Raw genomic sequence first — 51,631 nt, 5'->3', positions numbered from 1 at the left:
CACATATCATTTGCTTGAAGTCAATAAATGCTTACTGAGCGAAGATTTGAAGTCAAAAGCGGAATGATAGTGTTGGCTTTACGGAAAATGTGATGGGATTTCAATGTGGTTTGAGTTAGTAAGATTATCATCGCCCTCTCAAGACGGTATTTACACATTATGATTGATTAACGAAGTGCACACATACATGTAGTTACAAAAAATGCGTAGAGCATTTCCATTAATTATTTTCTACCTCCATGTTTGAATGTAGGATAACAGAACACTAATTGATGAAATACCTTGCTCACGAGCATAAGTGCCATGGCTGGAAATGGAACCCCGGACCTAAAAGGACAAGTTCACTTCTACCCAAAAAGTTGATTTCAATCAAAAGAGCATAACACTAAAAATTTCATCAAAATCGGTTGTAAAATGAAGTTATGACATTTTTTTAATTTCTCGAAACAGTTTTATGCATATCCTGGCCTGTATATGCAAATGAGGGGATTTATGACGTCGCCCACTCACTATTTCTTTTGTTTTTTATTATATGAAATATTTTCTCTTCGTCTTTGATAGAGAGAACGAAGTTTTTTCCCCTGAATATGTGGAATTACTATTGTATTTACGTTTTATGGTTCAGTCGAGTTTGTCCTTTTGAAAACTGAAATGAAGTTTAATAAAAAACAATAAAAAACAAATAGTCAGTGATGGACATCATCAACTCTCTCAACTGCATGTCTCTGAGTTTTGCATGTAACTTTTGTGAAAAATAATTGAAACTTTTAGAATGTCTCGACTTTATTAATTGACATCCGATTTTGATGAAGTTTTCAGCATTCTGCTCGTTTGATTTTTCACTATTGATTCAAATCAACATTTCTGGGTTGGACTTGTGTCTAGTCAGGCTTCTTAGACCACGCTCTCGTCCACGGCACCTCCATGCACCTAATGCAGGAGCAAAAAAATAAATTAAAGGTCAAGTCCACGCCCAGAAAAAAGTTGATTAAAATAAATAGAGAAAAATCGAACATGAATAACATTGAAAACTTCATCAAAATCGGATGTAAAATAAGAAAGTAATGACGCTTTAAAATTTCGCATTTTTCACAAAACAGTTCTATGCTCAACTCAGGATTATGCAAATGATGTCACTAACTCACTATTTCTTTCATTTTTTATAGTTTGAGTTATACAATATTTCAATTAGGACTCCCTTGCTTGAACCACAAAATGTGAACATAATGGAATTGCACGTGTTCAGGGAGGAATAAAACTTCTGTTTCACATGACAATGACGAGAAAATAAAAATATTTCATATAATAAAATACAAAAGAAATAGTGAGTGGGTGGTGATGTCATCGGTCCCCTCATTTGTATACCGAACGATATGTGCATACTGTTTTGAAAAAATAAGCGAAACTTTGAAATATAACTTTCTCACTTTCCATTTGATGAAAATTTCAGATTTATGCTTATTTGATTTTTCTCTTTCTATTCAAATTGGCTTTTTGTTGGAGTGGACTTGTCATTTAACTCACCTGCGCTCGTATTAAGCAATACGGTATAAGTTTCAAGACCTAGGCCCCATTGAATAAAAGTTTCCAATAACTTTGCTATCCAAGAAAGGAATAGTGGATGTAGCACAGAGAAGAGATGGTGTTTTTTTTTAAGAGGCAAACTGTAATTTTGTGGCTGTATTTTTCCGTCCTTTTTAAATAATGAATAAATACTGTATGTTTTCTTCTTCTTCTTCATCATCTTCTTTTTTTTGGGGGGGAGGGGGAGGAGAAAGAAGGCCTGTGATTTGTTCCCCAACTTGTTAGTTGCAGGGGGCACTACTAGCTCCCCCGCATCTGGCACCCGGCCTAATGGGCTTCCGATAGCTAATTGACTGCTTATATAGAGAGCAGCAAATTTAAAGGTATATATACTAACACTTTTTGCCAAATCCCCGGGCCTAGCTGGGCCAAACCAATTTTATTCTATGAGCCACTATCTATCCTGAATATTGATTCATTTGAGAGACCTTGGGCGGAAATACCAGGGGGGGGGGGACCTTAGGCCTACTCAAAAAAGTGAGGGGGACACATGTCAATGTCCGCCCTATATAGGCCTACTATTTTTGGTCTTTTCTGATGGAAAGAAATACATCATTCAAAATCGAATTAAACATGCATTTCGGTCGAAATTACGTTACATTTGGGATGATAATCTTTTTTCTTTTTGCTTGTCAAATTTTCCAGCGTCTGGTCCCCCTACCTTCATAAATTTCCGCCCTTGTCAGAGAGTGCGATTAATTGCGAGGGAGGGGGTGTGCACTCTTTTCATGGTAAAAAAAAAGGATCCGGCTATGATATCGTAGGCCTCATAGAAGTAAACATTCTACAACTTATACTTTTTCGAAAATGAACTTTATGTGTTACTCTGAGCTAATTTTTACTACAGAACGCCTTAATAGGCGGTGGCTGAATGAAAAAAAATGAAATGTCATATTTCGATTAGAATCATAAGAGAGACTAAAAAGAATTAACGAGAAACCGGTTTGATATTTACTTCAATTATCTGTCATCCTCAGTTTAGGTGTAAAGAAAATTCATATATCAGTTACATATGTTATGAATTGGTTACAGGTCGTTTACTAACTATGTAGGCCCTACCTTTTTTTTTTAAATGATACAATGAAGTTTAGTTTGACACAGCGTTCGAAGAGGGAGGGGGCGGTCATCCGAACCGATCCCCTAGTTCAACCGCGTAGCCAGGATTTCATTTTGGAGGGGGCGGTAAATGCACGCGAAGCGTGCCAACACTTACAGATCGCGCGAAGCGCGCTCCCTAGGGGGTGGAAGCTTTCAGTGTTTCATAAATTAAAATGAAAAGGAGCCGTTTCTCTTGTCTCTAGTACCTCCAATTCGGTTGACTATATTGCGATTTTGAACCTTGTTTTCAAAAGTGATTGTGAACGCACAAAAGAGGTATACAATGGAGGAAATTAAAATGATTATAACTCCGCGCGAAGCGCGGAAGCTAAAGTGTTTTATCAATTTTTCTTGCCATAAAAAGGGTCCCGAGAAAAGGGTATTCTCAAAGATATATTGAAACTTTCTTTGGAAAGATCAGATTTGATTACAAACAATTTAGCATCAGTGCATATTTTTAACTCGCAAACAAGAGGAGAAGATTGGTAGAGGAAGATATTCCTCCCCGCGCAGAGCAATGAAACTCTGAAATTTCAAAGGGCGGACGTTTCATCAAAATAATGTATATATCTCTAATACCCAATCGGCTCTAATTCAATTGATTTTCAAAGACTATTGAACTTCATTACAAGGAAAATATTGCGCAAAAAGTTGAAACTTCTGTAATTTATTGAAATTATCTATCTATATAAAAAAAGGATGCCTAATTTTTTGGACTTATCCTGAAGCGCTTCATTTTGAATATAAAGAAACTTAAGTGTCATTCAAAATTTCAAACTGAGGGCGCAAAACAGGACAGGAGATGAATGTATACAGGGAAATGACATGAAGTTTAATACAATTTGATAAAAAATATTGTACTTTTTTATCTAATAAGACACGAATTCCATACCTTCCTCTTTTTAAATTAGGAACCTGTTTGCCCCCAAATTATGGTTGTTTAGTAATGAGCTGAAAAGCGGGAGAAGTTGACTTTATGGAGGTGACGGCAGAAACTGATATAAAGATTTTACCCGCTCGGAGCCGACCAGACCAGAAGTTGCGCGATCAATTGAAAAAAAAGATAACTTCATATATTTACTTCGGCCTAACCTTACTCAAATTCATGCCCTAATGTATACAATTTTAACTTTAACTGGCAAGTAGCACATAGCTGAGGTGGAAAAACAGGGTTAGAGAAAAGGTGGGGGAAACAATGGAGAACTTCAATATTGTCATTTAACCGCGCGCAGCGCGGAAGCAAAATTCATATATGAATTTAGAGCAAGAAGAGTGAAGGAGTTTCTCTTTTGAGAAAAAATAAAGAATAAAAAGAAAAAAAAACATAGCTACCTTTCTTCCCTTTCCTCCATTCCCTTTTCCTTTTCTCCTCTCTTTTTTCCCTTCTTTTTTTTTCTTTTTGGGGACGTTTTTTTGGGGGACGACCGCCCCCACCGCCCCCCTGGCTACGCGCCTGCCTAGTTTTTGGAAGAAGGGAGCCGCTGTGAAGGAAAAACAAGGTTTACCAAAAGAAAATAATATCCAACCCCAAACATCCCAACATTAACAACACCACATCATAACATGTCATTGGATTAATCGAATACTTCCTTTCCGCTCTGGCATGCTCCCCTCGATCCCCTTTCTTGTTATATAATCCTATAAAATCATGACAGCTTCGGCTTCTAAAATAGCATCTTCCTATCCAACCGTTTTTGATCTTGCCGATAGGTAAGAAAAAGAAGCATTCATGCATTACGCGGTGGCGCTGGTGATGGATGATATTATGTTTATTAAAGGAGAATGAAACCTTTGGAACAAGATATCTTGTGTGAAAACAGAAAAATCAAAGAAACAGATCAACAAAAGTTTGATAAAAATCGGACAACAAATGAGAAAGTTGTGAGCATTTAAATATTGCAATCACTAATGCTATGGAGATCCTCCCATTGGCAATGCGACAAGGATGTGTGATGTCACTGATGAACAACTCTCCCCATTACTTTAGTATATATTTCACTTGAATTGCCTCTTTTATCACATCTATCCATAGATCATGTGTTCTTTCTACATGAGGGCATGTAATACATATTTTTTAAATATACATCATGGATAAAGAGTTTGTATCATCATAAGAAAAAGCAAAAAGAGACATTTTGAGGGTATTTTATAGTCCACCAAAAGGAAAGTTGTTCATCAGTGACATCACACATCCTTGTCGCATTGCCAATGGGAGGATCTCCATAGCATTAGTGATTGCAATATTTAAATGCTCATAACTTTCTCATTTATCGTCCGATTTTTCTCAAACTTTCTTTATTCTTATTCTTTGATTTTTCTGTTTCTACACAAGCCTATTTGTTCCAAAAGTTTCATTCCCCTTTAAAAACCCGGGCTAGAAAATATATATGGAGCTGCGCGTACTGGAACAGAGCGTGAATCTTGAATTTGAAGCAGTTGAGAGGTATGTAGGCTTGTATATATACTATTTTTTCTGTGTAGTTCGGCAATGTTTCTGAGGATATTCAAATATTTTGTCGGCTTTGTTTTTTTTTGAACGATAATCGCTTTTAACTTTAAGTCTTTGCTACCAGTACCACTGCACATATTGAAACGCCACCAGCAGATTAGCCGCCATTTACCAAGACACCACCAATGGGCGCCTGACTCACAGGTGGCCCTCGGTCTCCGCATGGTGTGAACGATGTTTCGGGTTAGTGGGCGGCTCCTGTGCTTTCGGATGGCACATTGAATTCCCTCTTCAATTTAAAACAGGAAATTCGTAGTTGTTGCCCGTTCTTAGCCAAATTGGTGGAAATACTCAAAGGGATGTTACTACACATGTTTCACAATTAAGCTTTAAAAAAAAAATTTAGCTGTATTAATATGATTAACTGGGATTTCATAGTAATAGTACTTTAAATAATGATAATAATAATGATGATGATACTATGATCATGCCATGATCATGGGCATTTGCATTAATTGTTCTAAGGGTCTATAAAGTTTATTAATGTGGCAATCACAGTTTACTTGATGATTAACTTATACAGTATTACATTATTTTTCACCAGACTATCATGCAGTGACAGATACATGTATAGTGCCCCGAATTCGCATTCTTCAATAATCGAGCTAGAGCTTGTTCAAACTGCAACTTTCATTTATTATTTGTTACTTAGTGGCATACTCAAACAACCAATCCTTGATTTTAATTTTTGTATTGTTATCATATCATCCAGTTGTTGGTAATACAGTTGTAACCTGTTATGCAACAAGTCCACACTCATTACATTTTTTCTTCCTTTTCTCCCCCAATCTGTACAGGTGCTGTTACTTGTAAGAGTCGTTCTCGCTTGGTTTTCGAGCAAGGATGTTTGTACTGCTATGTACTGAGAAGACTTGAGATGTTTGCACAGACAATCTAGTCTGGCTCTGAACAATACATCTTTCTCCTTCTTTATATGCTTTGAGGTTGAGACAAAAAAATCCTTCAAAATACTCCATTGTACAACTGATACAAGTGCAATTTCCCATGGATCATACATCTGCGCTACCTCGGTTATGCTTTGATATCATGCTATGAAATGAAAAAGTACTGAACGAGGACATTTTTTGGTCAAAATGGCGAAACAATACGATGTTCTGATAAGACTTCTAATGCTGGGAGATTCTGGTGTTGGTAAAACGTGTATGTTGTGTAAATTTACAGAGGAAGGATTCAGCCACACACACATTGCCACGATAGGTAAGTAAGACTCTTGTTTGTTTTTCTTTTTCATCTTATTATCTTTGTATTCAATTTGTGAGTCAGACATCATAGTGAGAGAGAGAGTAACAGTCATAGGTCTTGACTTAAATCTTATAAAGAAATGGAAGGTCCAATGGAGGATGAAGCCATGCCACTTTAGGATTGCAAAATTGATTAACCAATATACTGAATGTATCAAACAGGGTTTACTCTCTGAATTTAAATCATGTACATGTACTACAACGCATTGATTTGTACAGCTATTAAAGCATACATTGTAAAGTATGTACACTGATGAGTTTATTTTTGTCCATTCTGAGTTACTGGGTATTCAATAGTGATTAATTGCATTTCATCTGTTTAAAAATTCACAATCTGTGTCAGATGAATCATTGATCAAGATTTGATGTGCTATTTTGGGAACACTGATGATCAGAGTAGACCAATAGCCCCATAACCTATGTAAAACAAATTCCATGCAGAGTATGATCAGCATACACTTTTCATAGAATATTGTATGGTATAATTATTCTCACTATCAAAATAAAGTTTTTCTTTCATCTGATTGTGGATCAGAACTCCAGAACACTGTACATGTACGTACATCATCTAGCCTTTCAGCAGAATAATTTCGAAATCTCATTGTAATGCCTAAGTTACCATTTGATTATTTAGCTTATTCAGTTTCTTAAATTTTCCGATTAATTTTCATTTTCATACTTGAAATAGGATGAAAATATGAATTGAAGTCTTATACTAAACTAGTCTCTCTTAATGAAGATTGCAAATATTTTTAATTCTGGCAACTAACAACTGAGCTACTTGAGATTAGAAGACTAGATGCTGTTAAAGAACAATCCAATTCATATTTGCTTATCATTATTTAAATTCCTTGGTCGTTTGGATGCTTCTGGTAGACTACAGCTATTTTGATATTTGTTCACAAATGACTGTTCAAGTTATTTAACCCAGAGATTGAGGTTCTTAAATTGTGCCTTAATCATGGTAGGAAAAAAAACACAATTTCAGGGGGCTCATCTATCAAACATGATGCGAGGAAAGAAAAATTCACAATAAATAATTTTCCACATGGAAGGGTTTGGGTTTAATATTTTGGGTGTGTCACTTATAATGGAAATTAATTTAGTATGAAATTATGTAATTTGGAAAATGAATAGATGTGTCATCATGTGTGTGTGCATCTTTGGCTGTTGGCTGCTTGTATACAATTATGCGGTACATGTAGTTTAAGAAATTAAGTATTTCTTGGAAAATTCAGGAAAATGAAAAAAATGTAAAAAATAAAGAAAATAAATATACAAGTTTTGACAATACTATCAGGAATGGCGACAGCATCACTTTTTTTGTATTATATATTAGGAGCATAGGCGGTGATAGTGTGGGGGTCCTGCCCACCCCTCCCCCTCTAAATTTTTTGTTGATTACCATTTTTTTTTTGGCTTGTCAATTTTAATTTTCCTGGTATCGCATTGCAATTTACTCCACATTTTCGATAGACAGCCATGCATAAGCATATTTTTACATAGGACTGTACATTGCCTAGGGCTAGTTGAGAGCTTTTCTCTTATAACAAAAAATGCTATTCAAATTTGTAAAGCAAAATTATTCCCTGCTGATGGTAGTAGTATTATACTTAAATGAAACAGTATAAGTAGTATCAATTTTAACAATTCTGTATTGACAATGAAAAGAAAGTACCACTGACCATCTAAAAGGACTCACTCATGCTTGCTGAATCAAAACCTTCAAAGGATACTACTAAATAATGCACTCAACATATCAAAGGATTTTACATTCCAACTGAATTGTAAAGAGGAGTCAATGATAAGTAAATACCTGAGGGAAAGAGCAAAGAAGTGCTGTATTTATTTAGCTCTTGATCACTTAGTAGTATTACTGTTACTATGTCTACGTGATTTAAGAGTTGTTATGATCAAATTTTGGTGTCAAGTGTATGTTATAATGAATAGTTTAATTAGTTTTCCACCTGATTCAAAGAGAATGAAGTATAAATAAAAAAAAACAAAAGCAAGAAGAAAGAAAACATCAAAATAAGCAGACAAAATATGATACATCAACTACGTGTAAATTTACAGCGCCAAATCACACATTGAACCTTCATTTCCTAAACTGTTTCCTGCATTTAACCCAAAATGATTTTGCCACTCTGTATTGGAATATTCTTTAAGTTTCTCTTTAAACAATAGTAGATTATTATTTTGGGCTGAACTAATGGTTCGAAAATAATAATCTGTATTGGTTCGAAGTCATATATCTGTGAAATGAAATGTCTTATAGTACATTTGTGTCTCCGTTTATATAAAAATTCATGCTGAATATTATTAAATGATCTAAGATCAGGATCTGTTTTTATGAAAACTTTCATAATCCATTGTATTTTGTAGATCCAAAGTATAGATTTATGTTGCATTTAAAGGACTAACAATGTATGAATTTTTAACATATATTGTTTTTCTTCATTATAGAATGTATAAAGATTAATGGCATTCATAATTCTATATACCGTTGACTTTCTGAGAAGTCACTATCTTTAATATATAACATTCTCTATCAGCTTTTTACCTTGAATAATTGCTTCATTATTTTGCATCACAGGTATCGACTTCAAAATGAAAACCCTTGTGGTGGATGATAAAAAGATTCGCATTCAGATATGGTGAGTAGATCTGCGTATTTGATGAGTAATGGTATCTAGACAAAATATTTGCATTATCCCAGAATTCCAAGCATGCCTTCGATTGTGGAGGTCAGGGACTGTGATTGTTCGCATTGATTGTTCTGCATGGGTTCACCCAACACAAGTTCAATATTAACAAATGACTGACTGGGAGCTGTATATTTATGCAAAGCAAAGCTGTGAATTGTACTTTACTGAATACACGTATATTGTATAGAATGTTGATTTACGCTGCATGAGTACAACATGATTACGTTGTTTAGCCTTGGGGCATGAAAGATTCTTCACAATAGGGAAAAAGATCAGGCTTAAGCCTTATTTTATTTTGTTCCTTTGTTTTTCTGCCTTGTATTTTTTCAGATTATCTGCCATTGTTCAATATTATTTTCAATAGTGTAAACTTCTAAATTGATTTAAATGCAGGGTTTTTGTATGCTATAGCACTTCCCCGTTAGCACCCTTTACAAAAAGCGCACATTTCATTTGATTTTCTTAGTGTACATGATAAAATTAGTGTAATTATGTGCAAAAATCTGCATAGTCCATGGCTTTGTAGTTTATACCGTAGAGAGGAGACACCATAGTTTGTTGTCTTATGACGTTACAAATTTGCCTATTTTTATTTTAATGTATCATACAATACATACAGCTAGGAAATATAACTTGAAATATTGTACACTACTAGTACTGTATTTTCCATGACCTTGCTGTGCAATTTTTTTAATGTCCCTCTATAGAAAGTCTGTAGATTCAAAATAAAGTGTTACAAATTTCAAAGGGTTTAACTGATGATTTTTTTTATGCTTTTACGCCTTTTAGCTTGTCATTTACAAGACAAGCAAAGCTTAGATGTTTTATTTTCCATGGAAACATCTATCATTATATATTTTGGTTGAATAAATAATAATATATAATAAAGAATATTAAATAATATTGCAGGTTGAACTCGACCCTATTATCTGTACACTTTCTTGAACTGGCTTTCCTTAAACCAGTTTAAAGGGAAAGTTCACCCTGACGTAAGGTTATTGTAAAAATAGCATAAAAAATAATAAAGAACATTGCCAAAGGTTTGAGAAAAATCCATAAAAATATTAAAAAGTCATTAGAATTTAAATATGTGATTTGTGACATCATATATGAGCAGCATTCGTACATAGCGAATGGTAAAAAATAAATAAAATGTCATTTTCACAGAAAATTGAAAACCTGTTTTATATCCATATTCAAATCATTCCACACCCGATTATGAAGAGAAAACAAAAATTAGTCATCAGAAACCATTAAAGAATGAAATTCCTGCATTTTGTATTACATGACATAGGGGGCAGATGCTCGTTAAAGGACAAGTACACCCCAACAAAAACTTGATTTTAATAAAAGGAGAAAAATTCAACAAGAATAACACTGAAAATTTCATCAAAATTGGATGTAAAATAAGAAAGTTATGGCATTTTAAAGTTTTGCTTCATTTCACAAAACAGATATATGCACATCTCGGTCGGTATGAAAATGAGGAACTGATGACATCAAATATGAAATATTATTTTCTCGTCATTGTCATGTGAAATGAAGTTTCATTCCTCCCTGACACGTGGAATTCCATTATTTTAACATTTTGTGCTTCAGGCAAGGAGGTCCTTTAATCATCAAATTCATACAAATTGAAATATTGTATAATTCAAACAATAAAAAACAAAAGAAATAGTGAGTGAGTGACATCATCAACTCTCTAATTTGGATGTAACTGGCTCGTTCATATAACTATTTTGTTAAAAATAAGTGAAACTTTGAAATGTCATAACTTTCTTATTTTACATCCGATTTTAATGAAATTTTCAGCATTGTGCTTGTCTGATTTTTCTCTTTTGATTCAAATCAACATTTTTCTGAGGTGGACTTGACCTTTCACGATGTCACAAATCCAAAACTTAAAATTCTAATAACTTTCTTAATCTGTAATGGATTTTCTTCAAACCTTCACTAATAAGATTTAAAAAAAATTCTGCTATTTTTACAACAAACTTTTCTTCAGTGTGAACTTCCCCTTCAAGAAACCAATTCAGAATACCTAATGCTCATGAGCATTTGGCTCACACATTGCACTAATAGTGAAGTTGTGTAAGACATTCTGCCTGGTACTGCATTTTTACTATAATTGGCAGATCTTGTTTATCAAATGAGGTCCTCATAAAAGGGTGGGGGTATTAATCATCGAGTTTTCAATTTAAACAATCCATAAAAGCCACAATGGTTTTCATATAATTCATATTTTTTCTTACTTCTAAATGAGGATGATTAATTATTTTGATTTATTTTTAATAAAAACATCACCACATGTCAAAACATCTTTGATTAAGGAATATTTGTAATATTTGCTTTGATAACAATGGGTGAAGTCATGGTACACAGATCATTCATACACAGCCATGAATAAACAATATAGTTATTGCAATCAACCATTCAGGAATATCTTAATACAAATTTATATAGCATGATAAACAATGTTTATAATAGACTGGTAAATAAGTCATTACCTCAACCATTAAGAATTTTCTTTTTAATAAATTTTGTCATGATAAATAGCCACCTTCACCTGGTATAAAATCACCCTTGTCATAAAAGGTGTTCTTGAGCATTGACTTGTGTGTGCACTCGGCTTGAGAACTTGTTTACTGGTGTTATAGAATCCTCAAAGAGATTTTTACCTTGGTAAAATCTTGTTACTTATTTGGTCTCATAAATCGCCAAATAAATGTATGACTGAGTACACATTTTGCTCATATGAGCAAAGTATGAAACTATGGTAATAAATACCAAGATTTTACCAAGGTAAAAATCTAAAATCCTGCAATAATACAAGGAATTTCACCTTAATAAAAAAATCTTAACAATGTAAACACTGCTTTAGTAATACACACATTGCATGATATGTTGAATTTCTGTTCTCTTTGATACTCTTTGAGCAATGATTTAAAACAGTAGGGCATTACCAATCACCATCCAACATAAATTTTACATTTTATTACTTTTGTTAAACTACATGTGGTTGATTAAAACATACAGTTCTGAAGACGATAAGAACAATTTGTCGAAACATCTAATTTTAGTGGTCCTTTTCAGGACCAACAATTGCCCAAAATAGCTACATGGTGTACCATGAAACCCACTACACCTTGTACACTCTTTTTGGAAACATTCAGAAGGTACAGCTCTATTACCCAAGAATGCCAAGATACTTGTTCACTATTCACACAGCTCCCAACTATTTCTCAGCCTTCATGCAGTATACATTCTGTTTCTTATGTAACCATAACTATAATGTATTCCCTTCTTACTACAATTTGTTGTCTTGTATAGTATTTAAATAAATTGTTAATGGAATATTGGGAGGTGTCTTTAAAGTTTTTTCAGTAAAATTTTTTACTCTCTTTCTATTGATATTACCATACAGGGACACAGCTGGACAGGAGAGATATGACACAATTACAAAGCAGTATTTCAGGAGAGCACAGGTAATGTTTACATAGAAAATAGATCCCAGCTAGGCCTGTTACATACTAGTTACTATTATGGTAACTTTTCCATACAATGGTAACTACAGTTGTTACAGTGATCTACAGCCAATCAAAATCAAGGATTCCATGAAAGTTACCATTGCATGGCAAAGTTACCATAATAGTAACTTTTATGTGACAGGGTCCAGGTGATAAGGAGCCCAACACAAATCGAACCAACCTTGACAAAGACATACATTTGCCTTGATAGTTTCTGGAAGATGGCCCTTGGTGCCTCCAATATAGTATTCCTCACCCACAATGAATATATTTTTGGAGTAACCTTTTTTTTCAGTTCAAAACAAAATGCTTTATTAAAATACCATCCAAATCAATGCAAATATTACTGTATATGCCTAAAGGAACAAAAGCGGGACAGAAAAGTACATGTAATGGGTTATACAAAACCAATCTAAATGTTATCTGAATGAGGAAATCTCACCTCCTCCCCTTATTGATTTAAAAAAAAGAAAGATTTTTTTTTTCAAACTGGCATTTACCTATAATTTCATCAAAATTGGATGAAAAAAGATCACAATTCATAATGAAGTGAAATGAATATGAAAATGAGAGAGACGATGTAATTTACTCACTAACTTTATTTAAAGAATAGGTATGAATTGAAATATTTTATAGATTTGACATACCAAAGGGGACTCTTCATCAAATCAATTGATATTACAACAACAGAATTCAATATGTTTGTGGAAGAATCAACCTCTTGCCCATAAGCTTGATTGTTGCAGTATGACAGTATATATTTCTCATATTTCGAATCATAGTTAAGAAAGAAGGAAACCCTTTCAGAATACCATTTTGATCGTTTATGTATGTTTACTGTTCTTTTTCTTTTACATACCATTTTTCAATATTCTGGATACACTATATCTTGTTAAAAATACACATGATTGTAAAAAAAAAATGTGATCAGTTTATACCAAAATTCAATTTAATAACTTGAATGATTTTTAAAAATATTTTTTATTGCCCTAAATGCTGTTTGACTTCAATCAGTTTCTCAAAATACAGATTGATACCCAGTTTTACCAAAATAAAGGAAAAGGTGTATTTTTTGTATGTTTTGACACAGGGTATCATGCTTGTCTATGACATCACAAGTGAAACCTCATTCAGGAATCTCAGCAAATGGCTGAACATGATAGATGCGGTAAGAATGTAACAGTAGCAGATGCCCATGACTGGGTCCATCTCCTGGATGTTCTTTTATTATTCTATCCAAAATTAATCAAATCATTTATTGACTGGGTGCATCGGGAAATTATTGATTGGTCTACAACCACTTCGTCTACTTTCCGTTTGGTCTCATTCCTGATGGTATAATCCTACTTCATCTATTGCGAGTTTGTCTTCTAACCATTTGGTCTAATTAACATAGAACATTTACCATTTTTTTCAATTCCCAGTGAGGCTATACCAATTTGCTTATTATCTACTTGGTCTTACACGATTTAGCCTATATGATGAGATGAACCAATTTTCATTTTGACAAAATGTAAACTAATAAGCAGGCCAAGTGGAAATTAGACTGAATGAGAATTGGAATAATTGGTTATTAGACCAAATGCAGTGTAGACCAGATGGCAATTGGACCAAAATGATAGTAAACCAAACCAACTGCTTGTAGGCCAAGTAAATATAAACCCAAGTAAGTATCCCACCGCTGCCACCATATATCCAGTGAAACGACACAAACCAATACTAGAGATGCAAATCTAATCACAATAACTGTTCTTTTTTATCTACATTGCAGAATAACTATAATTCACAAACAATATATTGATTGTATAATATTGATGTATTGCTGCAGGTTTTGAGATGTGTCTAGTTTTAGTGGAGTTTATAATTATTTTAGGATAATACTGTCTTTGGGTTCAGCAAGTCGTGCCTTTGGTTGTAGTAGGTCCATGGTAGGAAGGAGGGTTATAGAATTGTATGATCGAGTACAACTCTTGAAGGTGCATGATTTACATTATGTTGAGCCTTCTTATTAGTATTACCTCAAGGCTATGAACTCACTTTTTTTGTTATAATTGAAAAAAGATGAAGAATCTCAATATTTACAATTATACATGTGTGTGAATTTTTTTGGTGGGTAAGTGAAAACTGCAAATGTTTAAAGCTTCAAAGTACCGCATATAACTTCAGTACTTTGTTTAAATGTACAGAATGCACTATATCTTATTTCAAAGCTTTCCAAGATATTTGGTTGAAACATAAATTGAAAAAGTTATTATAGGATTGTCTGATATTTCCTGATGGCCTTTTTGTGTAATTACTTTCAAATAGTGATGAATTTTATATCCTGGTATGAGTGTTCTAAATTAATATTATGCTGCATGGAATGCAATACTTGACGAACATATGCTGGTATGTGACTGCAAGAAATCTGATTCTGTTCTACAGAATCAGATAGGATCATATAACATTAATAAGTTGTATACACTAATAATAGTATACATGTAGTGCCCTCGCTCCAATAAGGAATGAGGTCACAATAAGACTACTGAACATCACAAGCCAATATCATATTATTCAGAGAAAAGGGACATTTTGAGATTTAGGGATGGCACTTCTATCAAGTATATGTGCAGTAGTTTCCTTGTCTAGATTCTAATGATGCGATTATTATCATTATATATTTACATATTTTTTTTTATAGGGTGCTGGTGATGTTGCTAAATTCCTGGTTGCTAATAAATCAGATGCATCGGCTCTCCGGATTATATCAAGGCAAGAGGGCGAAATGGTGAGGAAGGAGAAAAAGCTATTCATTACCAAGGTTTCTCTAATCAAAGTAGTTATCTAGCAAGTTTTTTTAAGTTTGATATCTGAAAAAATATTTAGGGAGTCAAGAATATTTGAACAATGTTTTTAAAATTGAAAAGAGAAAGACTTGCCTTTGGAACAAAATTTTATTTCAGGTGAAGCTTTGTATTCACAATGTATACACTGAGAGAATGAGTACTAAGTAGTCATGGAGATATTAAAATCTGTCATTTTGAGGTAGTTTATAAAAATTGTATTATACAATATTTGCATGAAAACAATGAAATAATGGAAACAAATAATAACAACAGAAGTTTGTCACTTTTCCTGCTTTGATGATTGAAATCAAATATCTGTTTCTATGATACTTTATTGATTATTAACATGATATATTTGATGGTTAGATTCATTTGATCTTCTTTTTTTTGCAGTTTGCAAGGGAGAATAACCTACAGTTTATAGAGGCTAGTGCATTCAGTGGAGATAATCTGAATGAGGTATAGTCAATTAAATACTTATTTTATATTTTAATATTAAGCGGGTTATATAATAATCACATTAGTAAATTCACATCAAATGATTTAAGCAGTCAAGTTCACTCCAGAAATAAGTTTATTTGAATTTTATGCTTCCAATTCAAATAAACTTATTTCTGGAGTGAACTTGACTGCTTAAATCACATCAAATGATTTAAGCAGTCAAGTTCACTCCAGAAATAAGTTTATTTGAATTGGAAGCATAGAATGTCGGATGATGTTATTACTATGTCTGTGCAACTGGACAATATTGATTTGTGCTTGTCTAATCTGTGGTCCGTTGCAGAAAGAGTTGCGTTTAAATGCAAGTAAAAAATCAATCGCAAGTCCCGAATGCGTGCTGTTTATTGGTTGAAAATCAAGTTGCGCATGATTTTTAGAGTTGCGATTGATTGCAACCCTTTCTGCAACGGGCCTCTGTGCTATCTTTTTAAAAGAAAAGGATCAGTTGTTTGTCTCCTTGCAAAAACGAAGTCGCTTGTCTCTGGATTTGAATGCTTCATATATATTTCATTTTCCTTTGTACACACATTTTTTTCTAAGTTCTGGCAAGCCATGTCTGAACATGCCTTTAATGTCTGTCTGTACAAATATTGTGTTGATTTAACCTCCGGCAGAGACCTCATCAAGGGTCCAAAAGAGCCCAAATCGAAGAGGGTCTGTTTCACATTGATTTATATAACCTGAATTACAGAAACCACTTATCTTTGTATACAGAAAAAAGGGGTATTAACAAATTTAATATCATGATTTTCTTTCCCATTAGGCTTTTGAAAGTCTTGTCAAGATTGTGATGGAGAAGAATAAGAAAGACATAGATGATCAGCTACAGAGTATCAAGTTATATGGAGCCAGAGAGGATAGTACCATTGATGGTGAAGTTGATGATGTCAAGACGGGTGGATGCTGCAGTTGATGTCAAGTCTCTCTTTATACTTAACTACCTGAAAAAAAATGCTGTGGTAACATAAGATGATGTATTGAAGTATCATGGATGTAACTTCTCCATATTTTTTAAAGTCACAGATGTGCAATAAGGCCTATGGTGCCTTTATAGCACACTATAGTTTTGTACAACCACTTTTATTTGAACCGTAATAGCATTAGAGATGACTTCTATTGAGGTAGTGTTTTTTTTAAGTGGTTCAACATACTTTGTATGAGCTATGCTTAACTGCATAATTACATGTATGATGTAGGTGTGGTAGTTGACTTGATATGAGTATTGCTCCATCTTTAGTTTCATTCCATTGTATTTCTTTCATGTTTTACACTCTATTAAATCTAAACTAGACTTTATTAAAGAGCATGCTGGTTTTCAGTAAAGCTTGAGGGAACAAGCATGCTGTCTGATGTAGATGTTACTGTGACTTAGATCTTGATAGAGTATACAAATAAACCAAGCTTTGAGAAAGTAGAGTGGACCTCATTCATCTGATGTTGGACTGGCAAATACTATTTTTTGTCTGTTTGCCATGAGGAAAATATAGATATATTGCCAGTCCAGCTGAGCTCCAAATAGTTTTACCCCAGAAAATATAGTACAAAATATATTTTGTCTCATGAGCACCAACTGACCAATCAATGTCATTTATTTAGAATGCTCATGAATATTCAATGAAGAATATTTTAAAGTCGTTTTTGTCAGTTCTTGAAAGGGATGAATTGCATAGGGGTCCTGATCTGGATGTCATTGTTTTCCCCTCTCATCATTCTGATCGACACTCTTTCTATATTGAGTTTATAGTTTTTTCTTATGTTTATAATTTTGACAAGATAATTTCTATTCTTTAGATGTAAATACACAATCTTTGCGTACATTTTTAAATAAGTGGAGGCTGAGGTGGAAGACATAGGGTAATGATGTAACTTGATTTTAAAAATGTATTAGGCAATAATAGTCTTTATTGGTATCATACTGGACAAGGTGGTTCACTAGTAGTGTCTGCTTCATGAAGAGGTCGAGGGCGTGATACCCGGCTGAATCTTACCAGATTTTTCAAAATGGAATCTTCTGCCTTCTAGCCAGGCACTCAAGATCTAGATAGAAATATGATAACAACATATTATGTTTGTTATGCAGGGCTCGCTGGTATAGAGCAGTTATATTAATGAAGTGGCTAACCAGTGTAAATAAAATGTTATTACTTATTATTATTATAATACCAGTTTTATTTTACAAAATTTTCTTGATTTTCTGAAACTGGTAACTCTGTTATTATGGTTAAGTACCCGCAAAAATGAATGGGCTCAGGTGATTGAACAAATTTGCTGAGCATTAGATGGATTAAAGGGAGACAAGAAACAAAAAGGCTCAAAACCTCTAAGAATTTATATTATATTAGAATTACATTGCCACTTGGAACTACATAGTATTATCAACTCCTTGGTATAATAGTACCTCATTATATCATCCTTTCTAGGAATACTTTTGTACATGTACAGAATCTCTCGATTGAATATTTTGTACTCTTTAATATGACTGCTCTTGGCACAAATTACAGAAGTCTAGATGACACCTTTTGGGATCACAGACAGGAATACTGCTATGAAGCCTCTATGTGTCTTTCACAGTAGCTTTCCTCCATTCCCTATGGTGATCAGTGATAAAAAGATGCTGTAGACTTCTGGAACCATTTGTAACTTGCCTAACCATATAGTAAGGTGCCTAAATGAAGTATTTTTCTATTATATTACATTTTGTTGCTTTTGTGGTATAAATTGAGAAGATAAGATGATTAATGCTTCATACCTTGATATGCATTCCACATGATAGTTTGCATGTCAAACAAAAATGCCAGCAGCATTATTGTCTTCAATGTAAATCTTAGTTTTCTCGTGTCCATACTCTATATTCATGCATTTTTAAGGTATGAGGTATTTGACTATTAGTAGATAATAGTCTTGTTGAATTTACCATTGCTAATAGCTTTATTATGGTTTTAAATACAGTACATCTTTTCCAGCGATGGTTTTAGTTTAGATGAGATATAGTTGGGCCTGGCCACCCAGTAGATTACATGCGATACACCTGGAAGATTAACAATAGATATGATCACATCTTTACTGATTCGTGCTCACTTCAGGAATGACAGTACAATTAGTCTGAGCTTATTTGATAGCACATATAGGGTTTTATCTTCAGTTTCCTTGATACGTGATAGCCTTTCACAGTGCAAGTCAGAAAGCTACATCACTTTTACCCTTGATTTAATCTAAATTTTACCAACAAAGCCATTTAAAGTGAAAAGTCAGCTTGGTTAATGTTGCTCTCAGGAAGGGGGTCTGATTAATTCACCAAACTGTTGATCAATATAAATATGTGCATTTATGAAGATTGGAGTTGTTGAAATGGTTCTTCCTAGAAGCCTTTGATCAAATTTTTTTGTCTGACTAGTCAGATCTGACAATATTTTTCTTGATTTTGGTTGGCTGTGAAATCCAGTTGCTATGGTAACTGATCAAACATTCAACAAATCTTTTCATGAAGTGATCCCCAGTGTATGCTTTCTTTCAAGGTCGTGTTTCATAAAGACCTGTAACAACAAATGCACAATTCCTTTGACAGATTCTATGAGCCAATCAAAATGAACAATTTCAGTAGCTTTTAACTGTTATTGCAAATTTGCTATTATAACAAGTTTTATGAAACAGGCCCAAGGTGTATATATAAAATTTGATCCAACTTTGATTATGCTGCTCTCTTTCACCTTGAAGAATCGAATGTTAACATTAAGAATATATGTTGCATTTACTTTAGCCTATGTTCCATTTTTTATAGATATTATACAAATAATGAATGTTTATGAGTGCAATGGACAGAATACTTCATGAGGTGAAAGATGAAATGATCCATTCAACAAGGCGTAGCCGAGCTGAATGGGTCATTCATTTCTTCTTTCACCGAATGAAGTATTCTGTCCATTGCACGAATGAAAAAAAAATTCATTATTTGGCTTATATGACACCTAAATATAGATTCTTTTTCATATAACATTTGTGAATTTCGATGCAAATTATGCTCATGCAGTGCAAGCTCGGTCTGTCGATTATCGCGTACATACAACATGCGCACTGGAAATACAAGCGGTGCCTGCAGTCTGGGTTCGCGCATGCAATGGACAAAATCATATGGATCCAAAATTGCACGATGCATATATCTAAAATTGCACGTTTGTTGACGTCATTGTAAAATGGGCTGAATGATCGATATTGACCAACAAATCAAATGACAAGGATCTATCTAGGTGTCATATAATGTTCGATTGTTTTGATTAAGAGTAGATAGTTGTACTTACTTTTTCAAACTATTTGATTTTAAAGGAGAAAATGTGAATCATTGATGCCTTTATGAATTTATAATTACAAAATTATGAATACTTTTTGAGGGCTCATTTTTTCAATGTTAAATATGAACCTTGAACATTTTCATTTGAAAAGTACTGTGCAGTCTTTAGGTATCTCATCCTTGTGATCTTATTAGTAATTACACTACAGAGAGGTGTGAATTAGTGTTCATAGGTTGTAGCACAAGTATATGAGCTTTTGTTTAGGAACTTTTGATTGTATTAGCATTTGGAATATATTTTTGCATACAATCAGCCTTGCTATGATCAAACTTGCACAAGTTGCAACATTTCATACTGCAAGTGTGGGATATTTTCGTGGTGTTGAAACTTCACAAATTTTGAGCAAAAAAATACACCACTATTTTAAACATGTACTTGAATTTATGCAGTGATCAATCGTTAAATTTCATTGAGCATGAAATTATATTGTGTGAAAGTTTTTATTTGTTATTAGGGATCTAGATCTATCTCTCTTTATTTTAAATTTTGCCGTAATTCATGAAGATTCCACATGTCCCATTAAAATTTACATCTGCAAGGTTGATAACAATTTTCTTTAAGTCAGAATGATTTTATACAGGGGTTTGCTGATTTAGAATGCATCATTTAAATGTTGGGGTTTTGTGCAATTTTGTAACAACTATACATGAATTTGTATATTAAAAAGAGAAACCTAGAATCGTGTGGACCGTCTCATACCTCTTTAGCTAGAAATGTTCCACCACATGCATATATTAATAGATATTGAATATTAAAAAGTTGTCATATATAGATCAAGAAGCAAGTAGTCTGCTGTGCAAACCCTTCACTTGACTAAAGTGGTTTGAGTGCAAAGCTCAAAATGACTTGTGTACATATAGAAGGTCCCTCTCGCTAAGGGTTAAATCGAAACTGTAAGTTTTATATGGTAGTCTTGTTTGAAGACCCATGTTTTGGTAAAAAATTCCATCAGGATCTGTTCGTGCAGACTAATTAGAGAGGGGTAATGGCGTAGGATATTGGTCTTTATACTGACAAAAACTTTTATGAGATTTTCAGCATTAATTTTTGTGTTCAGTACTTATAATGTAAATGCGAAACTATGAGATAAACCAAGGAAATTCAATTTGCACCCAAAACTTATTAACAAAATTTTCATCTTATTTGTATTGTTGTTTTGTTTTTGTATTATTGAATACTTTGTGGTCAAGACATTTTACACCATGGACAATTCCATACAGAGATGCCTTTTTGTATGTCTGATTCCCAACTTTTTCTGTAATACTGTTACTCTCTTTATGAACCACTGCACTCGTAAGAGCATTAACAACACTTCATATGAACTAGAAAATTAAAATGTATCATTTCAGGGAGATCCCACTGTAAGGTAGCTAATCCGGTTCCAGTAAGTATTTTCATAATCTGATGTACATACTGTATGGAATTGTCCCATCTATGGGTACATGTCTTGAAACAAATATAGTACTACTGTTAAGTTGTTAGCATGCTTTGTGAGGGTAAGTCATGTCCACAATTTTAATGAATTCATACATTGTACAAATATCCAATGAATTAAACATTTAAATAATTATTTCTCTTTCAATTTGTGAAAGTTTTACCAAATTAATATGGAAAATATCATTTCCAAAATGCCAAATAAATTGTCTTCCTGAAGTTCCTGTCAGAAGTATATAGTATAATAAAGATATATTAAAAAAAACCAACTATTTCGTTGTGTTTCTGTGTGTCCATTAATTTTTTTCATTTGAAAAGACTGTCATTTCCGACACTTCCCTAAGTGTAGCAATCAAATTCTTTTGTCAAAGTTAGGACAATTTTCTTTTGTGTGTGTGTACTAATATATAAAGTGGGGTGGGGCACAACTCCTTAGAACATAAACCTCAAAAAATACCTAGTAAACAAACGGCATTTAACATGAGTATACACTGCAGTTGGCTTTCAAATACCTCTGATGAAAGTACTCGATCAATTTACTCCCGAACAACAAAATAGTGAACATCTATCTTGGCCAGTTCTGAGCCTTAAGGACATTGGTTTTCATCTGTATATAAAAGGGGTTGGTCTCGCTTGGTCTTCACCATTTACTTGAGGGTTCTCAGCTTTTCAAGAAAACAGAATTCCTTTATTTTTTCCTCATGAAGTTTAAAAATTCCCTGATAATCATTAAAACCCATTCCCAGTTTTTCTGATTTGCTGCAGTGAATTACATGTATTTTCAGTACAAAAACAATAATGTAAATTTATTAGTACCACCATAACCAGTCATTCAATGGATTTTGTTTTGATATGCAACAAAATATAACGTAGTCTGACAGACAATTGTGCTTTTGACTTTTGGGCTGATCTAAATTCCCTAATTTTCCTTCATTTGAGGCATTTTCCCCCAATTTGAGGTATTCTAATAAATCAAATTCCCTGATTTTTTCCCAGACTGGAAACAAGTAAAATAATTCATCCTGATTTCCCTGATGGGCCGGGAACCCCGTTACTTAGTTTCATGTCTTCTCTGTTCTTCCCTTCTCCTCTGACCATCCATCTAATATTCAACTTTTAGGCCAATATTCTCAAGTCCAGTATTCTGGGTCATAGTCTATGTTAACTTATGGAAAGCCAAAAACGTTTTACTTTTTTTTTAATTTTAAGTTTTTTCCCCATGATTCAATAGAGAAGAGAACAATTTTATTCATCATTCCCACAGAGTTATGACCAAAGAAGCATCCAATGATATGTGAAAGTGGACCTCTACCTTTATACTTATTCTGCTCTTGGCTTTCCATAGTTTACTTAAAGTTAAGACTGGAAGCAGAGTAATTCAGAATGAGGGCCAAAATAATCCCTTCAGAAATTCTTCCTCACAACAATTTACCATCTGATCCAGTTCTTCGGAACCCCTACAATCCTCAAGTCTTCACACACAACTTTATCAATTGCCTTCCTTCCATCCATCCATCATCCCTCCCCTCCCCTCCATCCATCCATCATCTCTCCATCCTCCATTTATCCATCCATCTATCCATCCATCCATCCACATTCACTTTTGATCAGTACTGATAGTACATTAGTAACATCATTTAGTAGTATATAGTCATGATTGGATAATGGGGCCATTACAGAAAAGTCAATGTCAAAGTAATTTTACCATCAAATGGCAACTACTTTGGTTACAATGCTAAAACCTATACAGCTGAACAAAATGATGGATTCGAGGGAAGTAGCTATTGGAATGCAAAATTAACTTTTTATGCAATGGGTCCCAGGATTTAGTATATAGAGTGCAAATGTGATTTTCATCTCATTAAAGGCAGCTTCGAAGCTGCCATTTTTTAGGCAACCATTGATCATCCCGTCACATATACGCCTATGAGAGGTTGCATCCCTCAACTGTGCGAGGATGGCAATTTTTGTGCCGATTTAAAGTCTTATAAATTCTAACTACAAATATGTTCATTGACCATCAAAATGGCATGTAAATTAAGTTCTTCCACAAGAGTCTGCTGCTCTCCATTGCAGAATCCTAATTGATATTATACAGAGAAGTTACAATTTTACCGAAATAATTACCATGCAGTCATATAACGACTTCAAACGGGTAACCACCGAAAATTTGTAAATGTTATATACTTAATCAGACATGAGTGAAGAATATCAATGGTTGCCTCTTATACTCAGAAAGAATAGCATCATCACACAAAGAACATTACTATGCCTGGATCAAGCCGTTTCTTGTATTCTCTGAAGCAACGTATCCTATGCATTCAACTGTGAACAAAAATCACACAAAAATGATACACGATTCTGAAAATAAATCTGTCACATAATGGTGAATTACTTTTTTCAAACATTCCTGAATCCTGAAATAATTAGCAAACTGACTTTGTGCAAACTTGTTTTTTTCTCACCTGGTAGTGCACTAGACAGAAATGGAAACCATTCTCTGTCATACAAAATGGAACATGAGAACAATACACATGCATGTACAAATCACATTCTTGGCTCAACACATTTTACATAACATTCTCATCATTCAACTTTACGTACCAGTGACAACTGTGTAATAAAAGACTCTCTACACGATCAATTTGCTGTTGCATATGAGCAGATTATATTTAATTATCTGACCAACATACTGACTATTTTACAAGTGTGTGTATGCAACGTTCTCTGGCATTGTAGGACAGCTTAGGAGTTGGAGTTGGGTCCACGCCTCTTGCCGAAGGTCTGCACAACGTTGACAAATCGGCGATTGTACTGCATGCGGCGCTTGGCACGTCCGACCTTCTTCTTCTTCTTCTCCTGGGGATCAACCTGGGGATAACAGCAAATAAAAAAAAAGAATATATCTAAGGATTAATTATAAGTCAAACATTACTTTTGGGGTTAGGGTGAGCGATAGCAAATAATGATCATAAAAGCTTTGAAGACGGTTCAATGGGGTGTTGCAAGAAAATTATAATCGATGGGTCTGGTCTCCAAAATAATGTCTTGCATTTAATTGCAAATTGTCTATTGATTGGTGATGTGCTTCTTACAAACAAGGTGCATATACTGATTTGATTGTAAACTAATAAAATTGATTGATAAATAGCGAAATTGTGACAGAAATTTGCAGCTGATACACTTTCTTGCAACACCCCTTATACATTAGCATGCATGAAATCAGATATATCACATTTCATTTCATTTCAATCATTTCCACAATAACTGCTGGCAGTAGATACAGTTTGTACATCTTGAAATATAAAAATACAAATTCATGAAAGTTGTTGTCTAATGGATTATCATGTAACTTCAAAGCAATCTTGTGAAGATAACCTTTGAGAAAGCATAGCTTATATTAGGTTCCCTATAGCTAGGCCTGGGACTTTCGGGTAGGTATTTTTTGTCTACGGGTACCTGTGGTAATTTTCGGGCGGGTACCCGAACATCATGTCGCATGAAATATGACTGGTGGAAAAACCCCATAGGTGACGTCATTCAGCCACTGCGCTGCAACTGCGCTGCAAGCGCTAGCCAATTTATGATTGAAAATTATATATAGTAAGCATGAGCAGTGCAAGCCTCCCATGCCCCATGCAGTATTCCATCAAAACAAGTCTACAATACTCTGTCACCTCGTACCAAAATCGACCTAGTCCTATATTCTATATGACTTATGAATGGTATTCTCGGAGGATCTAGGAGGATTTCACACCGATACCACACAGGTTAAGCAAATTTTGATTACTTCTCACTTTTCCGTCAAAACCTTACGAAGTAGAGTCCATATTACATCGTGTTCGTGAGTTTGTAGAATCGATCGCTACGTGCACAAAGTCAATTGAATTGCAGGTTTCGGAGCGTCGAATGCGCCAGCCAATCGCGATCGTGCTACCATTTTCAGTGTTTGATGAACTAAAAATGGTAACACTAACGTGATTGGCTTGCGCTTCATATGCTCAAGCTGCAATTGTGCAAAAGAAACATGGCGACGACTGAACGATCTCAGTCACATCATCACTTGAAAAAGTTGTATATTTATGGATATTTCGAAGGTAATTGGTGAGATTCAAAATGAGACTTGTGTACTTTTGTGATGAGTTACAATTATGTCTTACACTGCACAATACAAATCAAATACATATACGTTATACTGGTAAGCAATTTTCGGGTATCAGGTATTGATTTTTCTACGCGGGTACCCGAGGCTTCCGGGCGGGACCCAGGTACCCGGGTTTTAGTTCCACTCCCAGCCCTATCTATAGCATAAATAATGATATCAAAGTTGTTCATGAATTGAGCTATTTCCCAGTTTGAATGATTAAACAGGAAGACTTAGGTCAAGATCTCGTTATCTGACCTACTTAAATACCTGATAATTCCATGAAAATGAATTTCTTTTATAAGTTACACTTTTTATTCAATAGATGAATTTTACAGTGAAACAATAATAGGAAAACAGAAATATTTAATTTACCTTGGGGGTCTGGCCTCGCACTTTACCGGCACGGGCAAGGGATCCGTGAACTTTTCCTCCGAGCAGACGTCCAGAGAGTTCAAGGGTCATCAAGTCAAGAAGTCCATTCTGGGATAGGGTAAGGTCATCATCCAGGGGTGTGCCGCAGCAAGACAGGACCTGCTCTGAGGCTGAGAAGCCGGACAGCTCCTGGATTTTGGCCTAAATGGAAGAAGACAATGTCATGTATTTTATTCATAAGATCATTTTTCATGAAGTTTTAATCTTTGTGTTTCAAATCATAAAATGACTGTACTCTTTTATTTTCTTTCAAAACACACACAAGATTCTCCATTATTAAACCTTGACCAGACCAGGGGTACCCCCCCCTGCTCAATACTTTATGTTCCCACAATGCTTCCAGACATTTTAATATTAAGTCTCCACACATTCTCAGATGTAATTTCAAACAACCAAGTTCCAAAATGTTACCCAGCATTTTGTTTACACTTTACTGCATGTCAGTCTGACTTTCTTTGCTTATAGCTTTTGAAAAATGTTATGTTAAATTACCTGTAATTCATGCTTTATCACAAGTTCAATTTTAGATTCAAATATGCCCACCCTCATTTTTCCCTCTTTCAAGATTTATCTTTACCTTCAGATCGGCAACAGATTCTTCGCCAGTCACCTCAAGGGTGTGGGTCTCATCAGTTCGGACAAACAGTTGCATCTTGGTGCTGTAAAAAGGAGAAACAAAAATTAAAATAAGGCAAGTTCTCTTGTACCAGTTAAAGTTTGAGATAAAATTAAAAAGCAAAATAAGACTAGAGTCTAGTCTCTAGAGCCTACTGCACAGCAAAAAAACAAAAACAAGATAGATGCAGAGTTTTCTACTTTTCTCATGATGAACATGGATTATGAATTGACAAGTCTGTCCATTATCAAGATAATGAAATCATTAAGAGCGAACTATATTGCTTTATCAAGTGATAAAATATGGATTAGACCTAGTCAATATTCAATAAATTTATAAAATCATGCATCACTCACAATGTCTGATGATGTGGCTGAGAAAAAGTGAAAATCATGAAATAACTTATTTGAGAATGCGTATAAAAACTAGAGACAACGTAGCCGTAGGCCTAACATTAGATCTCTTATGAGAACAAAGCTAAATAAGGTTAAGCTGCAACACCCGTGTGAATTGTGACTTGAGTTGTGCCTGCGCCTGGGACAGTGGGATACCATTACCATGCATGCCTACTGTAGCCCGACTTAAAATTGAAATTGTTAATAATGTTATACAATGTAAGTTTTGAGTGACTATTTCCTGTTAATGTTGCAATTACATGGAGGGTTTATTGAATGTGAGGACATTTGAAGAAGTCAATCATGAGTGACATGTCAATATATGTCGCAATAATTCCACCAGTCACGAACTACCACTACCAGGCATGGCCATGAATGCGGGGAAAGCAATGCAATGACAATCGGCTTGCACTGCACTGCCATTGCATTCCTGTGCTGTAGATCTATGCACACACAAACCATTGCACAGCGCAGCGCACTGCATCATATCGCGTGAAAATGGAGTAACCGGTACGGGCAAACAAGCTCACATTTTTCGCTTTTATACAACAACATTTCATAATATATTTACAATTTTCACGTGTATTTATTTTCAGTAATATTTGAACTATCCATCAAAACTCAATTAAACACCATAAGGATCACAAATATCGCGAAAATATCATTTAGGTAAGGGCGTAATCATTGTCACCTTCGTTGGGCCACGATGTCGCACAGAAAAGGACCATTTCAAGTGCGCCATCTCTCGACCACCGATTGCTGAACAAAAATATTAAAGCCTTTGAAGTTTGAGTTAGACCCCAAATCAATGTTTTTTAATTTTTTTTTTTCCAAGTTAAGTATAAAATTAAACTTTAACTGCAGGATCCAGAGGAGGTACGGAATCTGAAAGATCACATACAACAACAGATATGTCTGAGGTTAATCAAGAAACGGTAATTATTGTCCTCTTTAGGTTCGGCCTAAATCTGTTTAATTTGAACATGAAATGCGCTGTAGATTAATTAGGTGATTTATCACGTGTGTATATCGAATGCACTGCTTCATGGAATTGTGAAAAATGTATGCTTCGTACTTGCGTAAGAATCGCACACCCCAATTTCAATTCAATTCAAAAATGGTCTTTATTGATAATCAAACATGTTAACAATCATACATGAAAAAACAGCAAAAGCTGGAAAGATCATGCTTACAAGTTGGTTTTGGCACATTATTAAGTACATAGTAAAATGCATTAAAAACGGTTATACATTTAAAAGTAAATACATTTTAAATAAGGCATAAAAGACAATGAACATGATGAACGAGTGAATGTAATATGATAATGGCAGACTTGAAGGAGAGGAGACTGACACTTATTTAAATGACAAAAATAATTTTATAATAGGGTGAGGACCATTTGCATTGCCTTTCTTAGTCTACACACTCATCTTTTGTTGAGTATGTCTACCAAAAAAGGCAATGGACTGTTTTTAAATCTTGTTGTTCTTATTGGAAACTGTTGATAGTTGTTTGTACGACGAAGAGATATGTTTGTATGTTTTTTTCGAGGTAGCCATGTCTTACACAATGGATGAGTTGAAAGAGATTTTGCAAATTTTTTACTTAGTGTCAGTCTTCTCTCCTCAAGTGTTGGTAAATTACATACCTGACATGCATTTGAGTATGTAATGTAATTATGTCCTAAGATAATTTTACATACTCTCCGTTGTATTCTTTCAATAGTATTATTTTGTTTTGCTGTAAGACTGCTGTGGAAAACTGGAGCACAATATTCTAAAATTGGTCGTATATAACCCATATATATTGTCACTAAATCCTTCAAAGGTAAGTTGAACTTTTTCAGTTTCCTTAACATATATAATTTTCTATTGCACCTCTTAACCAAGTCATCGACATGTAAATTCCATTTCAAATCAGATTGTATAATAACTCCAAGAATTTTGATACTTTCTACATTACATAAGGCAGAGTTATTAATGGCAAGAACCTCAGGAGTGATGGGGTTTTTCATAAAAGTAATATGTAAAGTAAAACACTTTGAGGGATTGAGTGACATATTATTTGATTGTGACCAGGATTGCACTGAATTGAGTACTGACTGTAATTGCGAATTGTCGGTTGATTTACGACATTGTACTAAAGACAAATCATCAACATATTTAAAATAATGTATAGGAATATTTTCACATAAATCATTTACCATAATTAAAAAAAGGATCGGGCCAAGTCGTGTCCCTTGGGGCACACCGGCATGATTAACTTTGATATCAGAAAAGATTCCATGATATAACGTACATTGCTTACGATGTTCCAAAAAACTTACAATCCAATTTATGATCCATGGTTTTATGTGCATATTAATCATTTTTTTAATTAGAATATTGTGATCCAGGCGATCAAACGCCTTTTTAAATATGTACATACAACAGTGGACACAGATTTTTTGTTTTCTGCATTGTCATAGAGATGATGTAATAGACCAACAAGATAATGTGATGTAGACAATCCTGGTCTGTTACCGAACTGATGCATATCAATTTGTTTCTCAATGTCTTTCAATAACCATTGAGCCATAAAAGATTCGGCGAGCTTAGCAAAATGTGAAGTTAAAGATATAGGACGTAAATTATTGATGCACGGTGGATGAGATTTTGGAATCGGAGTTACTTGACCGAATTTCCACTGTGAAGGTACTATTCCTTGTCTAAAAGATATATTGAGTATCCTAGTAACCGGTACACTCAATTCACATGCAAATTCTCTAATAACACGAATGGGGAGATCATCTCTGATTGATGATTTATGTAATTGCAATTTACGCAGTTTGCAATAGACTTGCCAACAACTGATCTCAGGACTTTCAAACTGAGAAGGTAAAAAAGCTGGTAGTGATCCTCTATTTAGAGGAGAAAGATCAGAAGCGATTGACACAAAAAAATTGTTGATTGCGTTAGCTGCTTGTTTACAATATAGATCATCTTCAATGTCAACATTAGGAATCGTGATTGGAATATTGTCTTGATTACCATTCGTAAGTATTTTAATATGTCTATACCAGGCTGAAGGATTATTTAATTTTTCTTTTTTTATACGAGTATTGTAATAATTAGTTTTTGCAACGGAGATAGCTTGAGCAATTTTATTTCTTAAATGTCTCCAAAGAGTGTCATTTTGTTTTTTGAAAGCCTTTTGTCGGTCACGTATAAGTGATTTGATAAAAGGTGTTATCCAAGGTTTATCAGTCTGACTAATTTTTACTTCTTGCGAAGGTAAGTATAAATCAAGTTTATTTGGAATGTCACCTACTATTTTGTGTGTTATCAATTTTCTTTTTAAGACCAAACTTCATTAGAATTATATGCACTTTATATCTTTATAAAAGCTATTGTGTTTGTTGTAATCTTCATCTCAAAATTCAAATTGGCAAGAATAAAATGCTATTCTCAGAGCTACCAAGTCCCACGCATTATGCGTGAGACTCACGCATTTTGGTCTCTTGTTCATCCCCTCAAATCTCTGTCTCACGCAACTATCACAACCTGTTCCCATATAAATTGTACACAATGTCTATGATCTCACTCAGATTCACAGAAAGTCTCACGCATAGCTGGTCTTTGAACTTGGCATCTCTGTATTCTACTCTAGTAATATAGATCTTGAATCGATATTAATGTGTAAAAAATATCATTTTTTTTCTTTAAATGTTTAACTTAATAAAGCATTAAAGGCATTATCCTGCCTGGTTTAAGTCACCACTCCATTCACTGCCGTTTATTTCATCAACGGCTGTGACTTCTTTCCTCTCCCATTGTCTTTGACTTTGGGATGGGGGGTCGGGCATGTCGGGTGTCCGGACACTTTATCTTTTTGAAGCCTTCTTTTTTGTCTGTGGATTACACTAAAAATATGAATTCATTACTTGTAATCATTATCTATTTTGTTCTTTATAATATTTCCCAACATTTTGTACTAAAAATTGATGAAACTTCGCTTGTAAATTTTTCCAAATGACATTCTAAAATTGATTGTCCGGACCAACAACCCGTCCGGATACACAACAACTGGGTATACTAGGCCCGTTTTGAAAGTCCATTTCGTGGTAAAAAACTTGAGGCTCCAGAATGAATTTGGATTAAATCAGCGATTTTGGAAGTGATCTCACTCTAGATTAATTGAAATATATTGACATATTAGTGATTAAAACATGTGCAGTGTCTGAGAACTAAGATTTAATGTGAGGCTGTGAGCTTGTTCACTGACTTTGTAGTCCCAAGCAAGCTTTATGCAGATGCTACCGTGTACACGGTGATGGAATTTAGTACACGTGCACTGACTTGACCGTGCGTGTACACATGTACCCGAAACGGGCCTACTTTGTACACAACAAATTGAACAAGCGCACACACACTGACACACACGAGAAGAGAGGTGACTTATTTCAGGACAAGGCCAGTTTAAAACAAAAGCTGAAGGGAAATTCAGCCTCCCAGAAAATTGTGAATCGTTCAAATAATTGAACGATTGTCTGGGATCGATGGAAAGAGAAAATTCAGGAGCTTTGCCGTGGTCTTTGGAAGCTTTACTAGTCTAGACTTGAGTTTAGTTTGGAATCATGATAGTTGAAGCCATGAATTAGATATCAGTGAGATATAGGCTAGCTCGTTATTTTTAAACAAGTGTAGATACCATTGCTGCACCACAGATTTTTTTCACTAGTCACGGTCTCAGTCCAATGATGACCTAAAATAAAAAAGTTATCAAGAGGGCACACCTTACTATGTCATCTCTGTCTTTATATAAATGTTTTATTTACAGGAAACTGGGAACACTGGCCAAGAAGAAGCCTCAGCAGTTCCAGTGAGCATCATCAGCAAGGGACCTGTGTATCCTGCTCCTCCTGAACATGGAGCATCAGGAGGGGATGATGGGTCTCAGAAGAAGGACTTTGAGAGCATCTCGTTGGAAGAGGTGAAGAAACCCAGGAGAATTATCCATTTCAGTGATGGGATCCTCGAGGAGTACAGCACGGATGAAGAGGATGGAGAAGACAAGGCAGTGATAGAGGAACCTCCTGTGGATCCAGTAAGATATGAACTTTGAATGTTTGGATGATGGTTTAAGAACATAGAGGGGTTTTAGTTAGCCATGAAAAGAAATGTTGGATAATGGAGTGGTAGAGATGAGAACTGAAAGGTGAGAAAGATGAGAATGAGAAGTAACTTCTAAGGTATGACTTTTATAAGGTGTAGATCTAGTTCTTAAAAAAAAGGTGTAGCTGCTCTGGTGTAACAGCATAGCATTTCATGTTCAAAGCAATTTGTCTGGTGATTCTCAGAAACAATGAAAATCCTTCCCTTTGATTTGCTGAATTAGTTTTTGAGAGCAAATGTGTCGGGGGAAAACAACTGGTAGATTGCTTTGTGAAAAGCTCTTGAGATCAGGAAGAAATTCAGTATCTCTTTCTTTGAAGAGAAAGGGAAAGAGATACTCGTGTATATATGCGAGGATGATATTCTTGCCAAAACCTGATGTTAGTCCAAGCCAAGGAAAATTACATCTTATACCAGTTAGGGGCAAATATCTTTCAAAATTTTGTAATAGAACTGTGATGATACTAAAATAAAGAAGGAAGGTAGGGAGAAAATGGAGAGCCCCACATATTGCTCACTTTTGGACACCGAAATGTAAGCTGTTCTTAAAATGATTTGCGAATATAAAGATATTAATTGAATCAACTATTTGAAGTAAGATTTTTAGAAAGGCAATCTCCGGAAATGACCCATTTCCCCTGCTATAGTAGTTTTTATAATTATTACATTTTTCATTTGGATGAGGAATGCTGTGCTCTCATTCTAAATATTTTGTAATTTTCTTTGCTCTACATATATGATTTTCAGAAAACTTTAGACTGGATGCCTTACATATGGTTCTACATGGTGAAAACAGGAGTAACGACTTACAAAGGTGAGATTGGTTGTTATCATACATTTTATAAAACTTTGTTCAACTTTAAAGTTATCTTTTAAAATTTTGTGCATGGAATAAATATTACTTGTTCCTGGTCATAAATGTTTTGAACAAAATGTGCATACAGCAATGATATTGATTGAGCATTGCCACCGCAGTCAATTTTGAATATTCGTGTAATTGAGCATGGCCATGAGATTTATGATGAATTACAACATTTTTATTTTTATTTTCTCAACAGTTTGTGATTACTTGGGGGAGAGACTGGCATACTTCTTTGGAATCACATCACCAAAGTATTCATATGCCCTCAGTGAATACAACAGACTAGAAAAAGAGGTATTAAAAATTTCTTGTGTCGTATTGTAATATTTTCATGTTTTCACCATCTTTTTGTTTCAAATAAGTTTGGTAAATTAAGAAATATTGATTTTGGGTGAATGGTATGTCCATACACTTTTTCCATTTAATTTCTTTATTTTTAAATGAGTCTGAATTTGTGTAGAAATCATTTTAATTGTTTCTTTCAGTGTGCTTGATTTAAAACCATATTAGGTAAACATAACTGTTACACTACTGGTACTTCCTGTATTTGCTCAAAATGTCTTAAATCTTTAATCAGTGAATGAACCATTATTGCACTTACATGTATGTCACTATGTATTTAGCGCCCTTATACCTGATCAGTCAGTAATTTTCATTGACTTATATTGCTCTCAGCAAAACAGATGCCAAAATTTACAGGAGCTTATAACAAATAGTGAAAATAACTGGATAATTGTTTCCTAAAATGCTTTTCATGATTGTGTCCTTCATTCATCAAGAGAACTCAAATTTATTTATGAATATGGAATGTATGTAAAAAGTTCAATACATTCCTGATCCATTGCTTATGTCTATGATAAAATGTTGGAAATACAACACATCCTTCATTCATTGCTTGTGTCCATATTTCAGGAGAGGGAAGAGTTGGATCGCCAGATGGCTGAAAGAGAAGAACAGAAGGACTTGATAGCAAGACAAGAAGCTGAGAGGGTGTTCCAAGCATCGTTGGCAAGTCAGCCTGAGCCAGGGTTACCCACAAGTACCCACTGAGATATATAGGTCTGTGCTGCTTGCTTATGTGGCGGTATCTCCTGGAATTGTTGTCTCGATGCAAAACTTTGCTTCCAGAAAATTGCAAAGATTTCTACATTCAAGAATATTGCAACAATTTCCTCAAGAAATCACCTTTATTTTCAAATTTAGACAATTTCTTTGATCCACAAGTTTGCAACTATTTCTTAAAAACTTCAATCTAAACCTAACTGGGACCTATTTCTACATTCTTGGAGGACAAAATTAGCATTTGTCCTCCAAGAATGTCAAAATAGGATTCACTTCTGTTTAATGTGTATTTAATGTGTAAGATGTTCCTTGCTGAAACTCATTTGTTACAAGGGAGACATGTTATACTTCAGTTTTAATTGAATATAATAATTCCATTTAATAACCTAGGAAAAGTAGGGACATAACATCATCCCACCTTGCATAACTGTGTTCACAAGATATAACTAAATTTTATAATTGAAAGAACTAAATTATATTTTATCACATTTGGATGAAATTTTTTTAATTTCTTTCTGTTTTATTTAAATATGTATACTTTTATTTTCCTCCTGGAGTTCCTCTTTAAGGATGATGTCACTTATCCAAGAGGAGACGAACCATATTTCACATTGAATAGTAAAATGAAATATCTTTAAAAATATTATGGAATTTCAAGATGAAATGAAAGATGGGCATGTGGTATCATCACCCCCATGATTAGGACCAGTTCTGGCATTTGAACTGCTCTTTAAAACAATAATTTCAACTGCTAATCATACTTTCCATTGATTATAAATGACTTTTACTTTTTTCTTGTTGAATTATACTCCTTTTTTGTATCAAATTGATGGAATTATCCTTCATTCATGAAAATCCATTCATCTTTTCTTTTCATCGTGCAATATTTTGAACATAATTGTACATTTAAATTTCATTTTGATAATTATTTATATTTCAGGGGTAAAAACATTGTTACATCAATGCCTTTTGTGATGTGTGATTAGTGTAGATATTGCCTTTATTCAACATATTTTTGTTTCCTCTATAATTAATAAAACTGTAAGTTCGGCCCTAGACTGCTGGTAGGCCTATACATATTTGTTTATGATTATTTACCATTTTAAAGCAATAATTGCTCAAAAGCACGATGCTCGTTTGTAATTCTTTTTCCTTCTATTTTGTGTTTGAGGATGGTTTGTTTTTTTGTTTTCCTCCCATGTGCCTTATTATTGTATGCATGTGATACCAATTCTTTTATGCTGGTGCATGTTCATCCATTTGGTTTCTACTGAAGTGATCCGTATTCTCATGTTTTGTTTGATTTTTATGCTGCGTTTACCAGTGAGGTTTACATTCCCTGTTTGATTATAATGCATTTACATTTTTTATGTCAGATATTACAATTTTCGTTACAATCTTATAATCTCGTATTTATATGAATTTCACATTGATTATCTTTTTTGAAATAATCTTTGATAGTATGTCAGTTTGTAGAATTGAAATAATATACATATAATGCATGGCACAGCTTGTATTAAAGTAAAGTACAGTACACTCAAGGTTTCCTTAGATTGTTGTGCATCTATGCACACATCATCTAAAAATAAACATACAGAGCGAGTGTGTTATTATTTTTATAAAACTAGTACTAAGTTGTATAAAAAAAAACAGTATTCGCTGACCAAAAATTCCATGTGATTCTACTCCCCAAAAGTGAAATTCCTTAAATCAAATCAAAGCAAAGCAGTTGAACTTGTGTAGACACTGACAGACCAAGTCCAATTAGGCCTAATTGTATTAAAGTCCAACTAGTAAATTACAATGATAATAATAAAAACCTCAAAAAATTTACTTCTGATTGGAACTTTGAACATGATGTAGAAGTAATGTTAGAAGTAAGGCTTTGAGAGTACAACTGCTGGACGAGAATGCTGCTCACTTTCCTTTTGTTATCGCCTTTCTGGCTATCAAATGATTCAGGCTTTCAGATTACAGCTGATGAGCTAGAATACAATTCTTTTCTCTCTTCTGTTTCTCACTAGGCTTAAATCTATTGGCCACTGATGCTCGTTATGTCCCTCTACTGGATACCTGCACTGTCTAATGTGATTGTTGTCATATTAAGTGTAGGATTTATGTACACTTACATTTATTTGGCGCCTTCAACCAACATTACAATATATACCGTAGTCTTAAGCGTGTTTGCTTGTGTTTTAATCAAAAGTACCACAAAGATCCATCTGATGAAGCATTTGTTTTCATTTTGATCTTTGCCATAGCAATTTCCTTGAGCAAGAAAGTTATCTGTATAATGCTGCTCTCAACCCAGGTGAGGTACAAAGGGACCTGGTAGGAATGTATTCCTTGAAACACAGTGCATGTAACGGCAGCTCTGCCTAAGCCAGGGTATTTATGCTGCATTTATTATAGAATGCTTGGAGACTTATAAAGTGAAGTGTTAAGTGCTATATATACAAGTATGATTATTATTAATATTATTGCCAGTCGTAATTTGGAATTAGTTTCCTGATGTAAATCTAGAATACCCTTATTGGGCATGGATTACTGTTTTGGATCTCGTACACGCGCCTGCTGTTTGACACTCTTTTCCCCTTTTTCTTATCTTCTCTGTTATTCTTTGTGAGACAATCTTTCCTCTATATGATGAGAAGACCGCTGTCAACGTCTTTCGATCATAAAATTGTCAGGTTTTATTCCACAGATGGCTTCAAAAATTTCTTTTATAATTATTACCTCAGTAGGCTGCTCATTCTGTATCTGAAACAGCTTCTGGTTATCACCTACTTTCAGTTAGGGACAAGTCTTAAACATGGCTAAATTTTGAAGAGTGCCTTTACCAACTGAAGATTAATGCCCAGAAGATCCAATTTAGCTTCAGTAGATGCAATAGTTGGTGAAATCTAAATATCTTTAGTAGATTCAATTCTTGGATGGTTTTCATTAATATGAAGTACTGTTAGCTGTCCTTATATGAGCTTGTATCCCTTGTCTCATTTTATATTGAAATTGTGGACTAGAGATTGATTTGTAAGTTACTAGGTACTAGCCCATGTGTTTCCTTGAACAAGTTTGTCAATGTGGCCTTATTCCTCCAAAGATTTAATGTCTCCCATTCAAAATTATTAGTTTTAATCACATTCAAATAGTGTATTTTTGTTGTATTCACAGAAGGATTGAAATATAAGGCAGTCTGAATTTTGGAATGGCTGAAGAATTTCAGAGACTGTTTTGAGGTCACAATTATTAAATTCTGATCATTAAAATCACTATTTCAGAAAATGTGTAATAGTAATGTGTCCTGAATAGTTTCAACCTAGTATCTAGATAGTATTATATGAAATAGTATGAATTTTATGTAACTGTCGAATGTGAAGGATATTTAATGTAATTCTAGTTTTCTTGTTCTCTTTTTGGATGACAACTGTACCTTCATGCATTAAAATGCAAGTTTATATTTTTTGTGGTGTATACAAATGTATACTTCAAAGGATATGAATTTTTGATCTCTTTATTGTATAAATGTTATTGACGTTGAACCAGGCTATGTAAAAAAAAGAAGAGAAAATTGCCTCTCACTACTATCACTTACATCAAATGCTCCAGTCACACCAGACCGAACAAATCTATCACGTTATTTATACAAAACCAACTACAAACCACTGGTCAAGTCGGAGTGACTGTCATGTAAAAGATTTGATTTCGTGGGTACATCTAAATTTCATTTACCACAGTTATATGAAAATCGGTTTGTCACCTTAACCAGGGGAGTATTACATGAAAGAAATGGACAATGATTTTCTCTGACAATTGTTATAAGCTACTTAAATCCTTGCATCTGATTGGCTCAGAACAAATTAGTCCATAGAAATCACTGGCAAGACGCTCCATGAAACTCTCCCCAGGATGGGCCCCAAGACAAGGGTAAATAAAGGACATGGATAATAAAGCAACATTGACTGGCCGCGGTGCGATACAACATATATCGCCCAAACTAGATTTGTATTGCCGGGGTCATAGACGAGGGTGATGTCAATTTAGGGAGGATGATACATGTCTTTATTCGCCCTCAGGCCAGTCAATATTGCTATTATTAACCAAATCAGACATCGAGAGCAAAAATACTTAAAATTTAGATATTCTAGAGTTTAAGAATGGGAATCTATTGTGTCATCATGTTGAGCAGACTGGGCCTCTGAACTTTACCAGTGTGACGTAACTGAAATGATGTGTCCCTAGCCTGGGACGGAGTATCCAGCGTTGTCTCAACTTGATTGACATTGTGACGTATAGCACCGCACAGTTCAAGGATGCGTATAAACGCGTAGAATACCCAGATGTTAGCTCTGCCTTATTGCCCGCTACATTTCCACACATTTTCTCATGGACTTTCCTGAGCAGTCAATAAATTGGGTCAGTGGATAAATAATTGGAAACTATTGACCTACCATTTGATCACAGTCATAAGCAAGCAATAATGTATTAAAGGTGCCCTGCTCAGATGTCTGATACGGTTAATAATGTGTTTTATTGCCTTAAGATATATGGGAAATCATAAATTTATGAACCTGTTTATGAAAGCAGACATCATTTCAGTGTCATTTCAGAAAAAGTTAACATTCCATGTTTTTGTAAACATGTAACCCGACTGTTCATTGAACTTTTTGAGATCCAAGTTTGAACTATGAACTTATATTGTATGCATGCTACATTTGTTTGAATATATATATGCTTATTTATATAATACTTTTGGAAGTTTGGATATTTATTTAAGATTTTTTTTATATACATTTCTATACATAACATGGATTAAAATTGTGTTTTGTTAAAAATTGTGTTCTAATTTGTTTCATCATTTGAATGTCAAAAACATATTTTTTAAAAATTTACTATCAAGCTGAACTTGGATGTTGATAAGTGTGAATGTGAGTATAATATAAGTTTACACAACTGAGCTATAGATGTTTACAAGGGTTAACCCCGACTTGAAAGTGATTTTTTTTAAGAGTGGCAAAATAGGAAAAAACATTTTTTATGGAAGTTTGAAATGATTTTATATGTGGATTTGTTTATTGTCTGAAACATTATTTTATTTAGGTCTTGCTTCTTGAGCTTTGATTCTCGGTCTCTATATCTTTGGCCTTCATAGAGTATTTTTGACATGAATCATTAACAAAGAGTGTTCATGGTTAAGTTTTCTCAACACATTATTCATGAAGAAGTGCAGATTTCATGACTTGACTATTGATAAATCCATATTTAATTACAAGACAGATCAGGAGTAAGCTAGTAACTGCCAATATTTCAGGATATACTTGTTTTATTCATTGATCAACTCATTACCCTTTTATCAGGGTTTCCAGCCGATCAGTGAATATCACTTTACTTTTTTCAGTCAGGAAAAAATCAGGTAATTTGATAAAATAATACCTCAAATCAGGGAAAAATACTTCCGAAATGGGGAAAAATCAGGAAATTTTGATCGGCCCAAAAGTCGAAAGCACAGTAGTCAGTAAGACTGTTATATTTTGTTGCATATCAAAACTACACCCATTGAATGACTGGTTATGGTATACTAATTAGTTTCACATTATTGTTTTTATACTGAAAATACATGTAATTCACTGCAACAACTTAGAAAACATGCGAAACTGGGAATGATTTTAAAAAAATATCGGGGAATTTTTCAACTTCATCAGGGAAAAATCAGGGAATTTTATTTACTTCAAAAGCTGGGAACCATGTTTATGGTACCAGTATACAGTTCTCAACTTCTTATCTTTCATCTCTCTCAATACTTGATGTATGATTGACTCCTCATTAACTCCTCATCATTCCCTTAGCTTTACATACCTCCCTCTCCCGTCCCCCTGCCTCTCTCTCTCTCTCTTTCTTCCCTCTCTCACATATCAATCTTCCCCCCCCCCTACACCCCACTCCAAAATTCAATAATGTAAAAAATTGTATCATTCTTTGTCCACTTATTTTTTTTCTCTTTGCCTCTTCCTTGAGGATTTACTGTTTCAAAATATTTACATAGGAATAACTTTTCAAGAGTCAAATGATATAATACAACAGGAATTGCAACTTCTTTTACACAAAATTGTTTATATCCCCCGTTATATCCATTATGATTCAAATAAAACTTCAAATATGAAACAAATTCAGTGATCAATCTCTTATTGCTCTTATTTAAATGTTTAAGGTTGCATTTTACACAATGATTATAGACTGCAATGTTTATCGTCAAATTAATAAGATTAAACTTTGGGTTTTCTATTTCACATCCAATTAACAATGTTTATCCACTTATAACTTTCTTGTACGACTTTATATGTTACGACTTCTGCTCACTGCTTCCATGGAGCTATGGATCGTATGACTCCTGGATATGTTCTTTCCTATCAACTGTTTGATAAGAAATAAATAAAATAATAAAAATTAGACGTCATAAAATTAATCAATGTTTTAGAATTAAAGGACCTTTTCATCAAGAAGTCTCGTGTATAGAATAAAGCAAGAGAGGGCGTTGTGTATGATCATCGATTTTGGTTGAAGATGATTATATTTGCACAAGATCCTACCATATGGAAACGCTCAATATTCATTGTTATGTGTATTAATTACATCATAAATGTGTATTAAATGTGTTCCCATCCCATAATTCTCCTCAGTGTAGCGAATATTACTTTAATTCATATGGGTTCATATGATGTTTCCCTCGCAAGAATTAAGAGGTACACCAATCAGTAGACCCATTTTACCATGATATGATAGGGATTAGCTATAGGTGTAAAATTTTGCTGAATGATTTCTCACGCAACTCTCTTTTCAGAGCAGTCTCTCAGATTGGGGGAGGGGGCCTAAGGACTGTGACATTTCCCCCTCAAAATGTCCACAAGAGGGGGGGGGGGGGAGGGAACACAATGAAGAGAGAAAGGGAAAAGTGGAAAATATGATTTTATTTTCTGAATATTATATTAAACTCTGATATAACAAAATAAAAAAATTGTCACAAAAACTTTTTTTATACCTTGTATGGCCTAGTAAATTCATGCCTCAGACTCTTCCTCATTATCGTGGTCATCATCATCAGCAGCAACAGCATGATCAACCGTCATCATCATCACCGTCATTGTCATCACCATCATCAATCATTCACCATCATTATCACCATCCTCCATCATCATCATTATCATAAATTCAGGCAATTCAGGTCTCGGCATGCATGCGTAAAGTTCTTTATAATTTTGACACACCTGACAATATTCACACACAGTAAAAACTGTGGTGTGAAAACTGACACCAGTTGGTATTAATAGAAGACCACACCCTGTGGTGTTAAGCTAACACCCTATAAGTTGAACATAACACCAAATAGTGTAAATGTAACAACCAAAGGTGATGAAATAAGACCTATAGGTGTTAAACTAACACTGTCAATTCAATACCGGTGTAAAATAACTGGTGTGGTCCTCTATGTACACCCGTTAACACCACAGTTTTTGCTGTGCATTGTCATTTTTATAAGTGTGAAGAGGCCGGGGGATGTAGCGCCCATCATTTGGATCACCATAATAGTAGTGAATATTGTTCATTACATTAATCTCTTTTTGCATCAAAATTAGTAATGCTAATTGACTGCGAATTAACGACAAGTCATTAATCCACATTATTTTATCCATAATGGAAACGCTCAGTGTGGAAAATAGTTTATTGTTGAATGGATCTTTCAAATAAAGGCAATTTCATTTTCATGAGCTATATGGAAGGTCTGTCGAACTGTAGCTGATAGTATTGAAATTACAAAGTGTATGAGCTCATGGTAGAGATGTTGACAAATATTCAAGGCCAAAACACCTGCTTTGCTTCCTGCATCCCACCCACTCTGAAAGGAGCCTGGGAGTTTAGTACTTTTAGTCACTAGACGATATTGAAATGGTAATGACATGATGGAAGAGCGAAATAAAAAAGACTAGAGGTCTAAGAAATTATAAACGTTGGCATGGTCGGTAAGAGGAGAGAGTAGGAGGAGATAAGGAGAAATGTAGACAGACGGAGGAATACAAAGAGAGACAGACATCACTGAGAGAAAAAGCTTTACTGCATGTGCAAACCATTCACTCGAGGAAAATGTAGATTAGTGTAGCCTACAGAAAGCCCATTAAAATTGAAACGGCAATTTTGACCTTATCATCATCATCACCATCATCATCACCATCATGACCATCATCATTACCGTCATCATCATCATCGCAGGGGCCGCGGAAACGTGTGGGGGGGGGGGTTGTGGGGCTAGCGCTCGCACTTTTTTTTAATAAAACCGTGTACAAAAACGTAAAAATGACCATCTGATTATGACTTGTTTGCATGGTCAGCACCCCCCCCCCCACACACACTTTCAAAACCTTTCTGAGGCTCCTGCATCGTCTTCGTCATCATCATACGGTCGGGACCATGATCATTATGATCATAATCATCATGATCATCATAGTTTTCATGATCATGATCATCATCATCATCATCATATTACCATTATCTTCATCGTCAGTTCGTCAAAATCACCTTCATCATCATCATCATCATCATTGTCGTGCTGTGTCATCATCATCACCACCACCATCATCATCCTATCATCTTCATCGTCAGCATCATCATCATAATCATCATCGTCATCATCATCACCATCATTCTCCTCCTTCTCATAATCATATCATCACCACCATCATCATCATCATCATCATCATCACCACCACCATCACGTTCCATCACCATCATCATCATTATCACTGTCACCACCACCATTATCATCATCAATCCATCATAATCACCTTTATTTTAACAACGTCATCATCATCATCATCCCCGGCAGAAGCAGAAAGAATTAATCATAACCTTGTCGCTGCAATCATGAATCGTCATCATAATTTTCTTCCTCGATCAGGGAGATATTGAGAGAGGGAGGAGGGCAGGTCAGAAAGGAAGGCCAGGAGAAAAATGAAAGATAAATGCATTGGGATAGAAAGAATAGAAAATGAAGAAAATAAGCATCAGGAGGTGTTCAAGTGCTAGAGCTAGAGAGAGAGGGATCGAGAGATTGGTGGGAGGGGGGGGGGGAGAAGGGGTATGCTGAGAATTAAATTATTGTTGACCTTATTTCTATACCCAAGGTTATCCCTTTCTTCAGGATTCATTACCCTCAATCATCAATCTTCTTTCCACATTGCTTCCTTCAACACTCTTTCACCTTAGCTTTCAATCATCCATATTTCACATCCATTATATCATTTGACAGTTTGACCTTCATAACATCATCAACCTTCATTATACTTTATCCTATTTCTTCCATTTTCATAATCTACTCTAATTAATTTAACCATGTTAACAGGTGGAACATGTCATGGTATTAATATGTACGTAGTATTTTATTTTTCTGTGTATAAGTTTATTTTGCTAGCCTAGAGATGAAGAAATGAAAAACACATACATGACACAATATTGCTGTATATTTGTCATAAAAGTATTTAATTCTGTTTAGACTGTATGGAGGCTACTTCATTTACTCTCATTCAATTTTAAACTAGAGATCGCTATGTTTTTTTTTTATACATCTATAGAAAACATTCAAATAATGATTTTGCTGTTTCCTAGAAAGGGACGTTATATTCTATACTATATTCCCATTAACCCACTATTTTCTGTCTTTTCTCGACTTAATAATACAAATACAAGCAATATGTTATACCAAAGTACAAGAACTTGCGACACAATGTGGTATCTAAACAAAATACAATCAATAGTAAAATAATAATGATAATAATAGCAAATTAAAAAAAAACACTCAAAAGCCCCACTCCAAACAGATTTAATTTTGATTATTTTTAATATTGTCCAACCGGAAGCGATTACATTTAGATAAATTCCAATCAACACTTTTTAAACATATAATCTAAATTTCGTGTCATGATTTTATTAGGCTAGATGCGAATACTATATATAGATACGGTGCCAACATTTTTGGTCATAATGATTATTCCCAACCCCCCCCCCCCTTTAAACGGCATGGTCGTTTAAAATTTCCACCAATTATTAGAGTCAACAATAATTATGAGTCATTACGTTCAGCATTTGCAATATAGCACTCACGTAAAAAATACACTTCCTACGAAGTTAGCACTTTTAAGCACATGTATCACTATTCCAATTATAAAGCGGATGGTATAAAATAAAATGTGTTTTATGTGATACATCCTACAACCTTACTAGATTTTTACATTTCAATTGATGCCCAATCAAAGTAAGATATCTGCGGACTATTTTTATTGTACATTTTGATTCAAAACCCCTTTCCATGTATAGGCTATAGGCCTGTGGAAAGGACTGAAATGTCAGATTAAATTATGATCTTCATCGGGAAAGTTCTGGGGAGTGTTTCATCAATATTTTCATCCGACAAGTTGTCAGATCTGACATCTTTCCATGATTTTGATTGGCTGAGAGGCACTGTTCCTATGGTAACAGTCGGATAAAAAGGGACTTGTCGGATATAACGTCCGACAAGTCCTTTCATGAAACGCCCCACAGATCTGCAATCAATTCGAAATGTTGAAGTTACTTTTTTTTTAACAGATAAAGGAAATTCAAATCATTGCTGTTAGTTTGGACCCGGGGGGGGGGGGCATTTACATTGACGAGTGGATAGCATGCGCGACCAAAAAACACGTAAAAAGGATGTCTTTTTCACGATAGGACACGTTACGTACGTAACGTGATAAGGGTATCAAAAACACCAAAATAATGGAGAAAAAAGGGTGTCTATTTCGCCGTAGGAAACCAAATGGTGCGTAAAGCTAAGGGTAAAACCGATGACCGACGGACCCGTACGTGACAATATATCGCTGTACTTGTTTAGGGGTTCATTTCAGGAATACTTGCCAAGAGTATCGTTTTGTTTTCAATACTTGTTAAGGGTAGGGTTTGAGACGCCAATACTTGTTAAGGGGTGCATTTTCAGAATATGGAAAATACGTGTTTAGGGTGCTTTTCGAGACTCCATGGTCGCGCATGGTATCCACTCGTCAATGGAAGTGGCCCCCCGGGGTTTGGACCAATAAATGCGGTTTTAAAATTGTTCTAGACTTGACATTGACATGGCCGGAAATCCCAGGGGGACGTGTCCCCTACCCAATAGTAGGGGTACACCATATCAAATGTCCCCCTACTATTTTCGGTCTTTTATGATGGAAAGAAAGAAATTGAAATAAAACATGTATTTTGGACGAGATGACCTTACTGGCTGATAATTTTTTTTGCCTGTCAAATTTTCCAGCCCCTGGTCCCCTTACCTTTGGAGACAGATTTCCGCCCTTGGACATTGATGACAGAATTTGGGGGAAATTGCCTGATACATATTGGCTATGCGGCGGCGGAAGCCAACAATTTTAGGAGGGGACAACCCAAGAAAAAAAATTTGACAAGCAAAAAAAAAAAAAAAAAAGTTTCTCAACCTAAAAATTTTAGGGGGGACGCGTAGGAAAATAAATTGACAAGCAAAAAAAAAAAAAAAAAAAAAAAAAAAAAAAAAAAGGTCATCAACTACAAATTTAGGGGGGACCGTCCCCCCCTCCTCAAATTTAGGGGGGGACACGTCCCCCCCGTCCCCCCCCCCGCTTCCGCCGCCAATGCTAAGGTTCATCATAGTCACCATTATCTCGAAGCTCTCACACCCTATATGACACTCGGAATATATCAATATAGCACATACAAGCAGTAAACTGACAAATCATGTATCTGTGAATCGTACAAAACTAAACAAGAAGATTGTTGTGAGTTACTATATATCAATACTATTCTATCTAATCATTTATTTAATAGGCAGTGATAAGTGCAACAATGAAAGTTATTTCAACAACACATTTTTACATGATAGTGTAAACACTGGTATTGAAGATCAGAATTCAGTCCTAAAATATTTTTTTAATAGTATAGGCCTAACAGTAATAATGATCACATATTGAGGTAGATCATATAAATTCTGATAACAGAAAGAATTATTGGCAATAAACTAAACATTCCTAAATTCTGAGTATGAATTTATCATTTATTATTGAATGCTGCTAATTAGAACTTTTGGCGTTGTCTCACATAAACATAATAAAACCAGCACGAGAATGTTCGTAGGAATATTTTTTTTTAACTGAAAACCCTACTTTTAATTCATCTTAACCCATCTATTAATTCTTTTAAGAATATATTAGGTTCTAAATGTGTGACAGGAAATATTTTTATAGGCACTATGTTTTGTAAATTGGATTGGCAATAGGCATATAACATAGAGAATAAGTGATATATAATGATAAGGTAATCGATCTGCCCTAAAAAACTTTTTATTTGACATATTATACGAGTAAAAATTGCATGCGCTTCAAATTATTCTATAAAGAACCACAACATACTTGTAACTTCAAGGGAGGGGTGGGTTATAATTATGTATGCCTACAAAACCAATATGAATTAGTTCCCGGTATTTTTTCTTACTAATTGCCTGCTAATTCTATTGGGTAACAGAACTCTCGAAATTTTAATGAACAAATCGACATTAATTCTTCAAATGCTTGCTTTTCATTCTAATGTACAGTATACTAGTAGGGTCTTGATTCTTTATTGACATGAGGAATCATCGAAGAGACAGTGACCTAGATAATTGGTTACTCCCTATATTGACTGTACCTCGATGAACCTGACCTCTCATCAAATTCCCATCATCTTGTTGATGCTGATTGAGGGCTTGTTGACTGACAGCTGTCCTGCCCCAGTCGGCATACTTTCGATATCTTGCGATGCTCTGCAACCAACAATGAAAGTTGATCTTCTGGTTATCAGAAAACCACTTACTGGCATAGGCGGTGGCGATCAGCATATGGACGTCGTGCTCGAACCGGGAACCGCAGCGTGCGAAGTTGTCATAGCAACGCTGGATGCAGGTGAAGATGCGGTTCTGGTCGATGTTGTCGGGTTTCTCCAGTTGATGGCAGGCGATGAGGAGGGAAAGTTTTGAGATGCCATCTGGGTGAAAGCCATACGGATAATCGGGGTCGAACTCACACATCTGGGCTTTGAAGCTATTGAATTCAGTTCGTTTTCTCTGCAGGTCGATGCGCGTTTTGGACAACTCCCGTTCCAGTTTTCGGTTGTCGGCTTGGCATAGATGGAGTTGCTTCCGGCTATGCTTCAGTTGTATCTCAAGAGCGTTCAGTCGTTGGTTCAACTTCTCGATGTCCGGTGCGTCGGGTGCGGGTGAGGTCTGGGTCGAGGTCTGCTGTCCACTTTTCTCCATGGTGTATTTCTCACATTCAACCGTGTGAGCCGGATAATCGAGTCTGTTGACCACAACGCCACAAGCCACACATTCTACAGGTGCGTAGCCGCAGGAGTCAAGGTGCTTTTCCAGGTTCTCGACACCCAGTGTCAGGGAGCAGCCGCGGTCAGCATTGCTGCAGTATATGGACAATCCGTTGATGATTTCCCTGATGGCCCAGACAGGGCTGACCTGGAACTTACTGATGCAGGTGCGACATTGAGGGCAGGTTCCCGCCAATGGTCTGGCCAACCAGGTGTCAAGACAGGCCTGACAGAAGGCGTGTCCGCATCGGGTCAGGACAGCCTCCCGAAGCACACATGCGCAGATGCCACAAATAAGATTAGGGTTGGGCTTCGTTACAAACTTTTCCATCGAGTACCCCATCTTGTTAAGTGTATATAGGCCTTAGTCTTGTCACGGTAAAAAAAAAGGTATGAAAAACTACCTTATGATCTTGACTAAAGTTATATAGGAAATGTTATCAGTGCTTTATAGTTATTTGAAAGATATATGACGGAACTTGTAATATGATAATTCCCCCGAGCAATCGAAATGCGATGTCGAGTTAACTCCAAAACATTATGCTGACTGACAGTACACTGATAACACCCAGTGGCAGGTGCACGTTCCAACCAATTGTATTCACACATCCAATGGGGGGAAAAATGTTTTCAGTATCATTTATAATAATGACGACAGATGACAACCGTAACAAGTGCAATTTGATCCATCAAAATGAACACAAAACCCGGCCAGTTTGCTGTCAAACTGATCATGAACGAATTATATTTCGATAAATCCACATTCACCATCAGCATAAGATAGCAGCTCGAATGCTTCCAGATGCGATCCTAATCAAATATTGAATTAGACCAGGCAAATATAGCATGCCACGTGGGAGACTGCGACTTTTAATTTGATAAGCATAGCAGTGGTGTGTACATTCTTACACGTCGAATGATTTCCATATATATTATCTACTTAAATGTATACTGGCCTGGGTATGTTGCTCGTATAGACAGGATATAGGCCTTCAGGAAGTATTGCCTGGAAATTAAGTGAAATGGAGCTGGAGCTGACCTGCTAGTGTGTTGACTGTTGAGATCTCCCGACTGATAATAAATATTGAAGGGAAATACAGAAATGAAAGAGTGAAAGTTGTCTAAATGCGGTAGGTGACGAAGCGAAGAACTGTCATTTAGGTGTGGTCATTAAGGCCGCAGAGAAAACTAAATGACAGTGAGATATACCCTTGCAGTGACGAATGTAACCAAGCTAAACCTTGCCCACCATGTAAAGCAGTGTGCCTGCGTGGTTGTAGTATGTCTTTCCTCAGTATAATTTAGTTTCGTGTTCATACACTGTGGTAATCCTTGCGTGAGGGATTAACTTCTGACATATCCGCCCGAGACTACAAGGGTTAAACGGCTTTTGAGGTGATCGTGCGAAACGCTGATAATTAAATCTTTAGGCGTTGATTGCAAACTGTGGATTAAGTTATCGACGTCACGCAAAAGTCATCTTTGAGCAAGTAACACGATTGAACGCTCGCATCTAAAGTCGAAGTACTTTCTGCTTGCAATACCTGAGTTATTTTGACACGAATATGATATGGGCGATTCCAAGCTACTGGAAAAACTGTCCCTATATACTTGAAATAACGTGTAAAACAAAATTAATTTATGAGCCACGCCACATTAGTTGATAAAACCTTGAGAAATTATATTATGTCCATCAATAGATCACGGTCATTTCATGGGGTGTAATTATAAAGTTCATGAATTGTCCGCGTGAATTGTATCTGAAGAGCTGCAGAAGCGGTATCAAGAAGTTGAATCTTCATTTCTTGTGATAATCAAATGCGTTTTTGTTCCATTCCTCCGTCGTGCCCATTATACTAGAAGATACAATTAAGGAAATGCGAGACACACGGGCTAGCACATTGATGCAAAGTAGGCTATTTCAAAGTCACCTTTCACAACCACAAAGTCATCATCCAGATATGTATCCGACCTCTACACACGAATGAATGTCCCAAGGCACATTAAAATAACGCGACAAAAAATGATGCCTCCTTTCAGTCCTCTTCATTCCGACGTGAGAGAAAAGAGCGCATGCATAGGTAATGAAGATGTCTCATGAATTCACTCCAAAAAGATTTATTCACGCATCCTCCGTGCCCTGTCGGAACCTCTGAAAAGAATCTCGCTTTGCATCCTTGAGAAATACTAGGCGTCATCACCACATGCATTGGTCAAACCCGCGAGACCCGGCGCCATGGCTCGTAAATGACAGGTGAAGATAGCACAAGATCCTTACGGTGCGCTGAATAATATATTCAGGAGGAGTATTACATTCCCTCCCGGCTGCTCTATGCATCTTCCGTAGCCAGCTCAATTAGATTCTTGCATCGCTAGCGAGACTCTCACCCAGTGTTGTGGCCCCGTGCCTATTATCCTAGTCTATCGCCTTACCCTTTGATTGAGATGCTCATGAGTGATGTTTAAAGGGAACAACTAAACGTGCTTAAATTGCCGTTGGGATTCTTATTAATTATGAAGAATGCTCATTGCTGGTTGAGTGTGAAGTGTGTGAAAAAGCACGCGTTAGAGTCTGATTAAGTATATTGTTATCAATAGGTTCCTTGATGTTTGCATCATGGGCTGTGTAGGCCTACCTTATAAGTTTATTAGATGATAAAATAAATTATACATATATAGGCCTATATATTATATTGTGTGGGTGTATGCACACACACACACAAATTTTCCTGGTAAATAGTCAAAGACGATCTTGTAACATAATTTAGTCTTGTTCGTTGTTATTGTTTGAAGTAAAACAGACGAAAGTAATCCACTTGTAAATTAAATTTATGTGGTCATAAAATAAATTATCCGCGAAACAAAGAGATATTTCCCCTTAATCCCTTGAATAGTTTTAGGATGTGTTTTTTATGATAACCTGAAATAAATTCGCAACAATAAATCAATGAAAAGGGCATTAAAAACTCTAAAGAGCTTATAGGGCATTTATATCCAGATTGACATGGAAATATAGGTACAGGCTTGACATGTCAAGAAAGTCAAATCGTCAGAATAATGATTTCAAAGGTTTTTTTTAATACAAAACTAATTATCTATGTAATTGATAATATTATATATTTTCTTCATTCATTTATTTTGGTTTATAATCTTCATTGATTCATTTATCTTTTAGTTGTTTTGTGTGTTTTCGAGGGAGGGGTGTATGACAGCAAGCAGTAATGAACCAGCTGTCAACTGAACATCGCGTCATACTAATATGCATAATCCGGCTTACAATAATCTCTTTGTCTTACATAACAAGAAAGGAAATAGGTCTTCTTTGGGGTTAATTAGGAGGCGCGCGCTGTTAAAGCCGGCATTGTTCAGCTGAAGAGTATGATCATTTTGTGGCATATTATGGTAAAAATACCCCAGACGTGTTATCAGAGGACAATGTATTGTTTTCACTGCTCATATTACGATCACATTTCGGTTGAAAAATTATATAAGAAATTTTGCATGAGTTTTTTTTTAGGGGGGGGGGGGAGTGCATCTCAGATAAAAGTTGACGGTAAAGAATTAAGACTCTGACAACAAATATGAATATATAATACATCGACTATTCATGTAATTGATTGGACATCTATAGGACGTGCAAAACCATTATTTTTAAATCTAATCTTTCTAGTTTTTTAATCATCATATTCACAGTTATTTTTCACATTTTACAATGTATATTGTCTGACTTTTATACGATTAATAATATCGAACCAAACCCAATTAAGGT

The 51,631-nt window shown here is 35.0% G+C and overlaps 4 protein-coding genes across 5 annotated transcripts; 2 read left to right on the top strand and 2 right to left on the bottom strand.

The window, feature by feature from the left end:
* The first annotated feature begins 5,043 nt into the window (after nt 1–5,043).
* LOC121418171 (ras-related protein Rab-15-like) lies at nt 5,044–20,584 on the top strand. Its single transcript, XM_041611893.1, has 8 exons — nt 5,044–5,125; nt 5,989–6,409; nt 9,050–9,110; nt 12,586–12,646; nt 13,779–13,856; nt 15,369–15,455; nt 15,907–15,972; nt 16,778–20,584. Exons 2-8 carry the CDS (start codon nt 6,286–6,288, stop codon nt 16,925–16,927), a joined length of 627 nt encoding a protein of 208 aa, XP_041467827.1. The 5' UTR covers nt 5,044–5,125; nt 5,989–6,285; the 3' UTR covers nt 16,928–20,584.
* Nucleotides 20,585–24,438: 3,854 nt separating this feature from the next.
* LOC121418169 (ubiquitin-like protein FUBI) lies at nt 24,439–28,166 on the bottom strand. 2 transcript variants are annotated; one of them, XM_041611891.1, is made up of 4 exons: nt 28,076–28,166; nt 26,951–27,032; nt 26,314–26,514; nt 24,439–24,665 (listed from the first exon to the last, which is right to left on the bottom strand). In XM_041611891.1, the coding sequence occupies exons 2-4, from the start codon at nt 27,023–27,025 to the stop codon at nt 24,540–24,542; spliced, it is 402 nt and encodes a 133-aa protein (XP_041467825.1). In that variant the 5' UTR covers nt 27,026–27,032; nt 28,076–28,166; the 3' UTR covers nt 24,439–24,539. The 2 variants fall into 2 exon arrangements, with proteins under 2 accessions (XP_041467825.1, XP_041467824.1); XM_041611890.1 differs by lacking the exon at nt 28,076–28,166 and adding an exon at nt 27,346–27,430.
* On the top strand, nt 27,783–34,558 carry LOC121418170 (protein FAM177A1-like; the record flags this gene model as incomplete). Its single annotated transcript, XM_041611892.1, has 6 exons — nt 27,783–27,894; nt 28,249–28,319; nt 32,203–32,469; nt 33,285–33,351; nt 33,596–33,693; nt 34,312–34,558. Coding segments are annotated over 6 exons (753 nt in total), but the record flags the coding sequence as incomplete, so codon positions are not given.
* A 12,524-nt stretch (nt 34,559–47,082) lies between these two features.
* LOC121418168 (E3 ubiquitin-protein ligase PDZRN3-like) lies at nt 47,083–50,244 on the bottom strand. The gene has a single exon (XM_041611888.1). The coding sequence runs from the start codon at nt 48,203–48,205 to the stop codon at nt 47,138–47,140; it is 1,068 nt and encodes a 355-aa protein (XP_041467822.1). The 5' UTR covers nt 48,206–50,244; the 3' UTR covers nt 47,083–47,137.
* Nucleotides 50,245–51,631: the final 1,387 nt, after the last annotated feature.

Source organism: Lytechinus variegatus, chromosome 7, assembly GCF_018143015.1.
Source record: "Lytechinus variegatus isolate NC3 chromosome 7, Lvar_3.0, whole genome shotgun sequence".
Classification (NCBI taxonomy): Eukaryota; Metazoa; Echinodermata; class Echinoidea; order Temnopleuroida; family Toxopneustidae; genus Lytechinus; species Lytechinus variegatus.
The sequence above is the reverse complement of the archived record's forward strand: the minus strand, read 5'-3'. Positions and strand labels throughout refer to the sequence as shown.

What these genes read in the sequence shown, in the direction of transcription:
- LOC121418171 (XM_041611893.1), top strand. Translation starts at nt 6,286, where the DNA reads ATGGCGAAACAATACGATGTTCTGATAAGACTTCTAATGCTGGGAGAT. An exon ending in CAAGGCAAGAGGGCGAAATG is followed by an intron (nt 15,456 to 15,906) that starts GTGAGGAAGGAG and finishes TTTTTTTTGCAG; the next exon opens with TTTGCAAGGGAGAATAACCT. An exon ending in GTGGAGATAATCTGAATGAG is followed by an intron (nt 15,973 to 16,777) that starts GTATAGTCAATT and finishes CTTTCCCATTAG; the next exon opens with GCTTTTGAAAGTCTTGTCAA.
- LOC121418169 (XM_041611890.1), bottom strand. Translation starts at nt 27,383, where the DNA reads ATGATTTTCACTTTTTCTCAGCCACATCATCAGACATT. An exon ending in AATCTGTTGCCGATCTGAAG is followed by an intron (nt 26,515 to 26,950) that starts GTAAAGATAAAT and finishes TCTTCCATTTAG; the next exon opens with GCCAAAATCCAGGAGCTGTC. An exon ending in TGCGAGGCCAGACCCCCAAG is followed by an intron (nt 24,666 to 26,313) that starts GTAAATTAAATA and finishes TGTTATCCCCAG; the next exon opens with GTTGATCCCCAGGAGAAGAA.
- LOC121418168 (XM_041611888.1), bottom strand. Translation starts at nt 48,205, where the DNA reads ATGGGGTACTCGATGGAAAAGTTTGTAACGAAGCCCAACCCTAATCTT.